A 72089-nucleotide genomic window follows, 5' to 3' on the forward strand; every position below is an offset into this window, starting at 1 on the left:
GCTGCAGGTTCTTGGGTTTGGTTCTTGGCTGGGGTTCCTTCTTTGTGGGGTCTGTATCTTCTCCCTGTGTTTGTGTGGGTTTGCTTTTGTGTCCTCCCATGTTACAAAGACATGTCTGCATTATTTCTTCCTGGGCCTCTGCTGAAAATTGTTTATTTGTTCCAAGTCAGACTGTCCTGATTAGAAAATGTTAAATAAAATTGACAGGCATTTGAATTTCAGACTTAAGGGTTTCTGAATGTTTAATTCCTTGCGTATTTGATGGTGCAGTGGTAGTATTGTTGCCTCACAGCTATAGGTTTTCTGGTTTGATTCTTGGTTGGGGTGGCTTCTGTGTGGAGTCTGCATCTCCTCCATGTGTTTGTGTGGATTTGCTCTGGTGCCCTGCCATTTTACAAAGACGTGTCTGCAGTTTTAATCCCTGCTGAAAATTGTTTTTGTTCTGTCCGCAGTAAAATTGACAGGCATTTGAATTTCAGACTTCAGGTTTCTGAATGTTTAATTCCTTGCATAATTGATGGTGCGGTGGTAGTATTGTTGCCTCACAGCTATAGGTTTTCTGGTTTGATTCTTGGTTGGGGTGGCTTCTGTTTGGAGTCTGCATCTCCTGCCTGTGTTTGTGTGGATTTGCTCTGGTGCCCTGCCATTTTACAAAGATGTGTCTGCAGTTTTAATCCCTGCGTCTCTGCTGAAAATTGTTTTTGTTCTGTCCGCAGTAAAATTGACAGGCATTTGAATTTCAGACTTCAGGTTTCTGAATGTTTAATTCCTTGCAGATTTGATGGTGCAGTGGTAGTATTGTTGCCTCACAGCTGTAGGTTTTCTGGTTTGATTCTTGGTTGGGGTGGTTTCTGTGTGGAGTCTGCATCTCTTCCCTGTGTTTGTGTGGATTTCCTCTGGTGCCCTGCCATTTTACAAAGACGTGTCTGCAGTATTAATTCCTGCGTCTCTGCTGAAAATTGTTTTTGTTCTGTCCGCAGTAAAATTGACCGGCATTTGAATTTCAGACTTCAGGTTTCTGAATGCTTAATTCCTTGCAGATTTGATGGTGCAGTGGTAGTATTGTTGCCTCACAGCTATAGGTTTTCTGGTTTGATTCTTGGTTGGGGTGGCTTCTGTGTGGAGTCTGCATCTCCTCTCTGTGTTTGTGTGGATTTGCTCTGATGCCCTGCCATTTTACAAAGACGTGTCTGCAGTATTAATGTCTCTGCTGAAAATTGTTTTGTTCTGTCCGCAGTAAAATTGACCGGCATTTGAATTTCAAACTTCATGTTCTTCAGAATACATAGTAGCACAACCTTTTTTTCTAGCAATTTTCTAAGTTTATAAGATGAATATTTTAAATTTGTCCCTATTTTTGGGACTGTATTCCCCCATTATTGGCTTCGTCCAGGTTTTTGTGCTAAGGTTGACAGCTATGGCAAGAACTGAATTCACTGAATATGAACTGTAGAATTGTGCATATTTACTGATAAAGGTGCACTGTAGAATTGTGCATATTTACTGATAAAGGTGCACTGTAGAATTGTGCATATTTACTGATAATGGTGGACTGTAGAATTGTGCATATTTACTGATAATGGTGGACTGTGGAATTGTGCATATTTACTAATAATGGTGGACTGTAGAATTGTGTATATTTACTAATAATGGTGGACTGTGGAAGTCTGAGTAGACTTTTTATGATAAATGTTCTCAACTGGGCAGTTTTGCCATTATGGGTGCATATGTTTTGTTTCATTGCTTACTGGAAAAATGTTCAAAACAAATTTAAAACACCCTCTAACAAGTGTACTGTATTGTACAAGGAATATAATTTTTAGTACAATGAGGAAGGTGTATCAAAGAGCACATGTATGTTTCATATGCAAGGGGCCTATGATTCGAAAACAGCCCAAAATTAATCTTTATCTGCCACTGGCAAAATGTATTTTCTTTGAATGTGGGTTTCAATGCTGTTTCAATGAATGTGAGTTTCAAGGGCAGAGAAGTTTTAATGCTAAGTTTTCATTGTGAGACTGCATTGCTTTGTTTAACAGATGACTTAATGTTTGTGCTGTAAAATACAAAATAAAACTTTCAAATGAAGTCCAATCATTGAAGTAAAGCAGTATGCACATTAGTGTTTATGGTAAATGGAGTGAAATAGCCAAGTAATGGTTAATTGGAATGGCTGCAGAGGCTCCAGTTCAACCATTATTTTGTCAGGGGAAGGGCAGCAAACTCAGACAGGCCCAGCTGAACTATACCTCCCAACTGTCCAGATTTTCAAAGAATGAATAGATTTTTGCTTCTTATTTTTGGTTTGTTGTTCATAAAATTTGTAGTTTTAATTCCTAAATGATTTGCCAGAAGTCACTAAATAATAAGTTTCAGACTTCATAACCTTCATAAAAATGCATGTTAAAGTAAGAGCCGTTCTATCAACTGTCTCAATTTATACAAGAGCAATTTTAGTACTGTTTATATGTGCCCCCAATATATTTGGCCTTGTTCAGATTTACTGCATTAACAGGTTGAGAGGTACATGCAAATAAATTGCTTTATAGAATTAGGCATAGCCAACCTCTCAACTGTCCCCAATTTTTGGCTCAAAATGTTGCTCTTCCCCTAATAATCCCTCCATAAAATAGCAATTTTGGAAGAAAACATGGAGGGTTTACAATTAAGAAATAACTGTAATAATCAAAGTTATAGATTACTTGAAATGCATGTAGATTCTTTTATTTTGTCAGCTGCTCAAGGTAGCAGTACTAATATTAAAGTGTCCCTTCTTTGACAGGTAGAAGCTGTATTGTGTGTCTATTTTATATTTTTGCATCACATTTTTGGTCCATTTTTCATAAAATTGTGTTTTTGGCAAATTAGTGACAAATCACTAAAGACTGAAGTTAGAAAATGACAGACATTTGAGTTTCAGATTTTATACCCTTCAGAAAATTCATACTAATGCAAGACCTATTCTATTATCTTTCTAAGTTTATTAGAGCAATATTTAAAAATTGTCCTTATTGTTGTGCCTTTGTCCCACTTCTGTGTATGGCTTTGTCCAGATTTCTTGCTCTTGAAGTTGAGAGGTATGACAAATGTGTCAGGGCCATCACAGTCAGCCAGAGAGATTTCAAATTGTGACATGCTTGTTGCACCCCACTCCCCATGTAGTGACTCTGGATGTGTCCAAGCAAGGCAAGGAGTAGTTGTATCTACCTTGGATGGGGAGGACACACTGCATAAGTACTACAGTGGCTTTTCATCTGTCCTTGATTTTGCAGAATGGTCTGGTTTCTGTCATATTTTTGTACTGTTGATTTATGCTTATTACTCAAAGTGCCTGTTGCTCTGTGTTTAAGTAGCAATGCTTTAATGACCATAAGGTAAGCTTGTCTGACATCGTAAGATGCAAGTAAGCTTTAATAAGCATACTGTTAAAGAATTGCCAACATTGAAAGCCTTTCTGTTGTTGCCATGCAGAGAATACTTGACTAGATAATGTATAAGCCTTGGGTATTAAAGGACAGGATTCCATTATTTTAAAAAGCTCATTACACTTGTTGGAGACTTCCAGTCATCTCTACAGGCTTTACCCGTAAACTAAACAGAATGCCAATCATGTGTGGTCCATAACCTGTACAGTAATCCTTTAAGCAATGTATCTTGAGCTTGTTTCTTGTTTGCTTTTCATTTTTACTTTTATCATGTTTTCCCCATGAAACAAGTTGTCAGGCAGCAGGTCTTTTTGGATAAGAAACATTTTTACAAGTGGGGGCATCACATAGATTTCTACTTTCAGCATGTTGCTTGGTACTTTAATAAAGCTGAATATATTATAATTAGAACTGCAGTGCAAGGATAAGTGGTTTGAGTTGAGTGCTTCTGGTTTTTCTTATACTTGATTTTGACTGGCATTCCAGTAATGTATTTAAAAAGTAATTTATTTTTTCATGCCTCACAACCTTTTGTTTCCATCTAGATATTAAGTAAGCTGTCATGCAGCCAATGCATTGAAATATTTTTATTCTTCTACACTTATTTTTGTCTTGATTGGACTTTCATAATGATGGTTTGCCACCCAGGGCAGCGTATTTAATTAAAGTTAGTTTTTTTGTGGTTTTGTGCATAGCCCCTCCCCTTTATGGTTGACCACACCCCTTCCCTTTGACCCCGCCCATTCAGCGTCTCCTGCAGCCCCCCTGTGATTTGAAGTCACCAGCCGCCACTGATGGAGGTACTCACTAAAAGTCTACCAAAAGAACAGAGACCTCCCAAATACACACCACACAGACTCAACACTAAGCATAAAGAAACCACTACATATATCAACACACACACACACACACACCTGTGCCTCAACAAATAAGCCCCTAAGGCAAAACGCATCAAATCTGTTGGTCATAGGTAACTCTACAGTGAGACACACAGATGTCCCCCTCACCAGACTGGACAAGGAGAAGGTCATGGTCAGCTGCCTATCTGGTACCAGGATCCTACAAATCACTCAATCACTCAATCACTCAACAACAAGTATCATTATGACTGTCATACTCCATGTTGGAGTGAATGACTTGAGATGTACCTCTTTGGACTATATGAAGACAGACATGATGGAACTCTCTGATTATGTGTCCTAGACAGGTATGCCCCTAACCCTAAGCAGTATCCTACCCTCACCAAGGATGATGCCACAGCATAAACAAAATTATTGACTTAAACAATTGGCTCAGCTTCTGGTGTCAGTCCAGGGGGATCCAGTATCAGACCATGCTGCTTTGCTAAAGATGGCCTGCACCTGTGCCCCCTAGGCTTTTGGACACTGGCAAAGGCCCCCCCGCCCATAGTGCCTTTTTAAGGCAATGTCAGAACAACAAATTTTCCAGTGTAACAAAATCTAATCGAGACAAACTCAGGGTTGTGCTGCTTAATGCTAGGAGTTTAAACATGAAGCTGCACTCCCTGGAAGCACTCCTCACCTTGGAGGATGCTGACATCTTTGCAGTTACCATGACATGGTTCAAGGCTGCTGAGAGCACTCCAGCCATGCAAGGCTACAATACCTTCCACACATTCAGACCTCAAAATGAGCATGAGGGAACCAAAGGTGGAGGTGCATCTATCTTCACTAAAACCAAATGGACTTTGAAACTGGTCAAACAGCATGACATTCTAGAACTACTCCATGTCCAATTAACAATTGGGAAAGTACCACACCACATCATTGCTAACTATAGAGGCCCCACCATGAACCAGGATAAGCACACTGCCTACCTGGATTTACTGGAATCCCTCATCATACAGCCCAACACCTTAGTCATGGGAGATTTTAACCATCCTTCCATAGACTGGAGGGCATACATGAACAAAAACACACGAGCCCAGAGGTTCCAGGACTTTGCTGACACAAATGCTGTGTAACAGATAATCTGCTCTCCCAATAGGGGCTTTAATGTTCTGGACATAGTACTCACCAACACTGGGGGAGGGTCACTGTACCTCCCCATACGTGATGCCCTCCCTGGTTAGGTCAGACCACAGATCAGTGTGGTTTGGTGTAACTACTGGAACTGCACAGGTGCCAGAAGCTGTTGAAGGCTGGGGGGAGGGGGCGGCAGAGGGTGAGGGGGCACTTAGTGATCTAAAAAATGCAACTTTTAAAAAAAATATTTACTCCCTCAACATAGGTTCACTTGGAGGACATTTTAAGCTTAGCCAATTTCCCTTTTGGTGTGTGAATTAACATTTCCTGATTGGTCTTCCCCATCCTATGACTAATAATTGTATATTAGTCCTAGTGAGAATAACTGATCATACCATAGATAATTGGAGGGGACCTATGCAAGGGATGCAGCATTTAGGAACTGCCTGTATCCATTACTAGCACACGGGACAATCCTGGAGTGCATTCTGTTTAAATACCTGGACTGAGTATTTTTAATCTACTGTGGCAATAAAGACGTTTTTCTTTTATTTCACTGGTGTGGACCTGCTTGGAACATTGGCAGTATGTTTTTCCATGTGAGTATTTCTAATGCCATTTGACTTGTTGATGCTCAATAGGTCCGTCAGTACTGACACACACACACACACACACACACACACACACACACACACACACACACACACACACACACACACACACACACACACTTACCGTCTTTCTTACTGAGCCACTGCTCCTGCTCAAACTCAAGTATATTTGGGTGAGTGAAGTGAGGTAGCCATGTGGAGAGAGTGGCGTTACAACACCTTGTCTTGTGAGGGAGTGGGAATGTGGCTTAATAGTTCAGGCAACAATCTGGTTGAGGTGTTGGGTTTACAGAGTGAATGACGGAGTTTAAGGTTTGTGGAGCATGAGGGGAGTTTTAGATTTAGGGAATGGGAGAGGAGTTTTAGTTTTAGGCAGTGATTAAGGACTTTAGGTTTAGGGAAAGGAGAGAAGAGGTTTATATTTAGAATGAGATCAAGGACATTATGTTTATGAAAGGAGGAATGAACTTTGAGGATTAAGGCTTGATCAGGGACTTTAGGGAGGAGAGATTGGAGTTTTAGGTTTAGGGAATACTTGGTACTTTAGGGAGGTGTGAGCAGATTTTTAGGTCTCAGGAAAATGGGGAACTTATGGTTAGGGAGCAACAGGGGAGTGTTATGGTTAGAGTTAAGGAGAGAAGTTCAGGTTAGAGTTAGGCACTGGGTGGGAGTTTTAGGGTTTGGGTTAGGAGTCTGGTAGGGTTATGGAGTTCAGCAGGGTTGGGTTGTAACAGGGCTAGGTAATTATGCATCATAGGACTAGCGGAGGTTAGAGCACTTTCCATTCAGTGCAAGTGGTAGTGAGCAAGTGTGTCACAAGCTACTAAAACATGAACACTTGTAGAAGACCAGTAAATCAGCTACCATTCAGTGCTAGAACATTCCCTGGTAGTACTTATGTGAATTTGATAGTCTTTAGCTAGACAACTTACAGTATCTTATTGCACAATTAAAATCATCGATTGGGCTTACAAAATAAGCCAGGGAAAGTACGTGGTCAGATTATATAATACAGAGCATATTGTGGGAATACTGAACTGAATACAATATACTACAGAATCAGTGCCCTCAAACTAGGATGTCCCAAGACAGTAGTACATATACTTTATTGGTGTTTAGTGCACATATTACAGCACTCCTTGATAGTTTTAAACTAAATCTAGTGAGCTAGATATATTGCTATGCAAAGCAGGGCATCCCAGGACAGCATAAAACTGAACAAAAAAAGACTTCAGGTATGTTGTCATGTCTTGTGCCAGCCAAAACAAAAAATTGTGCTGAGATTTCATGTAATCCAACTATATACATCTCCAGACTATCAAAGTAATGTTTTCTTAATCTGTGTAGCTTTTCTGGTTACCCTAAACAGAAGCTTCGTTATGTAGGCCCTTTTCAGATCACAACTACTTGCTCAATCTATTACTTCCCTCAGTTTTGTTCTTACTGTCTTTGCTTCTCTTTAGAAGAGCTGTCCAGCCACTAGTTAGCTGGGTAATTAGTGCTTTTCTATATTTGTTGTTCTATTTCTGTTATGTAGTGCCCTTACTTGACTGGGAATGATGCAAACTACAGAAAACATGTTAAGCAAAGTACAAACACCTTGATGGCCAAGATTTCTAGCTTGCCTGCAGACATTTTGCTTGCTCTGTTATACCTTCACACCATGTTAACAATAATTTTTATCTATCTACCTGTCCGTCTGTCTGTCCATCTATCTATCTATGTTTTGTTTACATGTAGGTTCCCCTGACTTGAAGCACATTTACAATAGTGGCCCATGGAGAAATGATCGAAGACTGATGCATACTATGATGGCAATATATATCTATATAGCAGTTACCAACAGCCAAACATCAGGTTAGATAAAAGGCTAAGGAAAAAATAATAATATTGCAGCTATTTAAAACAAGACAGATGTGAATAATTTAAATATTGTGACAGTGGTTTACATGACAAGTTTAACTTGGTTATGTTTACCTTCTCTCTTGACGGAACTGCTAGCTTAAATTCCACATGCGAGTGCAGAATGTATTTACATCCACATTGGCATGTGTGCATGCAGTGCGCACAAGGTCCGCCTTAAATTGCACCGCGGAGTGAATCATTTTTTGTTTGTTTGTTTTAATTGTCAACCTACAGCTGTAGGGCACTCATCCTCCCACGCCCTGTGGTTCCAGCACCTATCACAGAAGCAAAAAATATAGAAAGCTTCACCAAAGCTTACTACAGCATATTAAGTCATGGTATAAAGCTTTATACCACCCACAACCACAGACACCAATGATCACTATGCAGAACAGAAGTGTACACAAATATCCTGTACAAATGCTTAAGCAACTGCATAAACTCTGCTTTACTTGACCAGAACAAAAGCAAGCCTTCCAGTAAAAACAAGCCACCATAGTGGACTTTAAGTATAAACAGATTATAAAATAAGAGGAAGAAACTGTTGTCCAAAAGCAAGAGAGATATCACTCTGCAGAGGAAGAGTTCCCTCCTGGGCCTAAACAGGAAAATCACAAATCTTGTAAAGTCTTCTAAAGCAAATTATAAAACTAAAATCACATTCCTAACCAAGGATAATTATAAGGCATCCTTTAATTACATCCAAAGTCTAAAAGGGAATGCCTAGCTATGTGTCGAACTGGTTGTAGATGTGATCACTCATACTACACCAGAAGATATCACCAACCTTCTATCTGACAGATTCAGGGCAAACTTCACCACCCTATCCTCACCTACCACATCCCAAAGCATACCTGACACTAGTCCTCTGTCTAGTATCTCTAGAAATCAGGTCATCTCTGCACTCGTCAAGGCCAAAAACACAGCCTCAGTGGGACTATATAATATCCCAGGTTGCTTACTAAACAATCTAAAATAAGAACTAGCAAACCCACTTGACATTCTCTTTAGTCATAGCTTGAGAACTGGCTATGTGCCTGCAGAATGAAGAACAGCAACAGTAATCTCCCTGCACAAAGGGAGGCCATCAGTTTACCCGGGGAACTACAGACCCATAAGTCTAACCAGCCTCATCTGCAAGGCTATGGAAAGAAATATGATGGACCTTATCAACAAGGACATAGATGACCTCTTAACACTGAACCCAACCAAATTTGGCTTTGTTAAGGGTAGATCATGCTAATTAAACCTTTTAGACTTCTTTGAGAATGTCACCAAAGCCGTAGATGAAGGTAAGACAGTACACACAACCTATCTCAACCTTGCTAAGGCTTTTGACACAATACCCCACTCTGGCATCACTGAGAAACTCTCCCAGATAGAGATGGAGAGCCAACTGGCTCACCGACAGAACACACTCTTCCAAAATTGGTGACACCACCTCCACCAGTAGACCCGTCATCAGTGGAGTACCACAGGGGTCTGTGCTGATCCCCTTACTGTTTGGCATGTCTTTCTCAAAAGTCCTGGCCAAAGTAGACAGCCTTTGGCTCATCATGTTCACTGACACTTGCAAACTGGGAGGAATGACTGAGTCCCCCAACAATGTCAACATATTACAAAAAACAAATGATTGGTGCCAAAGCCATGCTCTAAAACTAAATGCAAAAAAATGCATTATTATTCCCTTTGGCAAAATGGAATTCCCTACAAATTACAATATTGACAGCACCCCCTGAGTTGTAACTAGGTGGTGCAAGACTTGGTAACACAGGTTGATAGTAATCTGAACTTTGACCACCAAATTTCCACAGTAGTAAGGAAAACTTTCTATATAGAGCACCTCATAAGCAACGGCATAGCATCCAGGTCAAAGGATGTTATAACTCCACTCTACTTGACACTCATCAGACCACTAATAGAGTAAAATGCACCCTTTTGCATGTATCTCACCAGACACCTGCAGCAGCCAGAGACCCCTCAGAGGTTCTCACTAAAAAAATACAGGGACTCTAAACCAAGACTTACGTGGACAGGCTGAAAGCCCTTTCACTTTACTCTGTATCTTATAGGCTGCTGTGAGCTGAATTGTGCCTGGCCTATATGGCAATCTCCGACCCTGCCCTAGTGGAAATGCTGCAAGTCAAATGGTTAAAGAGTCACTCGCTCTAGAGATCTCAACGTAGCTTGTGACATTAACAGATCATTCTGGAGAGACAGATATGTCTCCCAAAAATGGATGCTTCTCTGGAATAGACTCCCTATTCACGTAAAACACAGCTCCTTATTGACCCTATTCAAATGCAACCTAGATAACTGGATGGGAGACCCCCAATTCACCCCTGGGATGGCACCATTGTCCTTCATGGGCAGGGGTAGCTGGTGATGATCCCATACCTGCTCTTTTCATAAATTCCTTCTTAACTACTCAAAAAAGAACAAATGGGTGTATTCTGGATTAACATGACTAGGCTTGTAAAGCTCTAGGGCTGCTAGTCTAGTAACCTCCTATGAATCTATGAACCTATCTAGTTCTGCATTTTATTTAACATCTACAGTACATTATATGCAATTGATGGGATTCTAAAGACTTTGCACTCATCCACACTATGTATTCATGTAATTATAAGGAAATGTGGATTAAAGTAATTAAGAAAAAAGGACCTAAGTAGAAACAGCTTGTGACTCAGTGTGATTTGTCAGCACATGGTGACCTAAGAGGCCGAGACAATGATTTGTAAAGAATAGTTGTGCAAAATCTTACATAACCATACATGTCCTTCTCTTCCATGTTGCAGTATTTGTAACATGAAGAATTCTCCACCTAGGTGACTTGAACATTTGGCCAGTTTACCAAAGAAGTAAGCTACTACTAGGTACATGTGATGTTGCACACAGGATGCAGCTGACATAGGCCATAAAAGTGACATCTACAAGTACCATCCTCAGAACTGAATGCCCCAGTAAGAACATCAGTACAAGGATAATTAAAAGACATTTATCATCCAAAGAAGAACATGAACCAAGGGGGAAGGTGGGTGGAATAGAATACTGCAACATGGAAGAGAAGGACACCTATGGTTATAGTAAGATTTTATGCAACGATTCTATGTCTTTCTATTCCCATGTTATAGTATTCATAACATGAGGGAGAATACCAACGTTCATGAGAGGGGAAAGGGAGGTTGGAGCACAGGAAGTCTCCATAAATCCATGCAGAATCACCCTGGTAAAACCTGCCCTGAATCTGGAGACAGAGTCCAACTTGCAGTGTTTAGTGAAGGTGTGGACAGAGGAATGGGTAGCTGCTTCCATAATAGAGGCAGTGTCCAGGTCCTTGAAGAAAGCACCAGAAGAAGCTACAGCTCTACTGAAATGAGCCTTAACTGAGTAAGAAAGTGTTTTCCCATGAGACAAGTAGCAGAAAGAAATTGCTTTAAATATCCAAGAGGAAACAGTCTGTTTAGAGACAGGTTTACTCAGTTCCCTGGGGTGAAAAGAAACAAACAATTGCTCAGACTTCCTAATGGATTTGGTCTTGCCCAGGTAAAATCTGAGTTGTCTATGTACATCCAAAGTGTAGAGTATCCTCTCACATGAGTTTTGAAGAGCAGGGAAAAAGGTAAGTAAGTGAATGGATTGGTTAAGGGGCAAGTCATTAACCACTTTAGGCATGAAAGAAGGACTGGTACAAAGAGACACCCTATCCCGGTGGAAAATTAAAAAGGGTAGTGGAAGGCAGCAGCCTAGAAACTTTATCTGCAGAGACTGAAATTACAGCTGGGTCTGCAGGAGAGCATCTGAAGAGAAACTTACTGTCCTCGGGGACTTTATAAAACCTGTCTGGCCTTTTGGACCAGGAGGTTGAAAATCATAGCTTTTGGATGCTGAAAGAAAAGCATCCTGAAAGGCTGGTAACACAGGTGGGATAGCAGAAGGTTGAGGAGAGTCTGTTGTAAAAGGTCATAGTGCCTCTCTTGTACTTCTGAAACCTGAGAGCTTTCCCACTTGAAAATATCCCTCATCTTTGTAATAGTCTCAACAAAGGAAATATCTTCCTCAGGTGAGTCCCCACCATTAGAGTCAACTGCAGGGGAAGCATAACCCAGGGGGAAGTCAATCTGTGTGGAGTAGGCCAGAGACTCATTTAAAGATGAATCCTCTTCTTCAGACACCTCTTGTTCCACAGTAGCACTCCTAGTAAAGGTATTGGAGGTGATACAGCAGTAGGTGGCTGAGTAAAGGAGGGCCTAAGTGCTAAAAAGGCATTCAAGATTCGCTGAGAAAAGGCTTGCCAATCTAGGAAAGAGTCCTGAGAAGGAGAAAGTTGTTTTCGTTTTCATTTCTTCTTCTGTGGAGGATCTGCTCTTGGCTGGGAAGGTTGGGTCGATGTACACCTAGGCTCAGGCACTGACATCGGCAAATCCTCTATCATTAAGACAGGAGAGGTAATGGAGGTACATTTAAAGGAGTGAGCCATGGTTCCCCCTTACCATCCATAATGGATGTCTACGATGTCTCTGTGGATGTGCTTAAGGAACTCTCCCTAACAGCTTCTAAATTAGTTCCTGCCAAGGGAAGAGGGCCAGACACCGTACGGACCTCTGGACCTTCACCAGCCTCGAGAGAGATGTCTGTGTTCAGAGGCATAGCGGAAGATTCAGGCCTTACCTTTTTTACCTTCTTCGGTGGCTCAACCAACAGACCCAAGACACCTTCCATAATGAATGTTAATTGCTTTAACCGCTGGTTCTCTAGGTAAATATTAAGGGCCAAAAGATGACCATGGAGCATCATAGGAACAAATGCCTGACAAATGGCGCAGGCTTTGTAGTTGTGAGCAGATCCCAGGCAGAAAAGACTCTGATCATGATTGCCTTTGTGTGGAATTTGTCTTCGACAGTGGCACTTGCCCTTCTTGGATGACATTAACCTAAGACAGACACACAGTAGCAAAAACACAAATGCATTTTCCCCAATGGGGCAGTTATCTCAAAATAGAGAAACTTTGGTGATTAGATGAATGGTAGAAGCTGACATTCAAACTGGTGGCAGAGAAGTTCTGAGAAAGGTACATGCACATGTCATGTTATGGCCTACATTGGCTGCATCCTGTGTGCAGTGTTGCACATACTTAGCAGTAGCTTAAGTCTTTGGTGTACTGGCCAGATGTTCAGGTCACCTAACCAGGGAATCCCTCATGTTATGAATACTGCAACATGGGAATAGGACATCAGGATCTTTGTAAAGCTGAGTCCCGTAAATAACTATGCAATGTAAGCAAAAACTATCCGCATGATGGCCTTGTTTACTGCGGTGAAGTTGTAGCTGTTCTGTGCAGTTAGAAATGTTATCAGCATTTTTATCAACCAGTTACTTAGGATTTAGTAGATTATACAGCCCAGAAAAGGATATTTCAGTGTTGTGGAATATCTTGAGCCAGTTTCATATTTTTTCTGGATATAAAATAAATGAGAATAAAACTAAGGTTATAGTCTATGTTCCTACACATGAAGTGGTTCAGCAATGCTCATATTTATGGAGACATTATAATAGTAAGTATATAGGTGTACGGACTAAAGTCATTCTATTACAGCAGTTAGGGATGTGTGGCATGATAGTAAAACAAAGATAATACAAAAAGTGAGACATTAGAAGCTCTTGATGATGGCTATGGATTGCAGGCAGTGAAAATGTTTCTAGTCTCCTTAGTATTGTATACAGACAGGGATATTTTTATCAACCAAAAGAGAACCTGTGGACAATAATTAATAAAGAATTGAAGGGATTTATGTGGGAGGGAAAGAGGGCAACAGTTAAATGAGATAAGTCATTTATCCCCAGAGAACAGGGTGGTTTAGGATTATCAGATTTGAAGGGGAAACTTAACACCTACACAGTTAAGACTTTATATATATATATATATATATATATATATATATATATATATATATATATATATAGATAGACAGATATTTATATATATATATATATATATATATATATATATATATATATATATATATATATATATATATATATATGCAGAGAGAGAGAGAGAGAGAGAGGGATATATGTACACACACACGCACATATATATATATATATATATATATATATATATATATATAGACAGACAGATAGATAGACACACACACACATATATATATATATATATATATATATATATATATATATATATATATATATATATATATATATATATATATATATATATATATATATATATATATATACAGAGAGAGAGAGACACCAGATGACTATAAATCAAAGTGGAAAGAAATGATGCTGAAACAAGGGGAGTTCATGAAATCACCAAAGAGTAGTATTTAGAATGCAGGCAGTTAAGGAAACAGCAACAACCATGCAGATTACAAAATATTATGTAGAAAGAATATTATCTACAAAGTAAGAGAAAATATTTTGAGAACTAAGAAAATACTGGACTGGAGAAAATAAATTTTAATCACAGGGATGACTGCAAGTAGGGGCACAGAAAACAGGCAAGAGGAAGCCACAGTTTATTGGAGAAAATTAGCATAGGAAGCAAGATATCAGGGCAAGTAAGTAAAAGGAAAAAACTTAGAGTGGGAAAAGCCAAGTAGAAGTTTGGAGTGTGGGTTAAAGACTGCCCTCTCTACCAATGATTGATGAAAGAATACAGGCATATAGAAAGCGAAAGGGGAGTGTTAAATGAAAGACACGCTCTGGTTGAGTTTACAGTTGATTCTAGAAAAGAAGTTGCTGTAAAAAAAAGAGATAATTAGTAGAGCATATAAAACAATCCATAATAAATGTAAGAATCAATCAGAAGATGTTAGACAAGACTGGGAAATGAGAACTGAAGGCAATATACAAATAAACAATAGAGGTTATATGTATTGCTCCCAAGTATGCAACAAAATCTGGAAGGTTTAGGGTTTTTACATGGAAGTGTTTGCAAAGGTGCTTTTTGCATGGAAGTGTTTGCATAGGTGTTTTTATACCTCAAGTAGACTTCAGAGAATTATTCCACAGGTTGACAGCAATTGTTGGAGGTGTGATAAGAAAGAGTAGGTGTGTGGGAGCATGTTGTATGGAAATGTAACGAACTTACACATTTTAGAAATTCCCTACAGGGCACGTTGTCAGAAATGTTGGGGGAACAAATCAGAGGACGTTAGAAAATAATTAGTATTCAATGGAACAATGAGAGGACATCTGTAAGGCTCCAAAGTATACAACAAAGTTCAGAAAGTTTAGTATTTTCACTGGGACGTACTTGCATAGGTATTTCTACATGCCAAGCACACTTCAAAGAATTTTTTCCTCAGGTAGGTAGCAAATGCTGGAAGTGTGATAACGAAGAAAGTGGTAACTGGGAACATGATTTTTGTTTTGTGTGGGTTGAATGAGCTTGCAGATTTTAAAAATTCCCTACAGAGTACTTTATCAGAAATGTTGGGGGAGCAAATAGCTGTCACCATGGAAATTATTTTTTTTAGCTGAGATATAAGATCTGAAGTACCAAGGCATACTCAGGCTTTACTACGTTTAACAGTATGGGCCACCAAAAAAAGCAATTACCAGAAAATGAAATCAAAATCTAAACCAACTGTAACTAAAGTACTCAAAATTGTAAAGGAAATTAAAAAATAGTGGTGGGAATCTTTAGAAAAGAGAAGGAGCAAATAACATAGAAATAAATGGAATTTGTGGGAACAATACATGCTGGATAATGTTCAGGAGAGGAGGACTGAGCCGTAAGGGAAGCCAGAAACTGAGCAATTTGTGTAATGTTGGAGTAAATATTTGTTAAAGAGAGAGAAAACTAAATTTATGTATAATGCATGAATATTACAAAAGTCAACGTGGTTTGTTTTCTTTTCTATTAATGTATATGTTCTTATGTGTTGGATTAAGTTAAAGGTTTTTAAAAACAAAAAAGAAAATTCACTGCCAACACTTCCCTGTTTTCCATAACTCTTAAGATGGATCTTATGAAATAGAAGGATCCTGTACTAGGGTACTGTTTTTTTCCCAAATCCACAGATTGTTGACCTCTTAGCAGACAGAATGCATCTCAATGATACTTAATGTGCTTACATGCCTTTCAGATGTTACTCATTATGAGGAACAGTCCACATCCTGAGTCTTAAAAAGTTCTGCTCCATGCTTTCCCGCACTGAAAGGATCTGTCACACACTCATTGTTATTTTTTAACAAATATCTCAACAAGTAATATTGCATCACATTAATTTCTCAAAATAACTTCTTGTAAACATAAAATAACATGTTTAACCATAGTGTAAATTTCCAAGTTGAAGCTGATAGCTAGTATTCTACATTTCAAACATGTACTAGAGGAAGTGGTGTACATTCTAGAGACATGAGGTTGAGAGTTGTGATTATATATAGTTTTCTTCTCTGTGAGTTTGAATAAAGGACAAAATAATAAAATTGGCCCACAGGACTTCATTATGTTTTTAAGCCAATGTTTTGGCATGAGTATAATGTTAGCAGCTTGCCAGAGGCATTGAAAATGTCCATTGAAAGCAAAATATTAGTAATGTGCTTAGTATGTTCATCAATGAAAAACTTATCAACATCATCAACAACCACCCCTTTTTCCCACTTTTTACATAACATTGGGCTCTTAAGTCAACTTTCACCATCTCTCTTGTCATTGGCACTCTCCTACCTTGAGTGACTGTCATGTCTGATAATCCATCCACCTGTTGGTTGGGCATCCTCATTTCCTCTTGCCTTCTTCCTGCCTCTTCTAAATCTTCTTTACCAAATCATTTTAGCTTCCCTGCATCTGTGACTGAACTACTGTACTCTGTTTTCCGTGACCTTCTCTTCCACTGGGGCTACTTTGGCTTCTGTTCTGATGTCCCCATTTCTTCATCTGCCCCACACTGTACATCCTACTACCCATCTCATGGGCTTTAACTGCATCATCTCAACTTCCTCAACTACTCTGCCTTCACCATCTAGGCTTCTGTGTCACACAGAAGTGCTGGTTGTACCACCATTTTGTACATCTTGCGTTTCAGCTTCTTTGGCATTTTACTGTCACACACAATCCCTGACACCCTGTGTCATTTGGCTGCAGCACCACCACCTCTGAGTCTGCCTTGGCCTTTCTCCTTCTGACTTTCTCTTCTCGTCAACCACACCTCCCAGGTACCTTAAGCTGGTAAAACATTCCACTATTTTCCTTTCTAGCTCTGTTTTCAGCTTCTTCTGACTTCCTCATTTGCTGCCATGACAACTGTTCTGTCTGTACTTTATTCCATCCCACGTGCCTTAAGATTTACTATGTATCCCCTATCATTTGCTGAAGATCCTTTCTAGGGTCTGCTTGTAGTGCCTTATCATCTGCAAACATTGTGCTGATCTTCCCCCTCCAATCTGTTTGCTAATGTAGTCCATCACCAGTATGAACGGAAGTGGGCTGAACCCCGATGCACACCCAATCCCATTGTGAACCCCTTTGCGAGTCCAAACAATGTTCATATTTCAGAGTAAAGGATGGCATTGAAAACTTAGAACCAAAAAATAGATAAAACAACACTAGCCACTGTCAACTCCAGGGCCATTTATTAAAGAGATTAAGTGCTTAATGTCTTTAATAAATAGCCCTGGAGTTGACCATGGTTGACTTTATTGTTTTATTTATTTAATGTCCATACCTGTGTCATTGCATCCTTGTATATGGCCTGCACTAATTCTAGCATGTTTCCAGGACTTTGATTCATCACATGACTGCCCAAAGTAGCTTTCTTTGTATGTTGTCATACACTTTCTCCAGGTCAAGGAATGCCCAGTTGGACTCTTTCCTCACCTCCAGCTGCTTCTCTACCATCTGTCTCACTGCAAACATTGGGTCAGTTGAGTTGCATCCTAATCTGACTCTGAGCTGCTTACCCCCCATCTAACTTTCTACTGTGTATTGATTTATCAATCCCCCTGTCCATCAGTTTCATGCAGTATGATAGGAGTATGAGACATCTGTATTATCCACAGATGTGAATGCCTTCTTTGTTTTTTAATACTTGCAGCAAAATACTTATTCCCCAGTCATCTGGGATATGCCTTTCTTTCTACATGGTTATAACTACCCTCAGGAGCCATGTCTCCCCTAACTCACTCAACATCTTGATCATATCTGCTGTGACTTCATCTAAGCCTGATGCATTCCCTAGCTTCATTTTCCTTAACATTCTTCTATTTCTTATAGGGTACGTTCCTCTTCCTCTTTCATCGTAGGCTGTTTATGATGCAATAGAGCTTCTCTTAGGTTTTCTTTACTCAGAAGCTATTGTAAGTACTCTTTTCCACCTACTTTTGATGTTTTCAGGACTGGTTACGAGATTGTTACTTGTATCCCTTATGAATGGGGTCTGATGACTATCTTCGTTATCATTCTGTCATTACCTTGCAACCTGGTAGAGATGAAAGTATCACTTTCCAGAACAAATTTAGTGTATAGCTATTTTTGCACCTAGTGCCATCCTTCAGTCTGACACCCCCCAACTTTAAAAAATAACCCTTCCTCAGACTTGGAAGAACAAAAAATAGCCTTTCTCCTTTCAAACTGCTAAGCTACTTGAGTTCCCACAGTCTGTGTCACACACAAGGCGTAGCAGCACTTCATTTATGACCAGAGTTATTTCTAAATGCCATTATGTACTGAAGATGGATCGTTATATGCAGTTCATGCCCCTTAACACTTTGCTCCCTCCTTTGACCACCCATGCTATCCCTCAGATGCAGGCCATCACATCTTGCTTAGCAAAAGTTGAGGGTTTCTAATAGCCATTAATTCATTTTAGAGATGAACACTTCCATAAAATTAAATTAAAAGTAATCAAAGGCAGTTTCATTAGACCCATCAGAGATATGTTTTTCCTATTTTCTGGCACCGCACAGACATTCAGATTCTGTTAACCAGGTAACACACCTATCAGTATCTAAAAAGCACTGTGAGTGATTAGTTCAGGAACACAATTCAGAAGGAATACATGAAGAGACTTATTCTTCCCTTATCTGCACCCCAAAACCTGAGCTATTATAGTCCATATCACATGTATGCATGCTTTTTCAAAATATACATTGCAGTCTGTTTTTGTTTTTTCAGTTTAGATACATCATTTCTCAGAACATAACCTGGGCCCAGCTCTGATGAAACTCTTTATAAAACAAAACAAAAAGCAGGCATGCCAGCCTCTGAGTAGAATCTGCTTGTAAGCGTTTTCTGCAGGATTTTCCCTGCAAGATTACTAAGAGAGACAGAGAATCTACAGCTGCTGATCTCATTAGTTCAGAAATGAGAAGCAGAATCATGTTTCCTAGTTTCACAAGTTCTTAAGTCATCTTGATTTGTGACTTGCACTATCGTAAGTATTAGTTCTACGTATGTCTGTGTAAATCATTCCACAAATTAAACAAAAAGGTAAACAGACAGGAAAAGATAGGCCCCCTTTCTTATTGTAATGGACAGCTATAACTACAACTCTGCCTTGTTCTCCATTAACCATCATAGAAAAGTTGTAAGAAAAAACTCACAAAATGATATTTTTATATTACAGGGTGAAGGCTACGTGAACGCTGTTCACTTCTAATGATAACTTCCTAAAGCCTCTAGTAATGCAGTGGTGTAATAGAATATACTGCTGTACTCAAGCAGCCTTATTAAGCACGTATATAATGGAACCAGAATAATACTGCTCCTTGATTTGTAAGAAATGATCTTTTGTACCATATAAGAAACATTGACATAAAAGTTAAGAGTTCCTGATGCTCATTGTATTAGTATCCATAGAATATACAATGTTCAGTTTACTATTTCCGGTTCACATTTCCAGAATTCATAACTGCCAATCTTGTTTGAGGAGGACCACTGAAAAGTAAATCACAACATGTGGGGCTGCACCCTCCTCCCCAGATACATACCTCTAATGCTGCCCCTTAACCCCATCATCTGCACTCCAGTTCCCATGACAACCAGTGTCAGACCTGTTCAACCATCATGCTAAACCCCATAAGGCACATTAGGCTCACATACCTTACCAAGGATAGTTTTAAGGGAAAAAAACCCTGTTAACACTAGGAGCCCTTCTCAAAGACTAGAACAAGGGCAGCTTGTAAAGACTATTACTGACACTTTGATATCTTTCTTATAGCAAAGAAAAGACACATCACTTCCTCCAATAAAAATTCAGATATTTAACAATTTGTGTAATGGAATGAAACCCCCAGGAGCTAACGGTTTTCCCTGAAAAGCAAACCACATCTCCCACCTTACTAAAAATAAATGCAACGCATGAAAACAAAATCCAAACTCAGGAATGTATATAGTTAGCTAGTTGGTTAGTAGTCAAGTTAGCTAGTTAGGTAGTTATTTAAAAATGAAAGGTTCTTGATGTCCTTAAATATTATGACAGTTCCCCAAATTATTCAATCTTGCTGGGGCCTTATCCTCCTGACAGGCCTGTTTGCAGTTTCAGTCTCTCCAGTGATTCTGCTGTGGCACAAGAACAATAAATAAAAAATAAAATAAATAATGTCGGGGGTGCACCCTGATTATGTTAATCCTCCTGTCGGCTCTCTAATTCCCAGTATTTCTGCTGCAACTGCTCTCTCCTGTAAATCCTTTTGTAAGGTTATTCAGTCCGTGTCTTCATCAGTTCTCTGCCCTCTGTAGGGAGCCAGAGTAAATAAACCATTATGAAAGCTCCATGGTTACAGTTATTTTTATTCTGTTTTAGTGTGTGTGTGTGTGTGTGTGTGTGTGTGTGTGTGTGTGTGTGTGTGTGTGTGTGTGTGTGTGAGTGATTCCATTCATTAATTCATTTGCACATATATCTGACTCTGTGCAATCATTTGAGGCTTTTGGGTTCTGTTAATGTAATTGTCCCGTGGATTATGCAGGTTTTGCCATTGCCACTTATTTCTTCTAATGTTGCACAGTGGCTTTCTAATTCTGTTAACATTGCTAACACCTTCTGAAGTAATGAAACATGTCATAGTCTTCCGCAGTTTATATCTGCTAGCCTCTCTCTTGCTCTTTTAATCCTTCAGAGTTTTTTGGCACCATTAATCTGAATAAGGAAATCTTGACAGTGTTAATTCAGCTAAGACCTCTAAATTAGTAAATTCTGTGGAAATTTGTTTCTTGCTGTGGTTCTACTGATATGAAGTAACCCTGATTATTCTTCCTGACACTCTAGATCTGTCCTTAAGCAAAACAAATAATCAGTAACAAAGGTCCTAAACGTGGGCACTTTCATAAACGTTTGATACTGGAAATTGTTACTTTTTTAAGAACATGAAATCTGTGACTGAAATCTTCAAATTGTTCTCTCAGAAAAACAGTGGTTGCTTTCTTTGGAAGATGCATAAACTTGATAAAAAGATGAAAAGCCCTGCCCTCTGCTTTACTCACTGCCCTACACATTTTAGTGAGTAAATGTGTACTTCTATGCTTTCAGAATTGCCTGGTAAACCAATGACAATGTAAAAAAGTTAACTGTGCTTTAAATGTAAAAGCTAAGCAAACATATAACCAAACTATACTGCCCTAGAAGTTTATTTATATATAGAATTGTTGTTGTTATCAATAAAATTGATAGGTATAGATCAATAAGGCTTTGTGGGGGGGGGGCAAACATTTGATTACATTTAATGGAGCAATGACGACACAGAGGGAAGCAGAATGTAAGAAAATACCACTGCTGTTGGTAAGTCTTGATGCATAGAAAGCATCTGACAGAGTAAGCTGGGATTTTATGAGTAGGGCAATGGAAGCATTTGTATTCCCTGACAAAATAATAAGGTTCATTAGGGGGATATAGGAGAGATTGGAGGCAAAAATTAAAGTGGAGGGGTTTCTCTCTGTTAACTTCTAAGTTCTGTTTGAACAGAGGACCCAGGCAGTGGTGTCCTATTTCCCCTTTGTTGTTTGCATTGTATTTAGAAGCATTGACAAAGAAAATAAAGGACTCAGAAAATCAAGGATATAATTGGTATGGTACTCAAGAAAAGTTGGCTTTATTTGAAGATGATATTATTTTGTACACAAAAACTAAAAAATCTGAAACTCTGTTTTATAGATATGGATAACAAGACACAACCAGTGAAAAGGGTTTTAGTACCTTTACTTTTAAACACTGGTCAGGCATTTTTTTATCAACCGGAGAAGTTGGGGATAGCAATTAATAAACAATCGAAGGATTTTATCTGGGAGAGAAAGAGGGAGCAGTCAAGTGGGATAAACTGATCTTTCCAATAGAACCAATTGGCTTGGAATGACCTGATTTGAAGTGGTATTTCAGAGTTACACGTTTAAGGTTCCTATGCATAGCACAAGAAGAAAGCTATAATTCAAAGTGGAAAGGGGTGATGATTAAACAGGGGGAAGCTCAAAAAATAAGGAGAGATTGAGATTTTATACAGATCATTAAGGAAAATAACAATAACCATACAGAATATTATATTTAGAAAGTAACACGAACGTATTCTAAGAACTAAGCCAACACAGGAATGAAGAAAGGAGATTCTGCTGATGGGGGTGACTGCAATTAGGGGTACAGAGAATAGGCAAGAGGGGGCTGGAATTTACTGGAGAAAACTGGCAAAGGAACCAACATATTGGGAGCAAATAATTAGAGAAAGAAAGGTAATACAAAGACATGCATCTGGAGCATTTCTCCCCGGGCCTCCGCTGAAAATTGGTTGCGTTCCAAGTCAGACTTTCCCAGTAAACAAATGTTAAATAAATAATAAATAAATACATAATAGAATGGAAAAAAAAGCCAGGAATTCATTTGGACTGATGAGGATTAATATCAGAATATAGGCAAAGAGAAAGGACAAGGGGGATCTTAAGTGAATGACCAGCATTGGCAGATTTCTTAGCAGAATCTAAAGCAGAGCCTGCTGTTAAAAATGGATTATTAGTACAGCATATAAAATATTGCGTGATAACTATATGAATCAATCAGAGGAAGTTAGAAAGAATTGGGAAGTGAGCCTGGATAAGCAATTCCTAAAGAAACAGTGGGAGGATATATGTATGTTGTGGTGTCTTTCGGCTTTTCCCAGTTAGGGGTCGCCACAGCGGAACTCTGGTACGCTCATGATTGGCAGTTGATTTTTACGTGCCGAGTTGCCAGCCCTGATGCACAACCTTCAACAAAGGTACGCTTATTCACGCATGTCTCCACGCAGAAGACTCTCTAGCTGAGAATCGAACCGGACAGCGTCTTACTGTGAGGCAACAACACTACTGCAGCACCACCACCACGGATGATATATGTATGTATGGTTCCCAAATGTGCAACAAAGTCTAGAAGACTTATAATCTTAGAAATTGAAATTGAATTATAATCTTTGAAAATGTTTGTATAGGTATTGTTATACTCCAAGCAGGCTCCAAATAATTTTTCCACAGGTAGTTTGTAAATGTTGGAGGTGTGATGGGTAAAAAGAGGTAACTGTGAATGACTTGACAGACTTATAATTTACCTGTAGACTACTCTGTCAAAAATACTAGGTGATCAAATTTGTGTAACTAAGGAAATGATTTTTAGCTCTGATGCACAATCTTGGAATTGCTTAGACATAGTGAGGCCTTGCTGAGTTTAATTGTGGTGGCAGTCAAAAAAGCAATTACTAGGGAATGAATCAAAGTCTAAACCCACTAGAAGTAGTGAATATAGTAACAGAGATAAAAGAACTGGAAGCGAGATCTTTAGCAAAAGGTAGGAACAAATTACATAGAAAAATGGGAATTGTGGGAACAATACATGCAGAATAGTCTTTTTGGGAAACAGGTTTAAGGGAAGGCAGGAACTGGAAGAGTTATGTAATGTCTGACTGGCAAAGGGGTTATAGAAAATTATAGGTGATACATGTTTGCAACTGAAAATATCTCAGTATGGTTCGTTTTCATTTATATACCTGTATGATTGCTTTTTCAGGGGTGATAATTCAATAAAGATGTTGCGTATTTAAAAAAAAATAGCTTACTGAAACTTTTATAGAAATAGAAAAGCAATATTAAAAGAAAATTATGTTGAAGTTATTGAATGATTCCTTGAAGACAATAGATTATTATTATTATTATTATTATTATTATTATTATTATTATTATTATTATTTTCCCCGTAAACACAGTCCTGTTTCACCATCAAAGACTGTATTCACTAGAGGAAAGCAATAAATAAGACTATTTACCTTTCATTTCTTAAAAATGCTTTTTATATATTTATTCAAAGGTTATTATTCAGGATAAGGGACTGATGCATAACGACTAGTTTCGGCCATTGCCTGGGGGAGATAACTACAGAGCACTGTATTCCGATATATTACATGATTACATACACGGTAGAGTTAAACAATCTAAACAATACTGCTATAGTTATACAAGGTAAAAAGTAAATACATTATAGTAGATAATATACACAAAATGTTCTTCAAAATGCTAATCGGAAGTGTGCGGGCTATGCAAGGTGCAGCACAAACAGCTATATGACAACTGTATATAATATTTATTATCTGTTGAAAGTCAGATTTCCCAAGTTCTAGGCTGTCTGTTTGAAAAACAGACCTTTGAAACAGGTTAGTTAAAGCCTAGGTAAAGCATGCAATATTATAAAATATGCAGGAATTCAGAACTACTTTAATTTTATAGCAAACGATCACCAGGGCTGGACTTACTAACAGGTATCCTGAATCTATGTGACTAGCAGCTGACAACCTAAAAGGAAAATATCTGACTTGTGGCAGCTCTCCGCATGAGAAACATGAAAACAATGGATATCTGAACAGCACTCAAGTGAATGTTAGTGTTCATAGGTTCATAGGTTCATACTAGGCTATCTGCCCTGGGGCAATTATAAGCCTAGCCCGATTCTGTATGGCTTACGCCACCCCTTGATTTGAGTATACTGTGCCCTTTTTAAGGTTTAGTTTACTGTGCCTCTGTCTAATAGTGACACAGGAGTAATCCCTGGGACAAACCTACGATCCCCCATCCACTTATCAAGATTCTTCTTGAAGAGATTCAGTGAGGTGCTCTGCCTCACATGAACTGGAATTCTATTTCAGAGCGAAGGGAGCCTATGGGTTATGAAACTGTCCCTCCAGCAAGTTCTGTTTATTTCTGTGCTGAGGTTCAAGTCCCTCGAGCGTGTGACTCTAAGGGATTTAGATTTACTGAGGTGGAGCATGTCCATTAATTCTGGATTTGACATAGCTTTGTATGTCAGGCATAGATCGCCTCGAAGTAGGCGGTATGCAACTGAGTAGAGCTGGAGTTTTTTTAACCAAGTAGCATATGGCATCTGTTTGAGACCCTTGATCCTCTTGGTGAGATACTTTTGGGGTCTTTCTAATTGCTGCAGGTGTCGGGTAAGGTACATCTCAAAAGGGGCATTGTATTCTATGATGGGCCTGATGAGGGATGAATAAAGGGGCACGATTACCTCTCTTGATCTAGATGTGAAACCCTTCGTCATGAGGTGGGCTATGTAGAAGGTCTTTCTAACCACTTTGGCAATGTGGTTTTCAAAGGAGAGATTGCTATCAACTTGGATCCCCAGGTCCCTAATAACTTTCTCTGTACTTAATGGGTTTCCGCCTATGTGGTAATTTATGGGCACATTGTTTTTGCCAAAGGGTATGACTATACATTTTTTTGGCATTTAGCTTTAAACCATGGTGCTGGCACCAGTTATCTGTCTCTGTGAGACCTTTTGAAGGATGTTTGTGTCAGCTGGAGAGTTGATTATGGCGCCCAGTTTGCAGTCGTCTGCGAACTTGGTGAGCCATAGTCCTCCCACGTTTGCCTGTACCTCAGAAAAGTATATACCGAACAAGAGTGGTCCCAGGACAGAACCCTGTGGGATGCCACTTGTGACCGGTTTCGAGTCTGACATGGCTCCAGCAACTCTCACTCTGTGGGTTCTGTCTTTGAGCCAGTTTGCGACCCATCTTGTGACATAGGGGTTTATATTTAAGCTGGATAGCTTATCTATGATGCCCGAGTGGGGTATTGTGTCAAATGCCTTTGCAAGGTCCAGATAGGCTGTGTGGACTACCTTCCCTTCATCTATGGCTTTGGTGACTGTTTCAAAGAAGTCATACAGGTTCAAAAGGCAGGATCTGCCCTTGACAAAGCCAAACTGGGTAGGATCTAATGTCTGTAGGTCCCCAATGTCTTTGTTTATGAGCTCCATGATGATCCTCTCCATAGCCTTGCAGACTAAGCTAGTCAGGCTTATGGGGCGATAGTTTCCAGGGTCCATAGAGGCTCCACCTTTGTGGAGTGGGACCACTGTTGCTGTACGCCATTCTGTGGGCACATATCCTGTAGTGAGGCTGAGATTGTATAGCTGTTTTATTTGAGGGATTAGTTCCTCTTGTAGTTCATGTAGGACGCAACATGGGATGCCATCTAGTCCCATGGAAGCAATGTTTTTTGCTTTGGAGAGGGCAGCCTTCACCTGAGCATCTGAGATGTTTGGGAGGTTGCCCTCTGCCGGGATAGATACTTGCTCTTTTGGGGGGGGGGGGGGAGTTTGCACTGAACCTGTCTGCCAGGATATTGGCGATGTCTGTGGGTTCAGTGTATTTTTTGTCATTTAGAATCAACTCAGAACAAGTCTGGGAGTTGCATCCCAGGTTTCTAACATAACTGAAAAAAGCCTTATGATTGTCTTTGTTCTTTGTCTGTGTTCTCACCTTTGTAAATATTTGGTATTTAATCGTTAGTGGGTCTCAACATCTGATATATTTCTTCATGTTATCTAATCATCTCAGATGTTTTGCCTCAGCATCATAGGGTTGCCACCTTTTCAAATGGCCAAAGTGGGACATTTTCAGAACACACATCAGATTTTATAGGCCGACACATACCCACTGTCAGTACAAAGGATAGAACTTTACTTTTTTGCCTAAATAAAAGCTTATTCTTGTAGCAGTTTAGTTGCTTTTTCTGTTTCTTGTAACATTTAGGTATTTTAGATACAGAAATAATTATTTTATGCAACTATTACATAACATATGGGACATAATTACGTCCTACAATCGCAGGACATTTGCCATTTTTTATATTTTTTGTCAGGACACAACTGCCCAAAGAGGGACTGTCCCTCGCAAAGTGGGACAGGTGGTAACCCTACAGCATCATGTTCTTTCCCGATTAATTTGTGTACTTTTTGTGACCGCTAACGGGGACTGAAGTCCCCAACAGACTTTTTTTTCCCAAAAAATAACTGTCCGTACAAACCTCCTTATTGTACCAAAGTCTTAAAGGACAGTATTACTAGTTAAAGATTGCGTCTAATGCTGGACCACTGGGGAAAACGCCCGAAGATGAGGCATTACAGATTCCCTCTAACTTCCGTAGAAACTTCTGATCTAATTATTTCTTTGTTTCAAAATAGCAGAATTTCCTTTGCAGTTATTGTTTTCAGTAAGGCACAATAAATAGGACTAATAACGGCTCCGTCCAGTGCAGTCCAAGGCGTTGAGACAAGCGATTAGCACCAAACTAAACAAGAAAAACTTGTCAGCAATGGTCAGCGATCGAGGTAAGTAAAGTCAGGTAACTAGCGGTACATTTTACACTCAAGAGTTTCGCAGAATATCCAGACTTTTGCCTCACATGTATGGCAATCATTGAGGACTGAGGTCATTAATGATACCAGACACTAGAGCTTCATAATCCCCATCTTTCAGAAAATGCATGCTAATGTAAATCATGTTATTCTATCAACGTTTTAAGTTTATAAGAGTAATGTTTAACAACTGTCTTTATTTGGGGGGCTTTGTCCAGATTTTTTGCATTAAGGGGTTGAGAGGTTTGTTGTACACCAACCATTCGGGTTATATTACACACCTGTGAGCCGGTAAAGTCCAGACTCCAGAATTCACGTTTTTTTATCTGTATTTTGTTTCCAGTGTCAAGCTTCAGTGCCCTTGTAAGCTGGGTAGCACTACATGCCTGCCTCATCACATTCCTGTCATCCTCACCAGTGGCTAGCTCTCCTTTACCGGAGGTTTGGAAGGGAGATTCCCACTGGAATTCTGCACCTGGCTTCAGCCTGCTGTTCCCAGACTGGATATCCCTGGCTCAGCTCATCCATGACAAGAGTGATTACCTCAGGACTCAGGTATGAATATAGTGGTCAAGCTTCCATCTGCAAAATATCGTGCAATACCTTTGATAATGTAGTGCAAATGGGCAAATGTGGAACAATTACAAAGGACTTAGTAACAACTTCATCTAGGAAATTCACATCGAGTTACTTTGATGTATTTATATTATTGACAATTGATGTTAGTTTTAAAAAAATCGTTAAGCATGGACTGCGTGGCAGATGTGGAACATTAACATATTAATCCCCAAAATGAGGATCATTCCTCACAGCGAGGTACACCTGAGAGGTGGGGCACAAGACAAAACCAACCTCTGTTTATGCTGCTGTGAAACTTGTAGGCTTTGCTTACAAGATCTCTGGCACACACCTCTCGACATTTTAGTTCCAGAAATGGAGGGTTCGGGATTTAGGGAAAAATGCCCAGAATTGCTGGCACTTATGAAATAATGTACTGCTAACTTTGAAAGTTGGTTGGAAAAGTGGGTGCGTTTTAAGGTGTTTACTGAAGTGAAGAAAGTTTTTGAGTGTAACGATTACCAGCATTTACTGAAGATTTATTTACTGGCTGTAATACACTGAAAAGAAATGCAATTTTAGGAGAGAGAGAGTTAAATTATAAGCCCCGGTTAGGACCGTCGTTAATAACAGAGATCGCTGAGAGTTAAGCTGTGGCACGTTGTCATGTGCTACAGGTGGGAATGGTGGCTTCGGCTGTCTGACTGAAACCAGAAAAAGTTCTTTTCCTGCGGTGGGTATCGCGTACCTTTCAACTATTTTCGCAGACTGTCCAACTTTTTGTCTCGCATTTTTAATTGTTTTTCATAAAATGTGTGGCTTTCTGGCAAATCACTGTGGATTAAAGTCACTAAATAATAAAATACATTTGACTTTCAGGCTTTATATCCTTCAGAAAATGTATGTTAACCTAAATCGTGTTATCCTAGCAACTTTCTAAGCTTATAAGAACAATATTTAAAATATGTACCCATTTGTTCGTCCTTTGAACCCCTCCCCATTATTTTAGGCATTGTGCAGATTCCTTGTACTGGGTTATGATAAGGGGAATTGCAGGAATCATGCTTACTTGCTAAATTTAGTGCACAGCATAACATTCCTGTGATCACCTGTCAAGACCTTCAATCAGCAGCAGTTTACGCTGTGCAACAACAGCAAGTGATAATATTTTGGGTACGAGTGTTCTGAATCCGAACTTTCCAAACTGATTTTGTAACTAAGCGGAGGAAATCCTTCTGAGGGAAGGAGACAAACACTACAAGCGCTCGAGTCTCACAGGCTCCAAGACAAGTCCTCAATAGCAGGGACTCGAGCGTCTTGTAGCTCGTGCAGCTGCTCGCGCTCGTTCGCGAACACTTGTAGTAGACCCACGAGGGAGCTGTTGTCGGTCTGCTGTTCTGCAAGCGCACTAGTATCCGGAGTGTAATACATGATGTGCTTTACTTATCACTGACATAGGAACTCTTAACCAATTAGCGCAAGAAATCTACACAAAGCGTAAAATAATGGAGGGAGAAAGGCCGAAAAGTAGCGACAGATTTTAAATATTAGTCTTACACCAGTTGCCAGAATAGTAGGACTTGTGTTAGCATGCATTTTCTGAATTATATGAAGCCTGAAACTCAAATGTTTGTCATTAAAAACTCAAATGTGTGTCATTAAGTGACTTAATTCCTCAGTGATTTGCGTGGTTTTGCTAAAAAAAATGATGATCAAACCAAAAATATGAGCTAAAAATCTGGATATTCTGCGAAAATCCTGACAGTTGAGAGGTATACATTTTGACATCAATTTGTGTCACTGCCCTGAAATATATTTTAGCCAGAGTTAATTGCATTTTAAATAAATCTAACAGGTAAAGGCAAACTGTCAAATGATGCGTCGGTTGTGTTTTCCCGAATATTAGGGTACAAGATTTCAGAACTGACAAGAGCTTTATACTCCCAACAGTTTAGGTACACATGGACACCGTTAATGCTGATGGTGCGGTTGGCAAACAGGTTGCCTCTCAGCATACTTCTTAACCTCTTAGTGCAAGAAAGCTGGAGAAAGCATGACATAATGGAGGAGGGGTGTCAAAGGCCTAAAAATAGGGACTAGAGTTACCACCTGTCCCACTTTGCGAGGGACAGTCCCTCTTTGGGCAGTTGTGTCCTGACAAAAAAATTTAAAAATGGCAAATGTCCTGAGATTTTAGGACAAAATTATTTCCTATATTTTATGTAATAGTTGCATAAAACAGTTATTCTGTATCTAAAATACCTAAATGTTATAAGAAATAGAATAAGCAGCTAAAATGCTACAAGAATAAGCTTTTATTTAGGCAAAAAAGTTAAGTTCTATCCTTTGTACTGACCGTGGGTATGTATCGGCCTGTAAAATCTGATGTTTGTACCGAAAATGTCCCACTTTGGCCATTTGAAAAGGTGGCAACACTAATAGGGACAGATTTTAAACATTCCTCCTGTAAACTTACACATTTGCTTGAATAACAGGGTTTGTGTTAAGATACATTTTTATGAAGGACTTGAAATCCGAAACTGAAATGTATATCATTATTTTGTGGCTTCAATCTTTAGATCATCAAAGTGTTTTGCCGGAGCGGAAAGCCGCAAATTTTATGAGGAACAGATCGAAGGTATGAGGCAGAATTGGGACATTCTGGGAAAATCTGGACAGTTCGGAGGTATACAACATAAACATATTTTACATCTGTGCGCCAGGAATTATTTCACAAAATTAACATTATCTAGGAAAACGGTTGAGAAAGGAAAACGGTTGAGAAAGGAAAAAAAAATCTAGCATTGGTCTTAATGTTCAAAAATAAATATCCGGTAGCTATACAAAAGCTTGAATAGTATTTATATATAGATATACAAGCGAAAAAAAAAAACAGTTTGCGTTATCCTGCGCCCCAGCCCCTCATCATCCTGAGAATTATTCAGTTTCTATATCAAACCGGATGTGCCTATTTCTCAACCTCTTAGAGCAAGAACTCTGGAAAAAACTTAAATAAGGGGGGGGGGGTACAAAACCCCCAAAATAAGGACATATTTTAAATATTGTGCTTATAAACTTAGACATCTGCTAGAATAACAATGTTTGTGTTACTGTCCATTTTTATGTAGGATATGAAGTCTGAAACTCAAATGTATGTAATCATTTAGTGACTTCAATCCTCAGCGATTTGCCAGAAAACCACAAATGTTACTGAGGAACACACCAAAAATATTAGCCAAAAATCTGGACCTTCTTTGAAAATCTGGACAGCTGAGAGGTAATTTGCTCACATACTCTCCAATGGGGAACATTTTAAACAAGCACAGTTCATTGATATCTGTGGTGGATTACTTTCCATTCCCACTCTTTTCAGACTGAATTGTGTATCACAAACATGTTCTGGTTAGTTCAGTGGGACTGTGGAGGGAAATGTCGATTTGTTTGTCACTGTTTTTTCAGTATACAGCATAATGAAAATCTGTATTTGCTGACTGTGTAGTGCAAACCTGCGTTAATAAATCACGCATGGCATTCTTTGTTGGAATACCGTTACTCCGAAAAACTTAAAAGGCCTCTTTGGGTCCTTCATACAGTAAGCAATCACATTCACAACGGACAATGTTTACTCAACAATCAAATAACTTTAAAGTCAATATGAAGATATATTGAGAAAAAGGAGGGGGAGGGCGAATGCATTGCCAGGTGCACTGCTAGTCTGTGTGCTGGTTTTAGTTACATGTTATTTTTTAAGTGTCTCCCCCCATGCCTGCTGACAATTAAACCCAACACCCACCCATGCACCTTTTGTATCCTGACCGCTTCCTCCAGTAAGACCGGTACTGTCTATAGCTAGCTTAGCCCTACCCATCCCCCCTGTTATATCTGTCAGTTGCCGAGCTGCTCATCACTACCATATCACATTCTCTGTAGTCAGGGCTTTATCCCTTTCTGCCACCAGAAATGGCATATGATCTATTTTAGCAAAATAATAAATAGGAAAGATCCCATAATAATAAATTAAACTCACAGTTCTATTCTGCATGCGTTAGTGGTAAATGTACACCTTCCCTTGCTTCCTGCTTCCTGCCTTAGCCTAGTTCTGCAGTATTTACTGCTTCATTACCAGGGACAAAGTCTGATTGTATTTAAATATTCTTTTCACAATGTAAATTAAAAAAAAGTCTTGCTACATCTGCTCTGTTGTACAAGACTACATTATTATTATGATTTATGTTTCCAGAGAAAGCAAATACCATATAAATGGAAAGGAAGCAGATAATGCATATAGAAAACGTTTTGATAACTAGTTAAAGGACCTCTGTTTTTATATTTTTGTGGTAGGGATGTCTGTCAGTGGTCACCAATGCCTAATTTTAAGTAATTTATATTTATTGTAGTTAAGTCAAACAACACTAGTAGATAGAAGCTTCAAACATTTTTGTAGACTGCATCTGCAGCATGTAGCTCAGTGTTACTGAACTGATTTATGGTGTGATGGGGAAAGGTGGTAAATTTTCACATAATCTTACAAATCTTACACAATACACAAGTTATTTAATTTTTAGGCTTTAAAAGCAGGCATGACTCTGAAGTCTTATATATAATGAGGTAATATAGGTGGCACAAATGAAATATTTTTCAGAAGGCCTGAAGGGTAAAGCTGAGAGCTATACCATTGTTGGATGCCCTAAATAATTTGATATCAATCGAGATAATTGTTTTGGAACAATATAGAAAGGCTATGTGATAATACACAAAATAGCAAACCTGGACTTTGTTTGTTTTCACCCTAGCTGGAGCATTTGTTTATTGAATATAATTTAATTCCATATTGAATTACATGAAACGATGTGTGCAACTGACAAACTATTCATGAAACAGAGCAGTTTGTATCTTAGTCTGAATGGAAAGAAACTGTTCATCCTGAAACTCTGATAAGTATCATATTGTGTTCACTCAAGGACTGAATTTAATTCTGCAACACTGTGATATACTTTAGTATGAAATGCACTTAAAACTCTAATAGTTTGTTTGGGGAAACTGTCCTTCTAAGTGTAGTTTAGGCATGTGAGACTATTAGAGGCAAGCTGAAGACATTATTTTGTAGCATTTGTCATGAGATGTAGTGACTACATCTGGTAGCTCATTTCTGCAAGGTGCTGGAAATTACCCAATCCGTACTTTGTTTCTGTGATATGTCTGTTTTTTTGGTCAGATGCCGGTTATATATGTGTCTCTATTGCTAGGTTTTTACTTGTCTACCAATGTCAGAATATTAAGTTCAGACACTCATTCTTAGAGGAACTGTGTTTGATGAACTGTCATACCTAAAGAACATGAACAAGTCACCCTTTGAATTTTTCTTATTTAAAATGCAAAGCCATTTAATGTGACATGTAAATGATTTAACTCCTCTGCCTCATTGGCAAAATGTCAGGAGAAAAAGAAGAATAAAACTTACTAGAAAGAAAATGTAGAGTATGTTGTAAAAGTAAAGTAACAACAAAAGGAATGAATAATTTAAACTATACACAAACACAGATGTTTTAATAACAAATTATTATATATGTGTTAGACATCATATAACGCATATGTAGTGACATTATTTACCTTAATTGATTTAATTGTCAAAATCCATGCAATGTTAATATTCTCAAACCTCAACAACATATACCAGCAGCATGTACAAAACTTTGTGTTCAGTCTCTTAGCTGGTTTTAGAGACCCAGTGGTATCAAAGTCAGATTTTCATTTACTTATTTTTATATCTTTCTCTTTGTTTACCAGGAAAGTTTGACTGGGTAATAACCATTTTCAGTGGAGGTCCAGTGAGAAAAGTTCCATTTGCTTACATAACATTCTACTACGTTTCGGTTAAACACATAGCAGTTACATTTCTATTTACATGTATACACAAACAGTAGTTACATTTATACATTCTAAGATTTTACAGAGGTGGAAATTACTAAAGAGAAAGCTCAGGTGTAACTTAGTGGATTACACAGGCAGCAGTTATATATTAAAATGGTTTTGTCGTTTCAGTGAGAGGTTGAGAGTATTCTGTTTAAGGAGAGTATTTGGAGAGTATCATTCTGTGAACACAAAGTCTTAAACTTGTAATGAGCATGTGCAGGACTAGGACTCGTTAATTGTTTAAGCAGTGGTTTAAAACTATTGAGTTTGTTGGAGAGTTTTATTTGTGTGGGGATGCTATTCCAGAGTTTAGCAATGTACTGAGAGTAGAGCAAGTCTCCTGCAGCATTATTTGACTTATTTGTGAGTAGTAAGAATTTGTTACTAGAACAGAGGTCCCTTACTGGACAGTAGGACAGTTATAAGTTCTGTAGTGCAGGGCATTTATCTGGATGATGAATGAGTTTGTGTGCCATAGCTAGTTGTGAATATGTTAGGTAGTTGTGTAGTTCAAGCCAGTTTAATTGCTTTAAGCTATGACAATGGTGCATCCTACGAGGGAGACTGATGGCAAATTTAGATATTCTAATTTAGCAGGAGGCAAAATTTTTTCTTTGAGTATTTTTAAGTTTGTTAGAATAGGAGCAGCGGAAAACAGATTTGACAATAAGAAGGCAGTGGCTAGAGTTTTCTTGCAGTATCTGAAAGGAATCCATTGATCCTATAAAGGGAGTCTAGTTTCTGGTGTGTAGATTTAATGGCATGCAGTATACGCTGGCCATATTTGAGATTATTATCTATTATGACGCCTAGAAGTTTGATGTGAGTTACAGTTTCAATGACAGTATTATTTGAAGACTTTATGGTAAAAGATTGCTTTTGATTTTCACAACTTTTAGAGGTAAAAAGCCTTAACTTAGTTTTCTTGGAGTTGAGTAGGAGGTTTGATTCCTTGAGGCAAGGTTTCTACAATGGAGAAAGATTTTTGGGTATAATATTAATGTTGAGTCATCTGCATACTGAACTAAACTAGCATGGTGAGTGGAGGTCATTAATACATATATTAAAGAGGAGAGGACCCAGGACAGAGCCCTGAGGGACACCTGTAGTAAATTGTTGAAAGGATGAGTAGGTTTGTTGCCATTTGATGGCATGTTGCTTTCCAGATAGGTAACTAAGAAACCACAACAAGGAGTATTGTGAAAGTCCTAATGAAGAGTTAAACGAGCAGTTGCTGGTGCGAGATAGTATGACATGCCTTTAACAAGTCTAAAACCATGGAGCACACAAGCAGACCATTGGTTCTATGTTGGGTTATTATACTGGTAAAAGTAGAGCAGTACTGGTGCTGTGCTGGGGCCTAAAGCCATGCTGTGTTTCCAAGAGCAGGTTATTTGAGGTTAGGTATTGCATCAGCTGCATATGGATGCATTTCCTTAATATTTTGGAGAGGGGAGGGAGAATTGCAGTTGGTCTGTAGTTGTCAAACGCTGTAGATGTGCCACCTTTGTGCAGTAATATGATGTAGGATTTTTCTTCAACAAACTTGAAATGAAAGTTTAATTATATCATTCTGGAACATTAAAATAATAGAAAATGTTTTAAATAAAACCTGAAAAAGTAACACATGTATACTTTGAAGTCACCGTACTATAAATTATGAATCATTTTATGCATCATTAGCAATAAAATATATAAAAACACTTTTTTCGATTTGTAAAGTCTCACTGTTTTAGTTGTCTTTTAATATAGTTGCACAGGAATGTAAAATATGCAGGAAATTTAGACCTGACTATGTTACTGTAGTTTCACATTTCTTTCAAAATATACTTTACAAACCTTTCCCACAGTAAAACTCCTATAATGAATATCATCAAACAGCTGAAAAAATAGCAGTTGCAAAATTATTGCTTTCAAATCTTAATGTTTAAATTTTGTTATTTTACAGTGCAACTCTCATAACAAACATGATCAAACAGTTTGGAAAAAACATGTAGTGTGTACACCTATGTCCTGGAAAGTTGCTATGAAAGACAAATAGTTACTTTTGATGGAACACTGCCTACTGTACCCTGACAACAGTATAGACAGTGGTGTAACACTGCAAGTAAAAAAACAACAGGTAGAGTAACACAACAGGAAGCGTTACTGTGCTGAGTGTTGTTATATAATGTTTTGCAGAAACATTATTTGTTCCTGGAAGACCTTGTTATAGCATAACCCAAATTATTCAGTGTTCAAAACTAGACTACGTTCTGTAACCTGCATTAAATATCTCTTAAAAGAAGAAATACATTGTTCCAAATGTGGTACAAAAACACAGAAAGATAATTTGGTCTCTACTATACATTAGCAGAAAACATTTACACTATGAAATGCTAATGAGCTTTATAATTGTAGTCGTAGTTCTGAGTCCTTCAGTCTGTTTTTGTATACTGTATACCACTGAGGAAGTCATTTAGTTAAACCACTGTTTTTAGGTTTGGTCTGTATCTGGTAAAGAAATGAATAAAATATGTTGTTTTTAATCCTGTTAAAAGGAATTGTTTGGAAAATCAGGATTATACTGAAAATAAAACTGTAAGAACAAAATGAGGTAGAGTTCTGATCTCTAGTGCTATCATCAGGTAGAAATTTGCAGATATGAAGCTTTCTCAAATTACAGAGTGAATAAAAGATCACAATTGCCACATATAATATTCAACATTGGGTCTACTTCATTGGTAGGAGACTGCCACTAGTGGCCGTTGTACTCTTTGACTGCCATTTTCAAGTGCTTTCCTGTGTTTATAGACCGTGTTATAATGTTTTCCAGCTCTGTGACAAGGATGCTGTATGTGATAACAGCATGGGAATTCTTCTGCAAAACAATCTCACTCTGCCAAGAATTACAGTAGAAGATGGATGTTATGGTTCTAATTTCAACAAGGTAAGAACAATGTCTGCTGTAAACTACAGTGTTCATGTTGTATTCCACTGATACAATTAGCACTAAAGCGTAATGTGTTCTAACAGCATTAATAAAGTTATGACTTGAACCCTTTCTAGGAAAAATGTTTGCAGAAGATAGCCACTGGCCTTTATTTGTTCCGTCCATATCTGCTCTTTGTACAAGACACGCTTGTTACTGAAGAGAAAGAAGCAAAGAAGTTAGTACAGACAACCAAACATCTTGCTGACGCAGTTAACTTGGTGGTGAGTGTTTTTTTTTTTTTCATTTTTTTTCTCCTGAGCTGAATATTTTGGTTACATTGTTTATGCATGTGTAGGAAAGAGAAACATTCTTTTTTATTGTGCATGCAAAGTATAGTAACTGAAAGATCACTGGTTTATGTAACCAAGCATTGCTACTGTGTTACCAGGTAGTTCATTTTTGAAAGTGTTTTCAGAAAAATACTACAAAAGTCTGCAGAGATGAAAATTTGATACACATATCAGTCACAGAGCAAAATGTAGATGGCATGAAATATATTTATGGAAATTATATAGTCAGGTTGTAGCCAAACAAAGGTTTATTAGTCCATCTCATTTATGTGATTGGTATGTTTTCATACATTAGTATTCCTCTACATGATGCCGCTATTTCTCTCTCTCTCTCTCTCTAATATTTTCATATCTTTTCAACTAGCCTTACTCCCCATATAGTGCAAATTAGGGGCTTGATCCCCTATTGCTTGATTCACAGTTGATTGAGCTTCATGCTCAAGACTGTTTATGCCCATTGCTGTTTGTACTCATCCTTTTTTTGATTAATGATAAATAAAGTGATAAAGTCATCAGAGCATGGTTTTACCATTTTCACAAATGTGGCTAGCTATAAAAAACAAATAGCAATATTCTGTGCACTCAAGTGTTGTTCAGCATAGCACTGCCAACAAGCTGAAGGAGAACTTATCATGACTGCAAAGCCAGAGCTGAGATACAGCATTGCCAACAAGCCAGGGGGACATATGGTGACTGCAAAGCCAGAGCCCTTCTTCCACAATATTTTGAATGTTGTTCTCCATTTTTAACTGGCTTCAAGCTTTAGGATGATCTGTTGATGCAGTATGGTATGAAAGTTTTACCCTTAACTTGATCACATAGAGCTTCCTCCTATAACTGTACTGAATAGCAGTACAACACAACTTTATACACACACACACACACACACATATATATATATATATATATATATATATATATATATATATCTACACACACACACACACACACACACACACACATATATATATATATATATATATATATATATATATATATACACACACACACACACACACACATATATACACATATATATATATATATATATATATATATATATATATATATATATATATATATATATATATACATATATATATCTCTATATATATAGATATATATATATATATATATATATATATATATATATATATATATATATATATATATATATATATATATATATATATATATATATATATATATATATATATATATATATATATATATATATAGTTCGACTTCAGATGATCGAACTTTCAAAAGTTCTACTTTCATATGGCTGAGACCATATGATCAAACTTGTGAAAGTTTTAACATCTAATATAAAAGTAAAAAAAAAAGAAAAAAAATACCTGAACAGTTTTAGCAGGGGGGCACGCCCCACAGGCTGTGCCCCCACACCCCCAGCTATTTATATATACCAATTCTGAGATCGCACTACAGTACAGAAAAGGGAAATCTTCATGTTCCTGGCTGTATGGAGATCTCCATTAGGAACGTTCAAACTTTCAAAAGTTTGATCACATGGTCTCGGCCTCATATGAAGTGAACCCAGATATATATATATATATATATATATATATATATATATATATATATAAATTTGCAGAAGCTATGATACAACAGTATTTGCAGTAGGAGACTTGATATGAAAATGGTCATAAAGAGGCCTTGTGGCTTTCTTCCCCTTCAGTCCATCTCCGGGTATCACATATTGGATGCCATCGAATATAAATGCACCGATATCCAATTCACAATTATATCCTATTGTCTTTCAGTATCTGCTGGTGAAAAATGCATGATATATAGCCCCTTAGCTAATGATGCACTAATTCCAGAGTAATCAGTTCCACCTTACGAACTATCATACTTTTTTACTGATTAAATGTTATTACTGTAACTGTTACCTCTTATTTATCAGGTCACTAAGATCCTATGTAAAGCACATCAAATCTGATATAACGAAAACTGGAATAATGAATCCCCTACTGTCATGTTCCTTCTTCATTACAACAGGCATTGTTAGGGGTGCTATAATAACTGACTTTGTTTGTACCACCAGTTATATATTTAATGTAATGGCCATTGTCCTTTCTTATTTCAACAGTTTTAGTAAATGCAGATAGCATCAGCAATTTCTTATTTCACTGTAATTGCACTTCAATCTTTTAAAAATGTTTAGCATGTCCTTTTGTTTTTTAACATATACCTAAAGCAGCACTTTAGAGCAGATATTGTGAGACCTGAGGGCTTTAATTAGACAGGATAAAGAGAGCATAAAGACAGCTATCGGCATTCTTAGATTCACAGAAATTCATTGCATTACTACAGTTTTAGCTAGCAAGGTTAACTTTGAAATTATGCTTAGTTTTCATAAAGGAAAATGAAGAAGGTAGATGCATTATCCATTTGTTCTGAATATTTAACAAAATGGCAGTAGTATTATATATGTTTGTACTGTTTAGAAGGCTTGTCACTAAAGCTATTGTATATCAGTACCTTTATTTCTCAATCATTGACATGAATTTTATCACTGCAGATTGTAACAATTATTTATCCAGCAATGAAACTATAGCTTGATATATTATTATACAAGTATCATGACAAAAACAACCTCTCTTTAGTAAGCAACACCCTATCCAATATATAACAGTAACTATATCTTAAAGTACTCTGAAACTGGGGGCACATCTATTTTAAAAATCTGCCATCTACTCCCAAGATTTTGATCATGTTTATTTTGTACTATATATCTAACATGTTCTCTATATCTGCTCTCATTCAGCATACGATGGCACAGACCTACTGTAGCACAGCTCACGATGCATTTCCAGCTCATTATGTTTCCAATATTTTCTTTTTACAGATAAAGCATATTACTGAAACACAGACAGTCACTGCAGAAATACCGAAAACCATTTTAGAAGCCCTCCCTTCAGAGAAAGTCTGGATACAAAAAGTAACGAGCCGCTTCATACTTCAAAATTTTATTATTTTCATGGAGCAAACTATAAGGGCTCTTCGCCATGCTCAGGACAATTAAAACAATGTATAAGTATGTGATGAGTGAAAGTGTTTAGCTACAAATATTTGTAAACAACGTTTTAGCAACATAGATGTTTAATTTCTGTGTTAGAAAGTAAAGTATTGCACATTGCAGATAACAGTACCAATCTCTCATTCAAGCAGATGTTTATATATTTATATATGCATTTATTTATTTGTTTATTCAGTTATTTATTTATTCCTATGATATAATTGTATTATTGAGAATTTTTATCAGAGCCAATTTATTTTATTTAAGTTCCTAATTTATTGCAGGAGTGCATCAAGTTGTTATAAAATTATATTTTATTAAAGTTGTAATAAAATATTTATATAGTTATTGCTTAATTGTTCTTACACTTTTATTTATTGTTTGTTTCTGCTGGCAGGCCATAACACTGAGGCCCCTTTCCTCTTTAGTAATTCAGATCTGCTGACCAGTATGTATAACACTGTTCAGTCCTTCAACACTAAACTTCTGATAGCTGTAATTTTCAGTGAACATTTCTTGCAAATGCTGTCTCTGAAGGTATATCCTTATCTTTCTGGTTTGATATTATAAGTTTGTGTCTGTACATTTTAAAATGTTTGAAATAAGATTATCTCACTGGCAAAGGCAATTTCAGTTACGGCAAAACAATGACACAAAAACATATCAGATGCAAGTAAACTGTATTAGTTAAGTTAATCATCTTTTTCCAGTAAAAAGTGAACATTTATGTTTTTTGTCAACTGATGTTATCTTTGAGTGCTTAGCACCCTAAGCCGGTAATTTTGAATAGGCTCCATATCAGAAGTTTGAAACTCAATAATGTGTACACTGAAACTATGAAAATTAAAGTCCAACTTAACACAAGTCATAGTGACCTTGAAAGTTGATGTTCTACATTTAAAGTGCAGAATTAACCAATCTACTCTGTCAAGTGCCTTCTCTGCATCTATGCTGCGTACTAATAAGCATTTTGATTTTGCCAATATAGAGTTGCTTATCTGACTTTGGCTTGTCTGTCTTTAATAAACCTACATTATTATATAATAATTATCAGTAAATAGCAGATATATAGTTAGGTAAGCTAGAGGAAATTAAAAAATTAAGCAATATCCTAGATTGATATAGGTCTGTATACATACACACATACAAATGTTTCAAGCATAGGCATTAAAGCCCTTCTAGCTTGCCAATATGCCAAAACACTTGTTCCCATAATAAATGTCCAGGCTGTTCTTAAAAATATCTAAACTAGTACTTGCTTTAATGTAATTTGGTAGTCTGCTCCAAACATCAGCTACTCTGTCAGAGACCCAGTTAGTACACTTCTCATTCCTACAGAATCTCCTACATAGGTTATCTGATGATTCTCTAGTACTTTTTGATAACCTTAAACATACCCAGAAGTAGTTGTCCCTAAACGCCCTATATACCTGAATAAGATCTCCTCTTAAATATCTGTAAGAGACACTCCCCCAGATTTACTAATCTCCCATGCAGGACTAATCTAGTCCTGCACAAAAGCAGCAATTTAAGAGGAGGTACGGCAGTGCACCCTGCATACTAATGAAGGCGCACTGCCTGAACTCCTAATGCTACACGGAGCATGAACGAGTGCAGGGGGGGTGTGTCTGAGAGCAGAGCTCTCAGAATAAACACACCCCTGTGAAGTAGAACAGAAGAATGTATAAATAAATGAGCGAGACCGCTCATAAGTGTCCGCATATCCCCACCAACAGTCCTCATGTGTTCAACAGCAACAGTACACTTAAATAAAATGAAGAAACCCTTGTAGTTATTTTTTTTAAAACCCCGAGTACAGCTAACCATAGGTGTGCGGGTTTGCCCATCACTTAGCTACGGTTAAAGCAGCTGAAAAGGCTGAAGAGGATAGCAAGGAATACATATGTAAATGAAGCAGCATACAATAGTGTAGTGGTTAGAGCATCTGCCTAATGAGTAGACTTTCCTGGTTCGATTCCCACTGCAGCACATATCAGTTTCCATGTGAAATCTGTATATGAGTATGTTTTCACACCTTTTTGCCGTATAACCTGCATAATAACATTTAAATCTGAACTGGAGTACTGCATTAAATGCACATGTGAAGTGTCAGTGTCATAATGAATAAAGCACTATTAAGCAGGTTTAAGCAAAAATAAGCAGTAGTAAGTGTGTTTAAGTGCGTATTCACAGGGGTAAGCATTGCCTACACAGATTAAGCAAAGTAGAAGCTAACTGAGTGTAAGAAACTGTAACCAGAGGTTAGCAGTGCTTACCGTCGGCAATCCCGCTTACAACTGCTTTAAAGTGCCTTAATCACTCTGTATCCAACGGCCCATGTTCTGCCCAGCAACAAAATAAACTGCCACTGCAAGGCTCAAACTCAGGACGCTGCATTTTATAGTCATAGTAGTTAACCACTAAGCCGTCACAGCAATAACAATAAATGAGGTATCAGCAAACTAATCCTCACCACAGGAAAAGCAATCCAAACATGTGAACTGAATCTAGGTACAGTGTGAAGTGTATAACCTTCTACATATCATAAATATGTGAACTGGAGTACTGCAGTAAGCATAGATCTGAGGTGTGATTGTATTAAAGTGTAGAAGTCCCCAGGTCCCCATACAGTGTATGTACACATGAATCACAGATACCAGACACATATATAACCTGTAATGAAGAATAAATCATTGCTAAATGGCAAATATAGTGATAATTAACTATTAAGCAATGCTAACCGCAGCACAGCTCAAGTTAGTAAGAGTAAGCAATGTGTAGGGGAGCCAATTCAATCTGCCAAGTGGTATACATATTTAAGCAGTGCCAACCTTATGTAAGCAGGTGTGCAAATAGCTTAACCTTTTCAAAACTCGTCAATCATGGGAAAGTGTGGGAAAATGGCCATATTTAAAACCCACAGGTGGGAATACTTCTCATAACTGGTTGTAGCTTCCTACTGCATGCAGAATGGCTGGTGTGGGTGAAGGCACTCAATTTAGAGCGCAGCGCTGGGGCATCCAGGAGTCAAAAATCATGGTATGGCTCCTGGTAAAACACCATGATCAGAGACTACTGCAGGGGCCGTACCAGGGCTCACAGTATAAAATGGAGGCCTAGGACAGTCTCGCCCGTGACCTCACCAGTGCCACAGGTATTCCCTGGACTGGTGAGCAGGTCCGGCATCACCATGCTGACCTGAAGCGGCGGAGGGGGATGTACTGGAGCAGAGTGGATCCAGGAGTCTCGGCAGATGCCCAGTGCCCCAGTACTAAGTAAGTACTTATTCTACTAAGTAGTTAATAATTGCCTAGCTTGTGTATATTATGGATAGGTATGGCTAAATATCACTGCATTTCTCTGACAGCTGCAGACGAGCGGGCTGCGAACCAGCAATCCCATGGTGCTAGGCTGCAAATGCTGCATTGCGAGGCAGATTAGTAATCAGTCTGCATGTACTGTCATAACAAATAAATATAAGAGCCTTAAAAAATGTTGTACCAGTAGAAATAAATGTGTAATAGTCTGTGAATAAAGGTATAACCTCTGGAGTGCTTCTGTTTACTCTTCTCTCATATATTGGCGATCTGTTCCATACTAAAAATAGTACTGTTGTATCTTAAGCAGTGTCACCCACTCCGTGGTATGCAGATAAAATGGGTATGAAGTCCTGCATAACAATGCTGGAAGTGCCAAGAGATCAGTCATATCGTACAAGTTAGGAAGACTTAGAAAACAGTTGAAAGCTTTACACCAGTTCTCTGTTAGCACAGTGTATTGTGATGTTAGCTATAAGCTTTTGTCACACACAGCAGGGGTTTAAATCATGGGAGTGCTACTATGTTGTATGCATAATCATAGCCCACAATTGTACAGATTTTGATACAATGTTCAGATAGAAAGCTGTATGCATAATTACACCCAACAACAGTACAGAATTTGCTAGAATGTTCAAACTGTAAGTTGTATGCATGTTCATACCCCACAACTTTTCCAATCTGTCCAGCATGTCCAGATAAATGGACCATTTCACCAGCTTGGTACCCTGTTCCCCTGAAAATCCATTGTGATGATCCAAGAAATGTAGGCAGCTGTCAATGACATATAACTGATAGTCAAACGTGTACATAGTCAGAGAATGTATATGAAAACAAACCTGTCATTCTAGCACCTCACCCAAAGTGTATGACAGCAATTTCAACATATGTTGCATTAACACCTCCAGCTTGTCACTGCTGTATGTAAGACACTGGTCATGTATATAATAATCTATAAACATACCAGTGTACAATATAAGGCCATTGTGTAGTATAATAATACATGTAAGGGAAAGATCACTGCATTGACTAAGAATTTTGTGACAGCTACAAGGATATATTAGTTGTTAATTGAACTCTCTCTCTCTCACCTCTACCATATGTGCATAATAATCCAATGACATTCCTCAACTGGTATGTGTACACTCCAAGCTTTTGTTGGGACATATGTCCTAATGGTTTATACATATTCACATTTGTTTCTATGCATGTGCCATGTTAAAATACACCCATATTGGTGGCCTGTTGCCATCAATGAAATCTGCATGCTTCTGTAATGACCACTGTTGTTCCATATATGCATGTGTTCTGCTTGCTCTACAACTGTGTTAAATCTGGTGTGTTGAGTTAATGAGAATACCTATGCATGCTGTTATAACTAATCCTGAATTCTGTTGACTGTTACTAACCCATATCTGTCATAAACCTGTGACAACATACCTCATATGGGAAGGCCGGTCCCAGCGGACCCACCTGTCCCACCTCAGCTGGCCATAGCACCGGGCACAAGCACATCTGGGGCCCAGCCTAGGACCTCCTCCTCCATGGGCCCTGCGCCACCTTTGGGTGTAACCGGGCCAGGGGATGGGGCTTGCCCCACCTCAGAGTGGGCACGGAGGGGAACCTGTCTCCCATCAACAGGTCCAGGCCGTGGTGCATAGGGAGCTTGATCTGGAGTATCGAGAGCAGCTAACGCCAGCTTGAGTGCAGAGTGGCACTATTAGAGGGAGAGCCTGCCCCTCCTACACAGCCCCCAGCACAGCCACCTTTGGGCTTTGCAGGTGCAGTGGTGACTGCCCATGGGTGGGGACCTCAGTCCCACTGCTTCCAGTTGGGGTCTCATGGGCTTGCGACTTCCAAACACCCCTCCCCATCCAAGGTGTTTACCCGCCACATGTGTCATATACTGGCCCTGTATGCCGCTTTTGTGTCTTGTCTGTTAACCTACCCAACCTACCTCCCCAATTAACCTACTATCCCTCCCCAACATCCCACTCTCACCTGAAAAAAAGGGGCAATCTGTTCCCACAAAAAAATCTCGCCACATACATAGCTGTCCATTTCACACGTGTCCACTGGACACATGTAATCTGGTCTAATTGGCATCATTTTGAATATAGGTTGTCCTCACCCCTCTCCCAGGGGTTTGAGGGTCCAAATGTACCTGCAAATATAGTGTATATGCCAGCTGTTGCTGTAGAAGAAATGGGCAGCTATGGGCCTTTCCTATGCCCTTCCTGCACATGCCTAGCTATTTTCCCTACTATGTTTCCCTATTTGTGCCCCGTTTTTCACCACTTTCCTATCAACCCATTTTTCTTTTCTTTTAAAGGAATCAGCATGGGGGTAAGCAGCAGTAAGCACTGTTAAGCAGAGGTAAGTGGGTTTGTGTGGGTTTGTGCAGGGGTAAGCTATGCCTACACCGGTTGAGAAATTCGAAGCTAGCTGGCTAAGAAAGCATAAGCGGAGGTTGGCAGTGCTTACCATCATGCAAACTCATGCAAACCAGCTTACAACTGCATAAAAGTGCCTTAATCACTCTGTAGCCAACTTCCCGTGTTCTGCCCAGCAACAAAGTAAACTGCCTCTCCAAGTCTTGAGCCAAGGACCCTGCACTCCATACACAAAGTGATTTACTACTAAACCATGACAGATATACATAACCTGAAGTTTGCACAAATATATCATCCAGCACAATCAGTCAAAAGTACAGAAAATGTATTAATATCATACTACACAACATGTTAATGCAAGAAGTCTGGACAAAGTATACCACACTGTGTGTACAAATAGGGATATATGTCAACTAATGCTCTAACACACTTAAAATGTTGCTAGTTACACAGTTATATGTATTAGAACACATATGTAGAAGGAGATGAAGTCTGAAACACAAAAGTGATGGCACTAGTTACTGACTTCAATGCTGTGATCATCCATGAAAATTGCCAAGTGAATGAGGAACAGGCCAAAATATGAGACGAACATGCATGGACATATGGACAGATATATATCTGTAAATGTAGACAGCTATATATATATATATATATATATATATATATATATATATATATAAAATATATATATATATATATATATATATATATATAATTAATGTATGACTCACAAATAATCATATAACATCAATTGTATACAGATACATACATATGTTGATATCTATGTATATATATATATATATATATATATATATATATATATATAGATATATATATATATATATATATACACACATATATATATGTGTATAGATATATATATATATATATATATATATATATATATATATATATATATATATATATATATATATATATATATATATATATGCAGATGTATATGTTGTGTCTTTCGGCTTTTCCCAGTTAGGGGTCGCCACAGCAGAACTCCGGTCCACTAATGATTGGCAGTAGATCTTTACATGCCGAGTTGCCGGCCCTGATGTGCAACCTTCAACAAAGGTATGCCCATTCACACATGTCTCCACACAGAAGACGCTCTAGCTGAGAATCAAACAGGACAATGTCTTACTGTGAGGCAACAACGCTACCGCAGCACTATATATATATATATATATATATATATATATATATATATATATATATATATATATATATATATATATATAAAATATCCCTCAGCCACAAGCCCTTTAACTGCCACCTGTGAAATGTGTAGTGTGGCAACCATTCCCACCAATGAGAATACTGACATTAAACATCTACCCACTCGCAATTCAAAGGACATGAATGCATACACAGATAACCTTTATTGTGTACTATACAATAATGTATCCAAGTACTTACACCACATAAGGTTTGAAATATATAATCAGTGATGAATGCAGGGACCACACAAAACAGTAGATGCAAGCAATGTGGATATATACCATACTATGCTGTCCAGGCCAAGGCCTTCAATTAGTACAACAGTAGAAACAGGATTTGCCTTCAGGATACATAACAATCAACAATTACAGATGTAGTTCAGCAGCCTCCAATTACACCCTGTAGTCAAGCCCTAGGGGGGAAAGTAGCACTTGTGTTAATGTCACAGTATCTTGTACATAACATTGCTTAACCTAACATCTCACTATCACACTGAATGACCTTCGTCTTAACAGTTATATCCCTTGAAAGGTGTCATAGCCTAGGTTAATGGAATTGAACCCCCCCCCCCTCCCCATTAAAGGCTGTACAAGGGCAAGGAACACTGTGTACTACACACTTACCTCTGGAATGTACAAGGGCACATATGTGTTTTCCAGCTATTGCCCCCATATATATGGACTTCGACCAACAGTTGGTGTGGGAGTCCATGACATGACTGGGATGAAAGCAGTAATGTTAGCGGTAAATAAAGATAGGCCATTACCTAACAACCTTTTCTGTATCACAGCAGGACAAAGACTGGCATATATGTGGAGGACAGATCAGGAACATAGGGCCATATTTATATTATTGCTGTTACACACCCTGGAAATTGCTAGTGTTACAGGATTCATTGCAGCATACCCTTATGCAGGGATATGACATTGAAATACAAATGGATGTAGCCATGTACTGATGGCAGACAGAATGCCAGAGATATATCTGGGACAATACCTGTGTGGTGCACAGACAAAACAGCCAATCTCCCTGATATCATATGGATATGCCCACAGTTGAGAGCTATGCAGACAGACAACATTCCATGAAAAAGTACCATGTACACAGAAACCTTGCAAGAACAGCAAGATACAATGCACACAACAACACTACCCACACTGTCTGTATGTCTGGAACCTTACCCAAATGTGAATTTAGCCTGTATCTGCAGGTTCTGCTATAAGAGGTATTGCCACCTGCTATCTTTAGCACTGATGTCCACACACAGGAAGGATGTCATCCATATTGGAAAGGTGAAGGGCCAGTGCCAACAGAAGGCAGCAATTTAAAGTACAGGTTGCCATGACAGTGGTTATCTGAAGTACTACACAACAGGCTGCATGCAATTAACAACTGGTGGACACTGACTGGTGCAGAGTCCACCACCTGATCATGTGCAATACCAACAAAAGCATGCTGCAAACTATTCATACCAGTTCAATCACTCTACTGGAGACAGTGAGAGAGAGAGAGAGAGAGAGAGAGGGAAAAAAAGCCTTCAAGAAAGTTCACAAAGCTCAGGGTTGTGTTACAGCGGAAAAAACAAAACAGGTATGTGAAGCAGATATGCATTTACTTGCATGTAGTATATGGCATAGAATAATAGGATGTATAATGTGAAAGGATGTATATGTGCCATCAGTACTTGTTCCTGTAATGATGTTCTGCTCAACAACTGCACTGGACAGTAGTGTCTGTCCCTGTGGGTAGTGGGACATACCTGTCAAATATGCAGACCAGCAGTGAATGGCAAAGATGTGACCCATGATATCTGTGAACTGTAAATTACTGTGGCCAACGGCTGGTGGGGGTATTAATATTGCCATGATAGACACACGTGTGAGAGACCACACCACCTGCAGGAAGGTCATGTTAAAGGGTAGCATAGCATGCCCGACTGCCGTAGCAGTATAATATGCTTATCTAAAGTCTGTCACCATATATACCCCCATAATGTTAGTCTATGTTCACATGTAACACCTGTCTGTGTTGCAGCAAGGCAGAACAGTTCAGCTGTGAAGTAAGCAGAGTTACATGAGTGTGAACCAGATGTTCATATGCACCCCACATACAGATACATATATGTGTGATACGTATTCACAGCTGTGTATGTCTACAGAACCTCGGACAGTTATACATATATATATATATATATATATATATATATATATATATATATATATATATATATAGGTATATAAACAACACATAATGATATCTACATATATATGCACATATGTATATATACATGTATACACATATATTTATATAGATATATATACATATATATATATATATATATATATATATATATATATATATATATATATATATATATTTATGTATGTATGTATATATATAAAGTGTGTGTGGGTCTATATTAGAACATCGAAGTTTCGGCACTTCGAATGTTCTAATATCGACATCTACTAACCGAAAATTGAAAACAGTGAATTTTTTACTAGGGAAAGAATTTGCTGATCCAAAACACATACACACAACACAAACACACCAAACAAACAGCAATCCACACACATATACCTAAAATTTTACATCTAAACCTACACTAAACTGTACATACACCACTATCTACCCACTTACTTTAACTCAAACCCTAACCCTAAGGTCCACCACTATCGCACACACACCCCACCCGTGCCCTAACCCTAACTCACCTGTCCCACCCTAAACCTCACATCCACACATTCGCAGACTTACCTGACCCGTGCCCTAACTCTAACTCACCTATCCCAACCTAGCCCTCATGTCCACACAATCAGACACTTACCTGAAACCCAACCGTAACTTTCCACCGTAGAGCTGAAAACAGCAAAGCGACAGGAATGTCTACACACACACACACACACACACACACACACACACACACACACACACAGATATATATATATATATATATATATATATATATATATATATATATATATATATATATATATATATAAATGTCAATACATGTCCCCTGCCATGACATGTCTGAGAGAACGTCACAGATCAATACACAATATACCTAAACACCAGTACATGGCTACAAGATGGAGTGTGGAGTGTGGTGTGTAACCCATGTTGGGAAGACATCGCAATTGTTTGAGAAAGTGGGATATATATATATATATATATATATATATATATATATATATATATATATATATATATATATATATATATATATATATATATATATATATATATATATATATATATATATATATATATATATATTGGTGAAGGGTATTAGGCACATATTGGTATGTAGGTCTGGTTGGGTGACAAACAAGACAGCATACAGGGCTGGTATATGACACATGTGGTGGTTAAACTCTGTGTATTGGTAGTTACATTTGGAATGTGGAGGCCATTGAGCCCCCACATGGGAACAAAGGGAACATAGTGCCCACCCATGAACAGTCACGACAGCATCTACATGGTCATAAAGGTGCCTGGACTGTGGGCTGAGCAGGAGGAACATGCATGTCTAAACTTGTTTATGTGTACTGCATGCCTCCAGGTGATGTAGCACATACCCCATGTCTCTGTGGAGCTCCGTATGCACAAGACCCTGGACCTAACTGGGTGACAGACATATGTCTGTGTGTGTGCTCCATGGGAGGGGACACCATCCCCTGAGGTGGTTCCACATGAAGGTAGTGCCGAAACAGTAGATAATGAGGTTCCATGGTGGGTCACGGATTTGATGTGGACTGGTAATATGTGCACATTAGGTGGGAGTGGTGTTCCTACTTACAAATAACCCCTGCAAATACTGGTGTGTAACTGTCATGGAACATATGTGGGTTGTAATAGTCCACACAATCCCAGAACATGTCCAACAGCATGCATAGATATCCCCAATATCACAGAATGGCAGATGTGTAGCAATCACATAGCAGGCATACCACATGCATATGTGGAAACATAGTGGCAGTGACAATGGCATGCAGGTGAAATACTCTGTAACAACCCAGCAACTCTAGTGTCCCCACAGGGAGCATATCCATAAACACATAGCAGAAAGTGTACAATACAATATATGACCCAATGGTACATATACCGGAGACATACCACTAGCACTGTGTGAACATTAAGTTGGAGCTGATATGGTGGCGGGAGACTGATATATGTATTTTATTATGGTAAATTTGCCATATGAGTTGCTCAGACATAATTCCATCATTATGTCTTTAAGGGAGTATGGTACACCAGAGGAATCCAGCCTACAGTGCCACTCAGGATGACATTATAATCACCAGCATCATCCAGAACTACCAGCTGCTGTTCTCATGGACAAGCTAGGACCAGCATGAGCGAACAGCCATGTGGAACGATGTGGTCCGCAGTGTGAATGAGGTGGGAATGCACAGCTGTACGTATGAGCAGATCTGCAACCATTGTCGTGAACTGCTCTGCCATGTACGTTGCCATGCCATTGCCGTGCGGGGTGACCATCTTCAACGGGGGGGGGCATAACATGTAAATATATATATATATATATATATATATATATATATATATATATATATATATATATATATATATATATATATATATATATATATATATATATATATATATATATATATATATATATATATATATATATATATATATATATATATATATATATATATATATATATATATATATATATATATATATATATATATATATATATATATATATATATATATATATATATATATATACATGTGACTACACATACACACGCAGATATATGTACAGTAAGATACATATGTAGAAGGTGCACACAATATGGACCAGCCACTAAGCCTACAGTTAACACCTGAACAACTGGGCACTGTATGAGACACACATACTAATGTCAGTCGTTGCCTGCAACATATACCTATCGAAAGGTGATAGGAAAGACACCACACATAGGTTTATAGAAATGGGAATCCTTTAATTGTGTACTATAGCAGTTCTATATGCCATGCCATATAGCTGTTCAGATACTGACAATCATATAAACAGAGTACTGCAACTGTGAAACAGTTACACTAATACAGTAGTCTGTTGCTTTCCAGGCCAAGCCCTTCAGAATGTACAATAGTGAAGACAGACTGGGCCACAGGGTACCACACAATCAACAGTATGTACTGCAGGTGTGTAGTTCAGCAGCCTCTATCTACACTCTGTACAAACTCCGTAGGAGGTAAAGACGTTTTGTGATCAAATGGGTTGTAACCAGTACATAACAAGGCATAACAAAAAGAACAGTCTGTATGGCAGGAGGCAGTAGGCTTGCAGTACCCATAGTCATGTAAATAATGTCAATATAGGTGAAGTATACGGTACTGTACATCCAGATACCTTGTGGCAGCTCACCCCTGATACCCCCACATTTTGTAACAGCCTAGGTGATTTATGGTGCTCCCCACCTACACTCAGTAATACAGGCCCATATACCACTGTTACATACACTTGCCTCTGCAGTGCATAAGGGCGCACATGTGTTGTGTAGGTGACGCCAACACATATGTGTCCCCAGCTCGACTGTATGTGTGGGGGATACAACAGCAGTGGACTAATGGCAGCAATGGCAGTGTGATATACTCACAGCCCACTACAGAACAACCCCCAGCAGCATGACATATGTGCAAAGCTTGGTAGGTAGATGGAGGACAGAGGCTGGAACACGGGCACATATGTGGAACACTGTTGCCATACACTAAGCAAGGTGCTGGTGTTAGAGGATGGTCTGCAACATACCCTTAATCAGGGAGTTGAGGTTAGAAATAAAAATGGATGTAGGCATGTACTGACAGCATGCAACACACACACACTGCCAGTGTAATATCTGACACAGGATCGGTGTGGTGGACAGACAACACATGATAGGCATACCTCTGTCCAGCAATAGGATAGGCCCACAGTAGTGAGCTATGCAGACAGACTGCATTCCAAGGTACACTAGTATGTACACACACACACCCTGTAACACCAGTACTATGCAAAGCATAACACAACTCTACTCACAGTCTTTCTGTAGTTCCTGATCCACCTACAAATATGTGGCCACTCTGTGCAGGTTCTCTTGTAAGAGGTATTGTTACCTGCTGTCTGTATCACTGATATCCACACACAGGAAGGATGTCTATCACACAAGAAATGCAAAGGGACCACGCCCACATGCTGTAGGGATTTATAGTAGGTGGTTGCCATGACAGTGGTAATTGAATGTAGTACACGTGTAATTATATACGTATATATATATATATATATATATATATATATATATATATATATATATATATGGCTATCTGGATAAGTATATGTACATATATTTCCACCATATGTCCTGGACATGGAGTGTAGCTATTCCCCAGCCCCTACAGTCCCAAAGTCGTAGTGCAAGGGGATGTCAGGTATGTATAGCAGGTATATTACTAGACTGTTGCTACTGTCACTGGGATTGTCTTCACAGACATGGTGTGTGTGGATGCTGACATTGCTTATAACATGTGTACCATTGGCTACTGACAGACATCCTAAGGAAATCATTGTAAGGTACTGCCTCTAGCATGTAATGCCCCTGTGGAGTGCAGCAGAGATATTGTCCACTATATGTGGAACTTCAGACACACCCTCTTCAAGTCTAGAGGTATACACATAATCCCTTAGTGCACAACATGTGTACCAAGTCTGACAATATGGATGTAGACAGCCATGTAGATGGGTATAACACATAACGACTGGTATACATTTGGCACCATGGTGTTGGGCTCACACACTCCTGTCTGGCCTGACACATAATGACTGCTAGTACAAAGGTGCCATGGGCACATACTGCCCACTAGATATTGACATACATCTGTACAACATCCCACTGCTCTGTCTGACATACATGACTTTTAAGGGAGGCCTGGCAGCAGTACATCTGGCAAGTATCTGCACATGACATCCCACTAGTTAAGTACACTAAGCTGCTAGGCATGTAACAATGCACTGTGCAGGCTACAGGCAGACTGGCTCAACACTGGTCTATATCTCATATGGGGGAATTCACATGTACCTGGATATATAGCAGGCTCAACAGCCATGCCATAGCACAGGGTAAGATACACCTGTGTGACAGTGCATAACCACAAACAATGTGAACACAGCCACAAATGGTAAGCTAGCATAATATTACAGTATATGGACTGTCTGTTCTACACCATCCTCATATGTGCCACTCACAGAATGACCCTACATATACTGGGCTGCTACACAGTTTGGTCTGATGGCTGTCTGTAGTATGGGACGTGTGTGTATGGCTCTACAAACATGTACAGCAAAACAGTACCATACAATGGGGCAGCATGTAACATCTGATAGAAGGGGAGCTAGAAAAATGACATCTACCACAGTCTGTACACAGGCTGAAGTGCATATTAACAATACACACACTGCCAACATTCACCATCACTACACAGACATCTGTACTGTACAAAAATCCACAGAATGTTCAGCTTATGTCATGAAATATAATCCTTACTGTACATGACATGTGTAGCAATCTGATATATCACTGGCTTGTTATCAGATATCATGACAGTATTTATGGTGTACAGCACATATGCACCACTTCATGCACGCCATATATACAAAGGTTGACAGAGGTGTGGCTGACAGCACATAAACAGGGCCAGTATAGACATGTTGCTGTGATAAACTCATATATTTTCCATTGTAACGGGGGTTGTTGCAACATATGTCCTATGAGGGATATGAAGTCAGTAACTGTCACGGCCTTCACCATCTACAGACTGCAATCCTCACACTACCTTCTGCATTCCACAGATAGATGCACTGTGGCTAACACATGAAAACAAATGCACAACATTGCCCAGTCTGCAGATGACCCTGCAGATGGGGATTCCCCATATACATGGAACTGACATAGCAATTATTGTGACATGTATGACAGGCATATCCAGACAAACACTGTTAAATCAACATTACTCCAAATGCAGTATAGCAGCACTTACAGTCTGTAGTCAGGTCAGGCACATCCCCTCCTGTTTGTTGCCCTCTTTCCATAGTGTATGTTGTTAGAGGTAAATCTGCAATCCATCTGAGATGCTGTTTGCCTAACAACAGATCTAGTTTCTGCTCACAGTGACTGAAAAGGGCCAACACCACCATGATGTTCTTAGGTATTGGAGTGTGTTTCCATGCAACTGGCTATGGGAATGTTACCACAGCTGTTCCACATGCAATCAGCTAGGCGAGGGCTGCAATTCATGCAGAGGCCATCAGCTGATCATGAGCATCACATAAAATACACATGCTGCTGCCTAAGCAAGGCAGGTGTGGGTCTCCACATCCACCAGAGAGGGAGTGTGGGAGGCAGACAGAGGCAGATAGAGGCAAATACACCTCAGGGAGGGGTGGGAGAGTAAAACTGAAGCATGTTTGTGTCACACACCTACCAGCACAGGGTATCAAACCCCCGACAACTATGTAGTGCTATCACAGTTTGATGCAGTTATTGAATGCACCACATGGGTTACTTGATGTGGAGCACTCAGAACATATATGTTAGGGTGAGTGACATCTGCAACAGGGATACGGTAGATATACGGTAGGTGTTATACACGTGTCTGTCTGCATGAACAGGTGCCAGTGTCAACACAAGCGCACTCACACAGGGATGCACACACATTGACACACTTGGCAGGGCCAGGAGTGCAACTCATCACTAGTGGGATTGCCACAACACATCAATGTGCAGGTATCACATGCACCACACAGGTCATATGGAGGCTGTATGGGCAAAGAGTATGAGGAGGTGTCAGGCATCAGACAGCATGCTTCAGTATGCCCTGGGGGGTTGTAGTGAGTGTGGATGTGGACATATGCACCAAACAACACACACACATGAACACACAGGGTGCCAGTTCTGACATGCATGGGTGTATGTCTACATGGGTGTGTGGTGGTCAACTGTGCCAGCAGGCTGTACAAGGGTAGGCAATGGGTATACTTTGGCATCAAGCCACATGACAATAGTCTGCATTGTGTCTCAGGCCTATAGTTACTGCATTTGCCCACACAGGTGGGTATTGCATCCCCCATCCAGTCACCTGGGTGACTATTGTTTGTGGCAAATGCTGTACATCACATGCCATGTATGTGTTCCTTAGTCCATGACATGAATGGTGTCTGGGATGTGCACACCTCCCACATGCATGTACAGTGATATGTGGAACTGTACCTGGGATGTCTGGTCCATGTTATGAACACATATTATCATCAGATGTGCCAGTCTTGCCCACCTGTGGCAGGTACTGGTAATGAGCAGCAGGTTTACCCTGCACCTACATTGATAGCATGCTAACAGCATTCCCTGATGTCACCTGTCCATACAGGGCATGTTGTCAGGCATTGTATGTTCATTGTGACTCACATGTAAAGGCACCACAGGTGGTGCAGGTGTTCATTGGGAAACGTGGAGGTGCACTGTCTGCATGTACATGCATATTGGACAGATGGGCAGGGTGACATGCCCTCTGTAGCCCACTGCTATCACTGTATAGTTACTATCAGTGGCCAATAGGCAGTGTACTACCCACATATTGGCTGTTGTCTAGGCATGCGTGTGTGTGTATTACACATGGGTTGAGTGTGTGTCCATGTACATTTACAGCCTGGTTAGATGACTCATTACTGGGACTGACTCTGATGATCATTAATTTTTGGGGTGTCCCACAAGGGACATTGATGTCTTTGTTTCAAGATTAGACCTGGCAGGTCTCTCCCACTGGTAGTATCCTGCCTGTGATCTGGGAAGCAGTGGTGTGTTTACTTGTATCATGTGTTTGTATGTTTCATCTGTCTAGGTGGGGATGGTTGATGCTACGTGTTACACATTTGTTGATTGGACACCTCGTCCCCATTTGCATGGCCTGTGAACATATGTAATTCATGACGGCTGTATCCTAACCTAGCTATTTACATGTGTATATTTAGACACACACACACACACACACACACACACACACACACACACACACACACACACATCATCATCATCTTCTTTTGGCTGTTCCCGTTAGGGGTCGCCACAGCGGATCACCTGTTTCCATTTATTCCTGTCCTCTGCATCTTGCTCTGTCACACCAGCCACCTACATGTCCTCTCTCACCACATCCATAAACCTTATCTTAGGCCTTCCTCTTTTCCGGTTACCTGGCAGCTTCATCCTTAGCATATTTTTCCCAATATACTCAGCATCCCTCCTCAGCACATGTCCAAACCAAAGTAATCTTGCCTCTCTGACTTTGTCTTTCCTAATCCTGTCCACCCTCATCACGTCCAGTGCAAATGTTAACATCTTTAACTCTGCCACATCCAGCTTAAACTCCTGCCTTTTTGTCAGTGCCACTGTCTCCAACCCATATAACATAGCTGGTCTCACTACCCTCTTGTAGACCTTCCCTTTCACTCTTACAGGTACTCATCTATCACAAATCACTCCTGACACTCTTCTCCACCCACTCCATCCTGCCTGTACTCTCTTCTTCACCTCTCTTCCACACTCACCGTTACTCTGAACTATTGACCCCAAGTATTTAAACTCATCCACCTTTGCCACCTCTACTCCTTGCATCCTCACCATTCCTCTATCCACTCTCTCATTCACACACATATATTCTGTCTTAGTCCTGCTGACCTTCATTCCTCTTCTCTCTAGAGCATATCTCCATCTCTCCAGGGTCTCCTCCACCTGTTCCCTACTCTCACAACAGATCACAATGTCATCTGCAAACATCAGAGTCCACGGGGACTCCTGTTGGATCTCGTCTGTCAACCTGTCCATCACCATTGCAAATAAGAAAGGGCTCAGAGCAGATCCTTGATGTAACCCCACCTCCACCTTAAATGCATCCATCACTCCCACAGCAGACCTCACCGTTGTCACACTATCCTCGTACATATCCTGTACCACTCTTACATACTTCTCTGACACTTCTGACTTCCTCATACAATATCGCAACTCCTCTCTAGGCACCCTGTCATATGCTTTCTCTAAGTCTACAAAAACACAATGCAACTCCTTCTGACATTCTCTGTACTTCTCCATCAACAATCTCAGAGCAAACATCGCATCTGTAGTGCTTTTTCCCGGCATGAAACCATACTGCTGATCACTAATCATCACGTCCCTTCTTAACCTAGCTTCCACTACTCTTTCCCATAACTTCATGCTGTGACTGATCAATTTAATCCCTCTGTAGTTCCTACAGCTCTGCACATCACCCTTATTCTTAAAAATCGGTACCAAAACACTTTTTCTCCATTCCCCAGACATCCTCTCACTTTCCACAATTTCATTAAACAATCTGATTAAAAACTCCACTGCCATTTCACTTAAACACCTCTATGCTTCCACAGGTATGCCATCTGGGCCAACAGCCTTTACATTCTTCATCCTTTTCATAGCTATCCTTACTTCCTCCTTGCTAATCAATTGTACTTCATGATTCACTATCCCTACATCATCCAACCTTCTCTCCCTCTCATTCTCTTCATTCATCAACCCCTCAAAGTACTCTTTCCATCTCCTCAACACACTCTCCTCGCTTGTGAGTATGTTTCCCTCATTATCCTTTATCACCTTTACCTGCTGCACATCTTTCCTAGCTCGGTTCCCTCTGACTAGCCAATAGGTCTATTTTTCCCTCCTTAGTGTCCAACCTTTCATACAACTCTTGATATGTATATATATATATATATATATATATATATATATATATATATATATATATATATATATATACATTACTATATACAGATATATCTGTATATGTATGCATACATGTATATATTTATATATTGCTGTCTATATATATCTATTGACATATGGGTGTATGGGTGTCTGCATATGTATATATCTATATGTGGGTATGTATATGTATTTTGTCTCTGTATTTAAACATTTGTACTACGGAGCGAGAGAGGTATATCTCCATGTAGCTATGGGTAGATATACACACACATTCCTCTACATATATACATCTACTTCTGGTTATTCCATTGTTTGCCATGTAGATTAGACTTTGCTGCAGTCGGACTCGTAGCGGGTATGGCTGCTCGTTGGGCGATGCCTCTTCGTAATGAACACTTTCGCTCATATCCCTGGGGCTGTCCGTATAGACCCACATCAGCCAATACATGCAAACCTAGACCCATAACTAGCTAACCATAGTTCCCCCACCCGCACCTCCTCCACAGCACAAATCCTTACAAGTCGGGTCTGAACACACCACTACACGCTGCCCACTCTCCACTTCACGGGACCAATATTGTACGTTGTCTCAACCCATGGGTCATCAGGTTTCCCACACTTGTATTCCAGGTATGTACACACCCAAGCCAAAATGGTCGGCACATCGGCTTCCTTTAGTTTAATGTCAATTTTTTGGGCGTCCCAAAAAGGGACGCTCCTATCTGTGTTCCAAGAGTAGATTTCACAGGAGCACTCTGTACCTCCCCCGGTTGTATCCTGCCTGTGGTCTGGGGAGCAGTGGACTATTTACATTGTTTGTGGGTTTGTGTGTATGTTTCCTCTGTCCGGCTGTGGGGGGGAGGTCATGCTACGTATTACATATTTCTTGCTTGGGCCCCTCACTTCCATTGGCATAGCCTGTAAACATATGTCATTCTTATGTGCTGTTTCCTATCATAGCTGTATATCTGTGTATATCTATGCACACACACACACACACACACACACACACATATATATATATATATATATATATATATATATATATATATATATATATATATATATATATATAAATCCATGTGGGTATATCGGATGTATGGCCTTAATCTCACTTATCTATTGCTATGATGGCTTAGTGGTTAACTACTGGGACTATAGTGTACAGGGTGGTCTGGGTCTGAGCCTTGCTGAGGCAGTTTATTTTGTTGCTGGGTAGAACTTGACCATTGGATCCAGAGTGATTAAGGCACTTTACAGTGGTTGTAAGTGGCTTTGCACGGGTTTTGCGTAATGGTAAGCACTGCTAACCTCCGGGAACAGTTTCTTACACTCATTAGCTTCTACTTTGCTTACTCTGTGTGGGCAATGCTTACCCCCACGCAAGCACACTTGGACACGCTTACCGCTGCTTATTCGTGCTTAGACCTCCGTACATGCTCCTTATTCATTATGACACTAACACTTCACATGTGCATTTCATGCAGTACTCCAGTTCACATTTAATTGATACTCTGTAGGTTATACGGTAAAACGATGTAAAATTATGTTCATATACAGATTTCCCGTGGAAAAATGAGTTGTGCTGCTGTGGGACTCAATCCAGGAATGCTTGTTCGTTAGGCGGACACTCTAACTACTCCACTATTGCTGTGCTGTTTCATTTGCATATATATTCCTTGTTATCCTCTTCAGCCTTTTTGTCTGCTTTAACCATAGCTATGTGATGGGCAAACCCGCACACCTACAGTTAGCTGTACTCGGGGTTTTATAACACATCAATATTAGGGATTTTTCATTTTATTTGACTGTACTGTTGCTGTTGAACAAATGGGGACTGCTGGTGGGGATATGCAGACACTTGTGAGCTGTCTCACTCATTTATTTACACATTCTTCTGTTCTACTTTGCAGGGGCATGTTTCTTCTGCGAGTTCTGCTGTCAGACACACCACCTGCACTCATCCACGCTCCGTGTAGCATTTGGAGTTCAGGCAGCATACCTTCATTAATATGCACTGCGCGCTGCCATCCTCCTCTTCAACTGCCGCTTCCATGCAGGATTAGATTAGTTCTGCATGGAAGATTAGTAAATCTGGGGGCTTATATTTCCCTAGAAAGCATGGTATGCAGAACAGTTTTCAGTGGCACTCTGAGTGGATTGGAATTGAATGAATTGAATAGAGAGAAAGAGAGTGAAAGAGTGAATGCATGTATGAAAGCAGAAGCAGCTGTGTCTGAGAGATTGGAGAGATGTATCAAAGCTGAAGAGAGTGTGTATGAGAGATCGGTGAGAGATCAGAGAGAGAAAGAGTGAGTGAATGAATGTATGAAAGCTGAAGAAACTGTGTGCATGTGAGAGATCGGAGAAAGAATGTGCAATCTAATGCAAACTGATTCAGTGAGTATGGAGCGAGTGTGGACATTTTAGTGATCTGACTTGTTTGGTTTGACTTGTACCCAGGTTGAGGAGAAAGGGAATTTATTTGTATCTTCTTTTTTAAAACTTTAAAAACGTAAGGTATGTTTCTGTGGGGGGATAACAAATTGCAACACATGAAAGACTGAATTATTCATACTGTACTGTATTTCTTCTATTTTGTTTTTCTGTTTGCTTGAGAGTTCTGATTGCTTGAGTTCAGGTTAACTGAGAGTTTAATGTAATGCTACATGAAACCTGCTACCTGTCAGTTGTTTCAGCACTTTTGCCTCACTGCAGTTTTGTCGCAGTAGTTCTTTCAGCAAGAGATAGAAGAAAGTATAGCCACAGATCGAGTATTCTTTGTTGTATTTTATTTGTTAAAACATTTGTATCTCTATGTTATTCATTATCTCTCAATACATTTAACTGTTAACTGTATCACTCATTTCAATAGTTTTAAGTAAAGCATTTACTTGTTACTTTTAGCAAGCTTGTAACTAGTCATCATGTATTCATGTATTTATTTATTGAAAAGAGGGAATGTATGATTAAAGGGCAGCAAACTGTTGGCATTAGCCTCTTATTGGCCAGACCACCCTACAACACACTATGATTTGTATTTGTTGCAATATGGTTAGTGACAACAGTGAAATACTAGTAAATGGGATGAGGATCCCACAGATAGGAAACTGGGGTACTAGCAGTTTAGTACCAGGGGAGATGAATATTACTAGGCTTCCTTGTAAAGTAATGCATGCATACGTGTGTGTGTGTGTGTGTGTGTGTGTGTGTGTGTGTGTGTGTGTGTGTGTGTGTGTGTGTGTGTGTGTGTGTGTGTGTGTGTGTGCATATGTGTGTGTCTGTGCACATCTGCCTGAGTGTGTATGTGTGTGTGTGTGTGTGTGTGTGTGTGTGTGTGTGTGTGTGTGTGTGTGTGTGTGTCTGTGCACGTGCCTGAATGTGTGCATGTGTGTGTGTGTGTGTGTGTGTGTGTGTGTGTGTGTGTGTGTGTGTGTGTGTGTGTGTGGTCTGCGTGCATGTGCCTGAACATGTGTGTGTGTGTGTGTGTGTGTGTGTGTGTGTGTGTGTGTGTGTGTGTGTGTGTGTGTGTGTGTGTGTGTGTGTGTGTGTGTGTGTGTGTGTGTGCATGCACGCATGTGCCTGGGTGTGTGTGTGTGTGTGTGTGTGTGTGTGTGTGTGTGTGTGTGTGTGTGTGTGGGGGGGTGTCTGTGTGTTCGTGTAAAGAATTCTACATGTGTTAATACACGTCAGAAAATAAACCATACCTGTTATTTAATTACAGAATATTGCTAGCAAAGCACATCACAATGAACATTTATAAATGCTGTATACACTTGTATTCTATTAATCAAACATTAGCCTGTCTTTTGTAAACATATATTGTCAATACTTTGTCGCCTTCTGAATATTCTAAGTACTGGTAACTTAAACTATATAAGACGTACACTTTAGACATCCATACTGAGCATTCTATCACAGACAGCATGTGTAAGGAGACATTTAACTATGGACAAATGGCTTAAAGCTGAACTGTAAGCTTTTCAGACATAAGGCTACCAAATAAAGAATTTATATTAAAGGTTTTGATTTTTTGTAAATCTGGTTGAGACCAGTGCTGCAATTAAATATCATTTGCTCCTCCTGCATAGTTGCAAGCACACCATTGAGAGTTGCATTCTCATGGGCTTGGGTACCAACACTGGAAAAATAAAATAAAAGTAACTAGCTTGCAGTGAGCAATATTTGCATGACTATATAGTACTACAGTACAGAGAATTTACATTATTGTACATTACTGCAGTGCAGAATATTTACATTATTACTCAATAATGCAATGCCACAAATTACACAATTACACCATGCTGCAGTGTAGAGTACTTCCATAATTGCACAGGGGTCTATATAAGAAGACCGAATGTTGAGGTGATCGAACACCTAAACATCGATATTCTAATATCAAAAGCAAACAATGGCGAATGGCCAATTTAAAGCAGAGAACGATTTCCCTTGGCCATTCGCCAGAGTTTGCTATTTCCCTACTGCTGAGTGATCTTGGAGTTGATATATTTAGTTAGGGGGGTGTGGGGGGCAAAGCCCTCCACTTAAGTTAGATGTAAAGTAATGTTTTTTGTGTTGTGGCCAAGGGAGGTGTTTCCTTGGGATGTTCAACATTGTGCGGTTCAATATTAGGAAATCTATGTTTTGGTGTTCGATCACCTAAGAATTTGGTCTTCTAATATAGACCCTTACATAGTACTGTAGTGCAGAGTATTTAAATGATTATACAGTAATACAGTACATAGTATTTATATAACTATGCAGTACTGAACTACAGAGTATTTACATGACTATATAGTACTGCAGTGCAGAGTATTTATATGCTTATACATTACTGAAGTGCACAGAATTTTCTCAACTGCATACTACCGGGTTGTAGAGCATTTATATGATTATATTATAATCAAATGCAGAGTAGCTACAAGATTATGCAGTACTGCACTACAGAGTATTTACATGATTACATAGTACTGCAGTTAGCAGTATTTGCATGACTATATAGTACTGCAGTGCAGAGTATTTATATGCTTATACATTACTGCAGTGCAGAGTATTTATATGCTTATACATTACTGAAGTGCATAGAATATTCTCAACTACTGCAGTAGCATTGTCACCTCGCAGTAAGACGCTGTCCGGTTCGATTCTCAGCTAGAGCGTCTTCTGCGAGGAGACATGAGTGAATGGGCGTACCTTCGTTGAAGGTTGTGCATCAGGGCTGGTAACTCGGCACGTAAAAATCAACTACCAATCATTAGTGGACCGGAGTTCCGCTGTGGTGACTCCTAACCGGGAAAAGCCGAAAAGACACAACAACATACAACTGTGTTGCAGAGCATTTATATGATTATATTATAATGCAGTGCAGAGTAACTACAAGATTATGCAGTACAGCACCATATACTACTTACATGATTACACAGTACTCCAGTGAGCAGTATTTACATCATTATATATTACTGCAGTGCAGAGCATTTATATCATTATTACTGCAGTGCAGAGTAATTATATGATCATACATTATTACAGTGCAGAGAATGTCCACTGTTTCACAACAGTAAGTGCAGTGCACATCATTCATACAATTATACCACACTGCAGTGCAAAGTGTCTACATGATTATGCAGTACTGCACTGTTGACTATTGATATGATTATACAGTACTGCAGTGATGAGTGTCATCATGATTGCTTACTTTTTCTCTCTTTCACAGTGACAGTTTATCTTACTTTTTCAAACTTATTAGGCAATTTATACTTGCTTAAGGTAAAATACTGAGGTATGTACATATCTAGTTTTCTGCCATGTATGTCTATCATGAGTTCTTGTTCATGTTCATATATATATATATATATATATATATATATATATATATATATATATATATATATATACACACACACACACACACACACACACACACATACACACACACACACATACACACACACACACACACACACACACACACACACACACACACACACACACACACACACACTCACATACACAGTGCTGTATATTTGCAAATTACATCTGGCAAGGGGTCATGACGGAAAGCAATTATTTAGAAATAATTAATTTACTCAGTTAACAGTGCAAATAAGTAAGTTGGTAAATAAACGAATAAAAAGTAGTAATGTTCTGAATCTGATGAGAAATGAATTCCTTTATTTCTCAAGAACCATACTGCTTAGCCAAAACATATTCATAGTCCAGAGGAATACCATTTCCAGTGAAACACAATCACCATATTCTTAGATATGTTTCCATACACGTAATTACAAACCATAGTCTTAACACTATCCATATTTGCATGTTTCTCTTTAGCAGTGACTGTCTGAGAACCAGGGATTACAGCCAATCTTCATAAGCCTTCCGCAGATAGACCTCCATTTTGAGTTTTAACACACAGTCTTTCACCTGCTTCTGCACTGATAAATGTTTCTCTACCATCTTATCATGACATCCTCCTACAGAGATGTGCCCTTTGATGACCTCTGAGTTAAGTAGAGCAATTGTGTCAGTGCCCTAAATACATTTCCACTAGTCAGTGTAAATAACCCCTTTGGTTCACCCTAAAAGCATGCCATGCCTAGTGGGGCTAAACTATATCTATATCCACCTGTGCATAACTATTTCTCTCTTTCTGTCTCAATACATATACAATATATATATATATATATATATATATATATATATATATATATATATATATATATGTATATATGCACACACACACACACACACACACACACACACACACACACACACACACACACACACATATATATATATATATATATATATATATATATATATATATATATATATATATATATATATCTCTCTCTCTCTCTCTCTATATATATATATATATATATATATATATATATATATATATATATACATGGGTAGACTTTAATCCACGGTGGTGCAGCAGTAGCATTGTTGCCTCACAGCAAGAGGTTCTCCCGTTCGATTCTCAGCTGGTGTGCGGGGAGTGCCTTCTGTGTGGAGTCTGCATGTCCTCCCCACGGTCAAGTGGCGTTCCGAAAGACATGCGTGAATAGGCGTGCCTTTGTTGAAGGTTGGGCATCGAGCTGGCAATTTGGCACTGTAAAAACTTACTGCCAATCATTAGCGGACCGGTGTTCCACTGTGGCGACCCCTAACCGGGAAAAGCCGAAAGACAAACAACATACATGGGTACACTTTATAATTTCTAAATACTGAAATATTGAATTTCAGAATTTCGAGACTAAAATAGCAAAATACCAGTTATCCGCGAAAGACCACATAACTGAATCTGAAAATGTCGAATCAGCGGTTATGGTTGTGCGTTGTGCTAATGGATAGCTGGAGACTCAGGTAAGTGTTTATATTTTAAGGGTTTTAGGTAGGGATTTTAGTGTATGTTAGTGTGTTCGGAAGTTGTAGGTGTAGGTTACGGTATGTAGGTAAGAGTGTGAGTGTGTAAGCGTTGATTGAGAATGGTGGCATTTGTATGTATGTGATTTGTGTTTGCGTGAGGGGAATATAGATTGTGTAGTGGTGGGTTTTGTGTCTTTGTCTTTTTAGTGCGACCTCAGAGTTAGAATATATAGGTAGTGGGGGTGTGGGGGGCATGGGGGTGCAGGGGGCTTACACCCTGCTTATATGTAGGGTTCATGTATTTGTGTTGTGTTTGTGTGTGTTTTGTTTGTTTGTTGTAGCGTGGGGAGGAAGGTGTATGTGTGTTTGTGTGGTGTAGGGTGTGTTTAAAAGTCGCGATTTTGAATTTTGCGCTTTTGACATTTCAGTATTTTGATTTTTCAGCTTTATAATCTCGAGATACTGAAATTCAATATTTCAGTGTTTTGAGATTATAAAGTGAAACCATAGATAGATAGATAGATAGATATAGACATATATATATATATATATATATATATATATATATATATATATATATATATGCACACACACACACACACACACACACGTATATATATATATATATATATATATATATATATATATATATATATATATATATATATATACACTACAATGGATAAAGGCGGAGCTATGGTTATTATGAACAAATCAGAATACACAAATAAAATGTACAGTTTATTAAGTTACATCAGTACATATGGTTTAAATGAGAACACTTATAGTCACCATCTTTGTTTTTATAAAGGATGCATTGATGATGTTTTCATCTTATGGCAAGGAACTTTAAAATAAGTTATGTGAATGTTTGCCGTATTTGGAAACCACTACTAATTTCCTATGCTTCACTTTATAAACTACTCATATACAGCGATTGATTTGTTAGATGTTCAGTTAGAATTGAGTGAACAAGAAAGTATCAATACTACAATTCACCACAAGGTCTGCAGGAGAAAACAATTTATTGACTAGAGACAGTATGCACCCTAGACACATCTATCCCAATATTGTAAAGGGGCAATTACTACGGTAATCTAGACTGCATACGAGAGATGTAGATTTTGCAGAAGCTTCACAAGATTTAAAACAGCAATTTCTTCAAAGGGGTTATAATTCTAAAGAACTAGATAAACAAGCAAATGAGGTCAAGAAACTGAGAAATGACAGAGGCAAACTGTATCTCAGAGACAGCAACTAAAGGATATTCATCCAACAAAGAATAACCCCCAAGTGCAAAATCCAACTCGTGTCCTACTTAGCTATACAAGTGATGCAAAATATACCTGTGATATAATAAAGCACAATTAGAATATCTTGCAAAGTGACCCTACCATCAGAGAAATAGTAGGTGAAATACCTGAGTTTACATTTAACAATAGTAAAAACTTGAAACAGATTCTAAATATGGATCATAGAGCAATACATGCACCTAAAATTAATAAAAAGGGCACTTCCTTGCAAGAACTGCACCACTTGTAAGCATATATGGGAAACACAAACATTTATAAATCCTGTTAATCAAAGAGTACACAAATTGAATTTCTACGCAGATTGTAGAACACTAAATGTTGTTTCTACCCAGGCAAAACCAACAGACAGTTTAAAGAACATATCTCGAAACACATCTGTGATATTAGATTAAGGGACATGAAAAGCCCCTTATTCAAGCATGTAACTCTTTATCCTACACACAAGTTTTACTTTTTAGTGCTTCAAATTATAAGGTTGAGCAACAGAGGAGGAGATATTGCTGTGGAAACTGAATGTAGAGAAGCAGACTTGGTTGCTCATCTCATGGCTAAAAATTCTCCAGGATTAAATACATGCCTCCCCCTGAAACCATTCTTGAAGAAAGGGAGACTCAATTAATTATGTTCATTTTTTCAAACACAGTTTACATTCATATCTTAATATGGCAGCTATAGATTTTTTATATATTTCTGTGTAATAATTCCTTTTTATTATCATTACACTACCTAACAATTTGGAGACTGTATGAGTTCTTTTTTAGACTTCATCACTGACATTCTTGAATATTGACCTTTGTCTTACCAACCTATTTATGATATTCTTGTTATATATTTATTGGCAATGAGAAAGTCAGTCATATACATAGTATTCATTATATTCTAAATCGTGTTTGCTCATATTACAAATACTGTTTTCATGTTTTGAGATATTTTAGAATATTCAATTCTTTGCAATTTATCTGCCGCTTGGAGGTATGTATTGTATGTATGTGTTTGATGTCTTGGTGGCTTGTTGCCCATGGAATTGTTTTTTTTTTTTTTATTTGTTTAATTTTATTAGTCATTAGATTTGTTTTATTGTCATTTATTTTTTATCTCTATGACTTTTTATCATAGATCTTAGAATGGCATTATATGATGTAAATTTGATAGTAAATATTCATTACAACCAAAAGAACCACTTTTTATGTTTTTATTTGGTTTCGGATAGTTTGACATTTTTGCTGCTGTCTGAGTGCCTTTTATAATGCTTGTGGATGTTAGAAGCATTTTTTTTTGCTGCTCATTGACATGATATTTATGTTTTGGGGACACTGTATTCCTTTTAATTCTTTGGAGGTAATAATTTTTCATAATGGCATCTTATAGTATGAAGACAAGTGTAGATGTTAGCATTTATTGACAATTATGATTGACTGCTAAATGAATATACATTCTTTAATTGGTGAACATCCCGGCATGATTCTCATTGGTTGCCAATATGATTTTTCATGTTTGATTGGTCCTTATCTCATTGGCTGAGGATGTTGGGTTTTGGATCTTACTGGCTGTATTTTTGTTTGATTCTATGTCCTTAGATAATAGATGCTCGTGTGGTCTGTGTAACTAAGTTCACTCTCTATTTGTTCAATACGTTAAATGTTTGGAATCAGTCCTTTGTTGTTCATCCAGGTGATATTATTGATTTTTTTGATATTGTATCTTTTTTAATGATTTGGAAGTAACTAGCTTTACTGGTCGTGATGGCACTATGCAATATGAACCAAAGGTTAACATAGAAGATAACGTTAATTGCCAAGCATGATTGGTTGCTGAGTGAAAATACTATCACCAATTGGTGAAAGACTCAATGCAATACTATTGGATACCAGCACGAGTTTTCCATCTTGATTAGTTCTTTCCTTATTGGTTAACAATACCAGAATTTAGAGTTCATTGGTTCTTCATGTTGTTAACATCTTTACATGTGATTGTGATGATAATATTTTATACAACATTGATCATTTGTTCTATGTAATTAGAACCGTAGTTAAAACATTATTACAGATTCTGTTAGTTATACTTTATTATTTTATCTTTGCTGTCATTGGTAAAAGTCTTCACTGTGATTTTCCTACTGACAAAGAATTTTATTATGATTTTTTTTACATATGGGACAATAATCTTAGAAGATAATGCAACAACTAACAAAATTAACTGTGAGCCGTTATAGTCTTAAGAAATCATTCACAACTTAATTCTACTTTGATTGACATATGCTATTATACAACTATTGGTTAGGAGATACTAGATCTCCATTGGAAGAATTTACTAACATTTATTCTCCATTGGCCCACAACTCTAAGATTCTGTAATTGGTCGCTAACGTAATCTTGGGACTAACCTGGACTGCAACACTAAAGGCGGAGGCGTGTCCATATTCATTAAGGATATCCACACCTCCAGGATAGTTGCTCAGCATAATGCATCCGAGATTATCCAAGTGCAACTAAATCTGGTCAAGACCGCAATCCAAATTGTAGCTTGCTATCGATCACCCACCATACCCCAGGATTCCCACTCCTCATTTCTTGATACACTGGAAAAGATTAGGGTACAACTTAACACCCTAATAATGGGTGATTTCAACTACCCCACCATTAACAGGGAAAACTACTCATGTGCAAATTCTTTTGCTCAACGTTCTCTGGAATTTATAAATTCCAGTGCCCTGGATCAACTTATTCACACCCCCACCAGGGGCAGCAATATCCTAGACATGGTCATTACCAACATGGGCAACTGGTGTTCCACACCAGAGGTCAATTCCTCGTTGGTCAGATCCAACCACAAGGTAATCAGCCTAGACATTCACATCCCACCCCCACCCCCCCATTAGAGAAATCACCATAAAAAATTTCTCCAAAGCCAACTTCACGCTTCTTAAGACAGAAGTGGCAAACTTCATGACACCCATGCAGATGGACAATAGAGGTATGACTGCTGAATCCTACACAAATGCACTTTATAAGCACTTACACATGTGCATGGATTGTGCAATCCCTAACAGAACCAAGATGCTATCCTCCAAAAAAAGGAAGCCAGTCTGGTGGTCCCCTGCCATAAGCAAACTCAACAGCAGAAGAAAGAAACTGTTGCAAAAAAAGAGTAAAATCCCATGATTGGAGGAACTCCCTGGTCAGCCTGAGTAAGAAGCTGAGATCGCTCATAAAATTTTCCAAAGCTAGTTACAAAAACAAAATCACCACTGATTCTAAAGACAACCACAAAGCATTCTATAGCTATGTCAAGAATCTTAATGGCAACGCTCTGATCTTCCCTGACCAGGCACTAAATATACAGCACAATGGCACTAAATATACAGAACCAACTGATATTGCCAACATCCTGGCAGCTAGGTTCAGTGCTAACTTTACCCCCACCCCCCTAAAGGGCCCATCTCTAGACTGGAAGAATGCAAAGTTCCTATAATCACAGCTGCACAGGTAAAAAACACACTCTCCAAAGCCAAGAACACCACATCCATGGGACCTGAAAACATCCCAGGCTGTGTTCTACATGAACTACAGAATGAACTGGCACCCCACCTAAGTACCATATTCAATCATAGCCTCACCTCAGGCTTTGTGCCCACTGAATGGTACACAGAGATGGTCATCCCAGTCCGCAAAGGGGGAGCGACCTGAAGAGCCTGGTTTGCAAGGTTATGGAATGTATCATTGTGGAACTTATAAACAATGACATTGGTAATCTCCAAACTCTGGACCCCACCCAGTTTGGGTTTGTAAAAGGCAGATCATGTCTCCTAAACCTGACAAACTTATTTGAAGCGGTCACCAAAGCCGTAGATGAGGGTAAGGTGGTTCACACAACCTATCGAGATCTCGCCAAGGCTTTCAACAACATCCCCCACTCTGGAATTATAGATAAACTCACTAAACTAGGTATAAATCCCTATGTCACAAGATGGGTTGCCAACTGGCTCTCTGACAGAACCCACACTGAAAGTAGCAGACTTCAAATCCGACTTCAGACCAGTGACAAGTGGAGTACCACAGGTTTCAGTCCTGGATCCTCTCTTGTTTAGTATCTACTTCTCTGAAGTACAGGCTAACATAGAAGGTCTTTGGCTAATGAAGTTCGCAGATGACTGCAAACTAGGAGCCATAATCGAATATCCTAATGATGTGGACATCCTACAAAAGGGCCTCACTGAGACAGATACCTGGTGTCAAAGCCATGGCCTGAAGCTCAATGCCAAAAAGTGCATTGTCATCCCTTTTGGTAAAAACTCTTTAACCATGAACTACCACATAGGCGGTTGTCTACTTAA

At 38.8% G+C, this 72089-nt stretch overlaps 1 protein-coding gene across 1 annotated transcript; it reads left to right on the top strand.

The window, feature by feature from the left end:
• Positions 1-27514: 27514 nt before the first annotated feature.
• On the top strand, positions 27515-40544 carry LOC122796774 (interleukin-6-like). The gene is made up of 5 exons (XM_044065502.1): positions 27515-27530; positions 27901-28112; positions 36844-36957; positions 37077-37223; positions 40165-40544. Exons 1-5 carry the CDS (start codon positions 27515-27517, stop codon positions 40339-40341), a joined length of 666 nt encoding a protein of 221 aa, XP_043921437.1. The 3' UTR covers positions 40342-40544.
• Positions 40545-72089: the final 31545 nt, after the last annotated feature.

Source organism: Protopterus annectens, chromosome 3.part0, assembly GCF_019279795.1.
Source record: "Protopterus annectens isolate FY-2018-M chromosome 3.part0, PAN1.0, whole genome shotgun sequence".
NCBI classification, from domain to species: domain Eukaryota; kingdom Metazoa; phylum Chordata; order Ceratodontiformes; family Protopteridae; genus Protopterus; species Protopterus annectens.

What these genes read in the sequence shown, in the direction of transcription:
- LOC122796774 (XM_044065502.1), top strand. An exon ending in ATGGTTCTAATTTCAACAAG is followed by an intron (nt 36,958 to 37,076) that starts GTAAGAACAATG and finishes AACCCTTTCTAG; the next exon opens with GAAAAATGTTTGCAGAAGAT. An exon ending in CTGACGCAGTTAACTTGGTG is followed by an intron (nt 37,224 to 40,164) that starts GTGAGTGTTTTT and finishes TTCTTTTTACAG; the next exon opens with ATAAAGCATATTACTGAAAC.